The 59,766-nt window shown below is 33.9% G+C and overlaps 3 protein-coding genes and 1 long non-coding RNA gene across 6 annotated transcripts; 3 read left to right on the top strand and 1 right to left on the bottom strand.

Moving 5' to 3' along the window:
- Positions 1-1,763: 1,763 nt before the first annotated feature.
- On the top strand, positions 1,764-3,786 carry LOC115960106 (bark storage protein B-like). 2 transcript variants are annotated; one of them, XM_031078810.1, is made up of 4 exons: positions 1,764-1,988; positions 2,518-2,655; positions 2,838-2,996; positions 3,094-3,786. In XM_031078810.1, exons 1-4 carry the CDS (start codon positions 1,971-1,973, stop codon positions 3,172-3,174), a joined length of 396 nt encoding a protein of 131 aa, XP_030934670.1. In that variant the 5' UTR covers positions 1,764-1,970; the 3' UTR covers positions 3,175-3,786. The 2 variants fall into 2 exon arrangements, 1 of the variants encoding a protein (XP_030934670.1); XR_004085082.1 differs by lacking the exon at positions 1,764-1,988 and having other exon boundaries at positions 2,409-2,709.
- Positions 3,787-18,676: 14,890 nt separating this feature from the next.
- On the top strand, positions 18,677-35,165 carry LOC115960102 (probable inositol oxygenase). 2 transcript variants are annotated; one of them, XM_031078805.1, is made up of 11 exons: positions 18,677-18,724; positions 31,504-31,582; positions 31,683-31,761; positions 32,058-32,262; positions 32,481-32,540; positions 32,629-32,681; positions 32,773-32,895; positions 34,322-34,391; positions 34,493-34,571; positions 34,757-34,838; positions 34,933-35,165. In XM_031078805.1, exons 1-11 carry the CDS (start codon positions 18,697-18,699, stop codon positions 34,957-34,959), a joined length of 885 nt encoding a protein of 294 aa, XP_030934665.1. In that variant the 5' UTR covers positions 18,677-18,696; the 3' UTR covers positions 34,960-35,165. The 2 variants fall into 2 exon arrangements, with proteins under 2 accessions (XP_030934665.1, XP_030934664.1); XM_031078804.1 differs by lacking the exon at positions 18,677-18,724 and adding an exon at positions 31,318-31,374.
- Positions 21,842-23,104, top strand: LOC115960107. The gene is made up of 3 exons (XR_004085083.1): positions 21,842-21,905; positions 22,895-22,961; positions 23,087-23,104. It is a non-coding gene; the product is annotated as an uncharacterized LOC115960107 (long non-coding RNA).
- A 15,850-nt stretch (positions 35,166-51,015) lies between the features above and the next one.
- LOC115961420 (probable inositol oxygenase) lies at positions 51,016-53,159 on the bottom strand. The gene is made up of 11 exons (XM_031080406.1): positions 53,132-53,159; positions 52,924-53,002; positions 52,745-52,823; positions 52,447-52,651; positions 52,184-52,243; positions 52,043-52,095; positions 51,829-51,951; positions 51,629-51,698; positions 51,449-51,527; positions 51,181-51,262; positions 51,016-51,082 (listed from the first exon to the last, which is right to left on the bottom strand). Exons 1-11 carry the CDS (start codon positions 53,157-53,159, stop codon positions 51,056-51,058), a joined length of 885 nt encoding a protein of 294 aa, XP_030936266.1. The 3' UTR covers positions 51,016-51,055.
- Positions 53,160-59,766: the final 6,607 nt, after the last annotated feature.

The raw sequence follows: 59,766 nt of genomic DNA, 5'->3' as shown, positions 1-59,766 counted from the left end.
ATCAATTGGGTTAGTGAGCCCAACACAAAATGTGATAGTGAAATCAACACCAACCCAATATAGACCACCACACATAAACCCCTGTTCATGCAACCCATTGCCTCAGCATAACCCACTTAAAAAATCCTAGCTTTCTTTTTGAGCAGAGAATACATAACACTTCATACATAGCTCTCCCTAAGAACCTAATATCTGAATAATTTTCTTTTTGTTTCCTACAATATTTCATCAACCAGAACCTTAATTTTATTAAAAAATATGAAGAATATGAAAATTAAAAAGCTAACTCAATACTATACCCTCAAAAACTCTAATACCCAACTCAAAATCATTTCTTTCCAGCATTGTTTCAATCAATCACACACACCAATTAACAACAGCCAAACAAAAAATGGGTACAAACCAAATAAAAATCCATCAGAAGAACAAAGAAATCGGGTCCAACTATAAATGAACATAGAAAGGTAAAAAAACTTACTTAAGAGGGTTTCAGTGAGCGTCTCTAGTGTTTGGCTATCTAAATGTGTGGCCGCTGGTAAGGGTTTTGGTGCTAAAGGATGAGAGTGTTTCACCGTGAGAGTGAGTGATTTGGGTGGTTTTTGGTGTCTGAAGGAGGAAAGTGTTTGAGGATGAGAGTGTTTGAGTGACTGATTTTGGTGTGAGATTGAGTGATTTTGAAAGTTTCAGAGTGAGTGATTTTGAGAGTGACTAGTGAGTTTGAAAGTTTGAGAGTGGCTTTGAGAGGGCCGAGCGAGTTCGAAAGTTTGAGAGTAAGCGAGAGTGTTTGATTGAGAGTGTTTCAGTGTGTTTGAGTGAGGCGTTTGAAAGTGGCTGCTTTTTTTGGTTTAGAGTGTGCAGATTTCGAGTCCTATAAACTCTATTTCTACGTGGCTAAATTTGGTCCATGTGGAAAATTTTTCCATGTAAGGGTAAGACAAACACCAGAAATCAAGTTTTAAAAGCTCGAGTTTTAAACTGATCTCGAGTTTTAAAAACTCGAGATGCTAGTTTCCCTTATTGTTTTGAAACGTGACAACTAATGAAAATGTTAGATATTTAAGGCTAAATGGAAAAAATATTCCATTGTCTTTGTTTTCTTTCTTCTTTTGGACTTGTCAGTGTTGATTATTGACCAGAATAGCTTTCGTTGAAAAATGAAAATGTTTTGTATAATGGGGTAATTTCAAAGGTCTTAGGGGGAGATGGCCCAAGTTATGCCCATTTAGCCCAAAAGTTATGTCACTTCACCATTAGTTGTTGGAAAGATATTTATAAATGGTTTATATTTAAATATATTTTGGTAAATAAAAAGTCAAATGAATTAAAAATATTTAAAAATAAATTAGGATTTATTTAAGAAAAGGACCATATATAGTATAATCAGAATTTGTTTAATTTTAGCCTGTTTTAATTCTAATTGCCAAGAGTCATCAATGGTTTAAATTCCCTTTCTGATCCTTCCCCAATTATCAAATTATCAAAAAAGAAAAATGTTATTTTATTCCAATCAAACATTGAATTCTAGTGGGTTTTAATTTACATGTAAATATGTAATAAATACCAATTTTTTTTAAAAAAAAATATGATTATATAAGCTTTTAAACAGTTGAAGTGACAACATAAGAAAGAGTCAATCTAAAAAGTCAAGTACTTTCATTTTTGTATGTGTCAAATAAAAAAATAAAAACTTTCATTTTTATATGCGTGCCTTTTTGTTGTGGCAAAGGCATTAGTTGCACTGTCAGCTTTGCTGTATTCTTCTATGGAGTTTGGATTTACTGAGAAAATCGTGTAGTTACACACAATCAATAAGCAAATGCCTACAGGGAATATAAAAAGAAGTTATCAGACATACACATTGTCATGCCTGCACATAACGAAAAACTTCTTGCCAATGTATCTATTTTGTTGATTGCCTAGGATGGAGGTTCAACATTGGGACTATTAAAGGTGTAGATGTAATTTATGTGATGACTGGAGAGCAAACAGTAAGATTTCATCTATCTTTCATTGTTTTTTTCAATACCACAACAATTAATACATACTACATATACTTGATGTGAAACATTTTTCATGAGTGGTAGACTTGACCTTTTTGTGGCACTCTTAGGTGAGTGCAGGCATAACCGTTCAAATCCTACTTGATTCATTTGATATCATAGGAATTGTTCATTATGGGATTGCTAGAAGTTCTAATGATTCATTATACATTGGTGATGTTAGTGTCCCAAATTATGTTGCCTATGGGATTGCTTTTTCTTTTTTTTTTTTTTTTTTCACTACAATCCTTGCTTTTAAAATGAAGAAGAGGAAGAAGAAGAAAAAAAACTAATCTTTTCTTTATTTGATTTTACTGCTACGTTATGATGTTTGACTTTATTGAATAAATGTATTTAACAGAAAGAATATGCACTCTACTTATATTTTGGTTCAGAAATAGTCTTATGTTTGAAGCACCTGGTTAAGTATTGGCACCATGTTTAATTCATCTTTCATCCTCTTATTTGCATTGTAAAGGAATTCAGGTCAGCAGAGGAGAATATAACAGAATTGAAGTTTGGTAATTTCGACTTCCCTGAGAAGGGAGAGAATTTGTTGGCAATGATAGACTTCACTCCACAGCAATTGTACTCTGTTGGAAAACCAATGGAAGAGGTTTTTTGACTTCCAATTGATCCAAAATTATTCAATATTGCTTCTGAACTTCATGTTCGTATTATAATCATCCCCCGATCTCTTTTTATAGCTTATGTGTGTTGATTAATATGTTCTGATGAAAATTTCATTCAAGGTTTATTTTTTTGTCCATTATGATGTAAATTTTTAAGTGGTTACAGGATGTAAAGCTACAACAATGTGTCAATGAGACATATTGTCTACCTGAAACACCAAAGGTTGTATATGGATTGAGAGGTTCTACTGCAGATATATACCTTGACAATGCAGCTTATAGAGAATTTCTCTTCAAATCATTTAATGTCGCTGCAATTGTAATGGTTAGTAAAATAAAAAAATAGATTCACTTAATGATAATTCAAATGTGTTTGTAAAGAATGTCTGTTTACATGTTTTGTGTTGTTGCTCTCTATGCAGACATCTCTATCAAATGGAGTGCCTTGTATTGTGTTTCGTCGTGTATTGGATTATGCAGGCGGAGAGGGATTACTGTCATGAACGAGCCTTACTTATTTGGCTGCTTTGAATGCTCTGAGTGTTGCTGTTGAGTTTATTGGATTATTTGGCAAGGAAGCTGCTATCCATGACCACTGAAAGTGGACACCATTTGAGGCTAGAGAAATATTGCTAAATATGTATACAAATTATTTAATTTTGATAAAGTAATGTCCTAAAATATTTAGCAATGCCTCATGTTGTACAGTTCGTACTGATTTCTAGAAGGTCTTGCCCTGCCTACGAGGTGTGAGAGTTCTTAAGTGTGACCTACGAATGTTACCATATCCGCCATGTGAACGACTCTCTTGGGAGGTGTCTGGTGTGGACACGTCTAGTTGTCCTACACATGGATCAGTGAATACACCACTGAATCTAGAGCTAAGGTGAAGAATGGAAGTCCCCACTTCCTTTAAGCCCAAGAAACACTCTTGGCCCTTACTTAGAGGTTCAGCTTAACTAGACTTGAGTCTGGAGTTAGGGTACGGGTTTGCCAGTTTGTTAGGCAGGCACCCAGACTTGGTTGACCGAATGGATCAGCCTCCACTAATATTTCTAGGCCATTTTTGATAAGATCCAAGAAAGTCAAAGAACTTCTGTGTTATTGCTTATCTCTTTTTGTGAGTATACTCGGGTATATATATACAAGCCTTATCACTATACTCAACTAATCAATGATTACAACCAATGATTTAGTAACTACCAACTAACTAATCAATGATTAATAGTGCAGTAACTAACTAATCAGTAATACTAACTGACTCAACTCAACAGCCTTGGCACAACTCAGCAGCCTTGTATCAATTTTCAATCAAAGGTTTGACTAAGTTGCTAACCCGTGCGATGCATGGGAAAATTCAGAAAAATGTTCAAGAAATTCATTTTTTTTATTCATCTTCCTCTAGATTGATGAAAGCTATAAGATTAATTCCTATTATTCATGTACTTAAACCGTTAGTTTAAGTGGTTAAATGTTGCAAGTTTGATGAATCTATAATCATAACCTTTAAAAATACTTCATTCCAGACTTATAAAAGTAAATTTATGAATCTTTACTCCTCCTTTAGCAAGCACAATTATTTTCTAATTAAATCTCCTTTCAAATAGTGTTTCTCAATATTGGTACATTTTGTAGTTGGAAAAGAGATATGCAAGTCTAATGTTTAGTTCATATTGCAAAGTTACATGCTACTTATAATTTGTTTCTAAATATTTGAAGATTGATCTATTTATCAAGGAATGTTATATAAACTAATTCATTAAAAAAATGTCAAATGTTTCTTGAAAATTCAATTGGTTGAAAACACAATCGGTGCTATCTAACAAAATTCCACTTTGAATTCATTAAATTTTATTAAAATGCAAAACCCCATTTAAGACTAACAGGTATTTGCTAAACTGTCTAGCCATGCAACTATATAAGTTAATAGTGTATATATTGTGTGTGGGAATGTGGACATGCATACACAAAAACACACAAAATTATAATACAAATTCCGTGTTCCTACTTCTCTATAAAATCTAAAAGGGAATAAAAACCAACATCAAAGTTGAATAAAAATTGTATCTGAAAGCATAATGTAAAAGACATTTCTTATTAACTTATATCCCCAAATTTTAAGGAACATCTCAAGTAATTTAGTAGCTAAACATAGCTTTTAGTAACTATAGCATTTAGCAGGAACTTTCAATATCTAACCTAATTTACAATTTTTTTTTTCAATAAGTAACCTAACTTACGTACATGATAGCTTAGCAACTGAGAGAAGACTTCCACTAAAACTTCTATGGCACCATCAAACCCCAAACTTGTCAACATGCACTAATCCAAAATGGTTCCTCTTTCCTTTAGATTCAATTTTTCCACCATGTTCTATAATAAGTTACATATAATCATCATAGAACTCCTAATCATAACTTGAGGCAAGTTTTCAAGAACTCCAGTTTATGGTTTTCTTCCACTATCTATGTGTGGGAGTGCAGCATTAGGTATGTTAGGTTCTAAAGACTTAGGTTTTTATGTATTTAGAACTCTAATGTGTATTGTTGGCAAACCATGATCAAAACAATGTGTTTAGTAGTGTTTTAGTCTTGCTCAAAGTTGTATCTTTTATGTAAAGTTGGAATCAAGCTAATGCAGAAGTTATTGTGCATTTCGGCTTGGCTCGATCGATCGAATTTCGGGCAGAATGAGTTTTTCTGTAGATTTCCAACTCAGCCCTAGTTGTTTAAAACGTTTAGGGTTTTCTAATTTGTCCTAAGTATAAAACGCAAACCCTAGCCATGTTTTAGTGTTGCTCATATTGCTGTTTGTGTAAATCTCTTGTGAGATCTAGAGGAGCTTTCCTTTACACAAACTTAGGGTTTTCAAGGAGGAGATTTTATCTGCACCTTGATGATCAACTCAGTTGCTGCCATTGAAGCTTAAAGAAACACAAGCAGGTGTGCTTGTATCTGGGGGTGAATCCAAGAAAGAAGAAGTTCGTGGATTCGAAGCTTGCACGTGGTCGTGTCAGTAAGTTCTACTGGTGGGTAGCAATAAGAAGCCAAGCGTGGGGGCTTGTAAGTCTTATTGTATGAACTTCGATTCTTTCTAGTGGATTTGCTTTTTACTTTGAGGATAGCTAGGTTAAATCCTCCCCAGGTTTTTTACCGGTTTGGTTTTCCTGGGTTATCATATCATTGTGTTATTTATTTTTCCGCTGCTTTGCATGATATGATTGTTTGATTGTAATAACCTAGATTTGGAATTTGGACTAAGTAACAACTTGGCTAATTACCTAGGTTAATCCAATTGTGTTTTAAGGGGTCTAAAAACTATCAAGTTACACAATTCAATGTAAACATTCATCTCTAGTCTAGAAAAAAAAAGGTAAATAATTATCAGTTGAATTATTTCCATTTAAAACAGATTTTGGATGCTTGTTTGATTCAATAACTCAGTAAAAAAAATAATTAATAGGAGTTTCTTTGAATATATTATGTTGAACTTATGACTATAAATAGAATTTACATAATATTTCAAAGAAATTATTACGCATTTACAGCTTAATATAAAGGAAAAACAAAAACCTTGAGATAGAAGACAGGTAGCTCATTATCTTTGTCTAAGTCCCCCCACATCACCTTTCACATCTAGCAAATCAATACGAACTATAAAACACAAACATAGAAAACTCATCAAATTTTCCCCACAAGTAAAACAATAGTACAAATACAAAATAAGTTTGTCACTGAATCCTTAACATTGAAATAGTAAGCAATGGAAATTAATAAATTAGAGAGAGCTTTAAAAAAGAGCATCAAGAACTCTCATTTCCACCTTCATGTTTGTGTATTGAATTGATGTTAGTTGCATTCAAAACTATACATAAAATAAAAACCCATAAACAATTTTTCATCTAGAATAAGAAAATTGTGTTATTTCGATTTCAACTAACAAATCAAACAACAAAGCTATATTAGGGGAAGGAAAATAATTGAAACAAAAACATGCCAACAAACTACCTGGATGTTCATGGCATTCTTGTTAGACTCAAGTTGGCTTCTTAGGCAGTAAAAGTTTATAAAATTTTCATACTATTACATTCCCCAAAATTCACCAAATTTGAAACAATATTCTAATTGCAAAATTTATGAACTAAAACCCCAATAACATGCTCAAAATTTCAAAATTAACAAAATCAAAATTCTTTGATTTAAAAAAAAAAAAAAAAAAACTTTTTGGGTAAACTCTATAAAATAAGCAAATTTAAGAGAAAGAGAGATTTATCGTGCACAAAATCCCTAAGAAACTCGAGCCCAATGGAACATACGGCTAAAAATTATAAAAATTGAAACCCAAAAAAAAAAAAAATAGAAGTAAAAATCTCATTTAACCAAGCATAACATAATATTTAACTTCTCCAACTAACATACTACATATATAGTAGTACATTCTTTTGGAGCAAACAAAAAAAAAACATAAGAAAGAACGAAGGGGAAAAAAAACTTAAAATGCAGTAATTAAATTTAGCTTACTACCAAAACAAAAAAAAAAAAAAAGAAAAAAAAAACAATTAATAAAGAATCATTTGTAACCCCTGCTTAATGTTGTACAGCTACAAACATGAAGAAAAAAAAATGCAAGCATCTGCAATGAAAGAAGAAGTTATTAAGTTGTTCATCTCTTGTTTGAAAAACTCTTGGCCTTTTCTGTTAGTTTATCTACTCTATTATCAATTTATCATAGCTGAATGTGGCAATACCTAATTACGTGACAATTAAATCAATTAGACATTTAAATACATCCAATCAATGCACAATCATCTATATAAAACAGGAAATTAGTATTATTGATTAAGGTATGGATAAAGGCTTTGGTACAATCCATAATGACCCTCCCACACAATTCAGCAATTAGCAAAACTACCAAATTGACACAGAAGATATATGTACATATAACAAAGTCACATGTATGTTGGCTACAATCTAAGGTTCAGATCATAAACTATCCACTATAGTGTGACGAGAATAATGTAAACCACATATGGAGATTGACCTACAGGATGCAGCTATTCAACAACAATGAATCTATGTTCCTTCTTCACAATGCCAGCCTGCACAAGGAAGGTGGAAACATTCTTCCTCTGATCTCCTTGAAGTTGTATAACCTCAACTTCATATAAGCCTAATAAAAATAATCACAGATTGGGGTAATTTTCCTTACCCTAATTTTTGAGCTTTTCTTTACAGCCAACGACAACAACTAAAAATACAAAAAAATTGTAGACCGCATAAACTCAATACCCAAACAGGAAAACACAGAAGAATGAACCCTAAAAATTTTAAATGTACATAGAAAATAAAATTTAAGTATACCTCAACTTGATATACAGACCTTGTAGCGGATGTAGATATTGATAGCTTGTACAGAGGAGGCAGCTAACAACTCCTTGCCATGAAAGTTGACGGTGGCCTTGAACCTGGGCCTATGGTTGGACCAATTTGCCTCTCGCAAAAGGATGCGGATAGGAAACGGAGTGTTGATTGAATTACTGAAATACAAAAGAGAGAGCAATGCGTCCAATAATTGAAATTAGCAAAACCCACTACAGGGCTCCAAACCCATCAATCTAAGCAAATCATTCAGAAGGAACACTCCCAAACGAAACATGATCAAAGGTGAAATACCTGAAGTGAATCATCCACATTCTATCATAATTTCTAAGCTCTTCTTCAAATATGCTGTTTTCTAATTCAATTAAATGAGGAGTTTTGAAACCATGAAAGATAGGAAGAGCAAAAGGAGTGATTCACTTAAATAAGGAGAGGAAGAGATGAAGGAGGTAAGAGAGAGGTTGGAGTTAGAAAGCCGAAGGTCTGAAGTATCTATTGAATTTGTCTTTGGAAGAGAGGGAGGTTGGCGTTAGTCATACTGAAGGTCTGAAGAAGAAGAAGAAGAAGAAGAAGGAAGGGTTGGCATTTAAAAGAACAAGGGGTTGGGTTTGGGCTTAATGGTGCAAAGCAACGTAATATTCATTTTTTGGGCTTTATGGTCATCATAATAAAGCTATAAAGATTGGGTGGTGGAGGTATGGTTGGAAATCATTTTCTTTTTAATAGTATTTTAAAATTAGGGAAAAATTTAGTAAAAATATTTTAAAATTATAGGAGAAATTCAAGAAAAAAAATTGAAAATGACATGGCGATTGATGTGGCTTAACGGGAGCGTAGCAACAATAAATGCTATGCTTCAGTTTTTAGTAATATAGAGATATAGATATAGATATAGACTAATATGTAACCCATGCTTATGCATAGAAATGGTGAATTGTAGTGTTGCTATTGATATTAGCTTAGGTTATTAAACATATAGGACAGTTTGACTAGTACATTTGGAGATATGAATATAGTTTTTTCTTGCAATTTTCATGATATTGGTTATGCTAAGTTTTTCATTACATTGTTATTACGCATATAATTTTGAAAATTACTATTAAATCTACATATATAATATCAATTCACAATTATTGTCTGTGAAATTCTACTAAATACAACACAAAATAAAATAATAAATTGGTCAAATAATATCTCTTAAATTGAATGGGGATAGGTATATGGGATCGTTCAACTCAATTACAGTTTGTTCCGTACAATATCTTCGCATACAAATATCTAAATAGAAATTGTATAAAAAATATATTCATTAGTTTGGAGAAAAAATAATAACAAAAATCTAAACAATTTAATTTGCATGGAAAGCTAACAAAAGAAAAATCTAATTTTGATTCTAATTGAATTTTCTCTAAACTATGGTTTAATATATATATATATATATATATATATATATAACCTAGTGTTGAGGACAAATTTTTCACACCACACGGCTTCATTTCATTAGCAACCCGCACCACGTCAACATTATCATGAATTTTTGGAAAACCTCTTTTAAAGCCCCAAAGAACCCATATTTACACAAAAAGGCGTCAAAGCTCATGGTTCAAGCTCATGGCGCATCATCTCATTTTTGGCTCATGATCCAAGCTCATGAGTCTCATCGGGGGAATTTCGGGAGTCATGGTTTGGAGGGCCAAGAAGTATGTTCAGTAAAACTCCAGAGGTTCAAAGTTGATAAAGGAAAGCATGTTGCTTGGCGTGTCTTCTCCAATTCCTTGAACTCTGACGGGTCAGTATGCAATAGGTAACATTTGGTAAGCCTCTCATATCACATAACACTTAAAATGATAAAACTCCCCATGCTCTTTACATAAAAATTAATGTTCATCATATAATATAAGTTTTAAAATATAATTATATCATATCATTTTAATATTTTCATATAAATCAATTCCAAGGACATGGCTAAATATATATTAATATCTCATATCTAGCATGAAAATGCTCTCTTTACTCTCCAAGATTTGGTTAAAATGCAAAAAGACCATGATTACATCTCTAAAACTTCATCAAATATATTTTCCAAAAGAGAAAACTTAGCCGAAAACACCAAAAACGGCTCCAGCGGAAGCTGCAACAACTTCTGCAGAAGCTGAAACAGCTCCAGCAGAAGCTACAAACAACTTCTACAGAAACTGAAATAGTTCCAGCACATTCTGCGGTAGTTCCAACTATGGTACCAGAAAAATCTCATAAAGCTTATCTCACCATCTTTAGTCAAATCATGAATTTAATGCCAAATACTTTCCTCCAAGCAAATGATGTCATTCGGGCGACATCATCTAGCTGTAACAGCTGTGATTGACAACTGTTACAGCTATAACTTCAGCCATTAAGTCTCAAACTTTCTTCTTTTGGCCAAAAAACAAAAGACCACTTACTTTGTCAAAGTTTTTTTTCCTGATTTGCTAAGTTTCCCTTCAACTAGTTCTAATCTAATTACATAGCTTTGCTCTATATAAAGAGGACTAAGCTACACACTAAGGGGCCTTCTCTCTGGGCTCCTCTCTGATCTTCCTCTCTGATCTCTGCCCTCTCTGATCCATCTCACCCTCTTATGCAGAAACTTCATTCATTTTGCTACAAAATACACATTTTTACACTTCTCCATCTCCCTTACAAAAATATCTCTTCTTAGAGCACACCATTACACACTAGCCCTCTCTCATCTTCAATATTCTAAAACTCCATTCATCTTGCTTCCATATCTCTAAAAGATCTCCATATCTTTCTTCATCCCTCTTACAAAATCTCTCTTCATAAATAACAACACAACACACATATTACAACACCATTACCCATTACCCATCTTTCCCACACTCCATTATTCTGAAACTTCATCATTTTTGCTGCCCAAAACATATCTCCATCTCATTCTTTATTTCTCATACAAAATCTTCATTCTTAGAAAGCAACATAACCAATGTCATAATACAAAAACCAATTCCAGTAGCTGCCTTTACTACATTTAACCTTCACTTATCTATCTCATACTTCCATTTATTTTACAAAACACATTCCTCACAAAATACCCTACATACTTCTCATATATCTCTAAGCTCCATGTCTCACAAATTATACATATACAAGATCCATGTCCAACAAAGTATCTACATATAATTCCCATACATATTACAAACACCATATCTCACAATATATACATATTCCTTACCATCTCCACACATCTTAAAACAAATCAAACACTCTTCCAAGAACTTATTACTGAAAGCCCTTTCTTATGAAAGGCAAAAACTTATAAAATCAAAAGCCCTTCTTATGGAAGGCAATATCACTCATATTTGACTAAAAACTAAAAGAGTATTACATGGAGAAAGTCATTTAAGTGTATGATGAAAGGGGATAAACTTAACCAACCTATGCACACGGCTGGACATACTCTCTCTTCCTCCAGTTGCATCCATTTTTCCCCTTCAATCATGAGGTCACCATGGAAGGACTCATAATATCATATTGTACCGCTGGACTCATTCTATCACGCTGCTGAAATGTCTAAGTTCACTGTTGTCTTACGGCTGGAGCTCCAAACTATGAAGAGAAGTCATTATATTTTATCTTCAAACTTATATTATCAAGTATATTTTGTTCATTATTATTATACCACTCAACTAATGTCATTATACTACTGGAATCTTATTAGCTCATTAACACTATAAGGCTAGAGCCACAAACTATGAAGCTCACCAACATTATACAGCTGAAGCCACAAATCACATGAAGAACAAAGTGACACGACTGGAGTCAGAAACATAAAAAATAAGTCAATGTTTTCTCCATCTTTGAAATTACATCATTGAGTATATGTTAACTCATTATCATTTTACTATTATCTCACCATTTAATAGACATGGTCTCACTAATAATAAACATACATATTAATAAATTGATATACCACCAATAGACATATATTACTTGGACATAAACCATTGTTGGACTTGTATCATTTGGACATATACCACCAATGGACATATATTACTTCGACATAAACCATTGCCAGACATACCTTATTATGATGAACATGAACCATGAACCAGAACTAGACATGGACTATTGGACTCATCCCATTGTTGGACATTTGACACCTAATTAATTATTTTCTAATATTGGACGTCACTTAATATACATAATAATAACGTATCAACTCACCATTTAAGCAAAGCTATCATGCTAAGCATATTATTTATTTATTTCAACCATTATCATGATTCTAAGACTTTGGGTTTTATCTATTTTGTAGGCTTAAAAATACACCAGTAGCCATTGGACATTGCGGCCCAATGTCGAGTTCTGAGTTGACCTCCCCAAAACAAATCCGAGCCTAGCAAAGTCACACCTCCAAAGGCACGTTGTTGCGCGCAAAAAAAACGCCCCCGACACCTAGTTAGTAATGGATTGTAGATAGTCATGATATATTACATAAAGGACAAAACTTAGGTATAATATCTTAAGTGTTGTTTCTTAGGTTCTCCTCTTAAGATTTACTTATGTGACTACTTAACTAAAAAATACATTTCCATCTTATGAGGAAAAATCCATATGACGGAATCTTAAAAGGAGAATCTAGGAAACAACACTTAAGTACAGTACTTAAGTTTTGTCCTTACATAAATGACTTATAAATTTAAATTGTTTTATTTATATGATTAGGTTTTTTGTGGTTTATTTATATTGGACTCCTCATTTTCTATACTAAATTAACTCATTTGACAAAAAAATTATAAAATTTAGATTAGATGAGACACGTGGCGCAAGAATAAACTTTAATTAAAATCCAATTTTTACACTAAATTAACTCACTTGGTACTAAAATTTAAAACATAGATTAGATGGGACACATGACGCAAAATTAGACTCTAATTGGATTCCAACTTAAATTCCAATTGAATTTTCTCTCAACTTTACCTATTAATATAAATATATATATATATATATATATATATTTATATATGTAGAGAGAGAGACTACTTTTGTAACTCCATGTATATGCATGAATACACTTAAAGATATACAAAAAGATTGATAATATAATTCCTATATATATATATATATATATTTTTTAAATACTATTGATAGTCATTCTTATATTTTTTTTAACTCTTTAAAAAATCATGTACGAATCTTATATTTTGTTAACTCTTTAAAATTCTTGTAAGAATATCATAAAGTATAAAATGTAAATTGTCCATATTTATTTATTTATTACTTCTTAATTTTTGTTATGGTGAAGCACGTTTTTCTTTTACGATTTATTTATTATAGACTCTTTGGTTTTTGTACTCAATAACTCACTTGGATAAATATTTATGATGTGGTCTCACATTTGATTTTAAAATTAGGAGATAAAACCCTCTCTAAAAATAAATAATTTAGGACATATGACATAAAATTGGACTCTAATTTGAAATTCTAATTGGACTTTCTCTAAGCTTTACCTATTAATATATACTAGTGTGTACCCCAAAATTTTTGAGGATGTTTAAATTATACATGGTATTAAGACATATGTGGAGCATGTTAAGAACATATGTCATTTAGAATTGGCTAATCTTTTAACAAAACACATTTTACTTGTAATTGGGTAGATCTATGATGAGTTTAATACTTCAAGGAACTAGAGTTCAAGTCCAAGTATTGAAGCCATGCAAATCTATCCAAGAATCAAGTAAAGAAGTGTTGTTTATTAAAACTCGACAGATAGCTCAACAGATGTATCTATCGAGATTTAAAATCTGAAGCTCGACAGACAGCTTGACAGCTGTATCTATCAAGAATTACGAAATTCAGATTTCCAGATCTATTTTTCATGCATATCCAAGCTATGTGTTTAGGTTTTCTTTTCTCACAATTCTAGACATATATAAGGATTATTTTAAGGGCCGTCATAAGGTTGTTGCACTTGTTATTGCATGCATATTGTGATCGAAGACAATTTGCCCTAGTTCATCTTTCTCTTGAAAAAGCTGCTACGTTTGTATATCGTAGGGTTTTGTAACCAAGGAGTTTCTTGATCTTCATTGTGTGGATGAACTAAAGAACTTTGTAGCCAACATCTTTCTCAAGTTGGTGTATTAGTCACATACTGAGATCTGTATATCGATTGGTTAGTCACGTACTTAGAGCCGTGCATTGAAAAGAGAGATTGTCACTATATTATAAGTCCAATTGTGTATTAGGGTAAGGGTTCAACTGTAGGTTGGTATAAGGTATTGGGATTCCTTTACTTGTAATCGCTTGTTTTAATAATAGTGAATTTTCGGGAGTGGTGACCTTAAATTCACCTAGTGGGGTTTTGCCATGGAGGTTTTCTCCATTTGTAAATAAATCACAGTGTCAAATTTATTTTCCACTCAATTTAGTTATTTGGTGATTTGTTTGTGCTACCAAGCATATTGCATGTTAATTGACTTAATTAATTAACTTGGCTAATTAATTGGTTAATTTACCCAAGGGGTTAATACATTCTTGGCCTATCAAGTGGTATCAAAGTAGGCACACTCTGATTAGGGTTAATCTTTGTTATGTGATCCATTGACCCTTGTTGTCATGGCTGCAATCGGCAAGAAAAGATCTTTTGCTTCAAATACATCTTGTTTTTCTAATCTCTATTTGATTGAGTGTCTCAGAAAATGCAAGTCTAAAAGTTATTTGAAAGCTATCATGATGATTATTGAAAAAGATCTTATTGTGACAAAGAAGAAACTAGACTATCTTAGAATGAAAATGTGCAGAGGAATTCATCTGAGAAGAGTGAAGGCTAAAGGCTTTGTTCATAACTGGTAGATGAGAGAAAACACCATTCCTTCAAATTTGTCATCTAAGCATGAGGTGTGTTTTATAATGAAGTCTGCATTCAAGGTAATGGAACGGTTTCTCATTATATATATGTGTGTGTGTGTGTGTGTGTGTGTGTGTGTGTGTGCGTGAGTGTGTGATTTAAAATTTAATTAGTTTTAAACTCTTCAGTTTTTACACCCAATAATTCACTTGCCACCCAAAAAAAAAAAAAAAAAACTTAGATGGATTAGATTTGAACTCTTTGATTTATACACTCAATAGTTCACGTGACACAAAATTAAAAATTAAATAGGACACGTGGTGCAAAATCGAGAATCCAATTAAAATCTAATTGGATTTTCAATCAGCTTTGTCTATTAGTATATATATAGATATATAGATAGAGTGGAATTTAAACTAAAAAGAATTCAAGAAAATAGGGTACAAAGATTATACACAATGTGTGCTTAGCCTAAAGTAGGTTCCAAATTGTTATTTTTACAGACAAGCATACATATGACCTGTTGTTCCATAAACGTACATTGAACATACATACGCAGTTGTGAGGTATGTGTACGCACAAAATGAAACTCTAATTCTACATCTTCATTCTAAGTGATCAAACAAAATCCTAACCTAATTCTACAAACAAAAACAAGCATAAACTTTAAAACAAGACAAATTTTGGAATTTAAAAAGAAAAGGGGCTTAACTTTTTTGAAGGATATTTAAATTTTGACCAGTCCCCTCAAGATATTGGATCCAAGCCAAAACACTAGAAGGCTCCATTCATATAAATAAATGTCATTTAATATAAATTTGAATTTTCTCTATAGAACAGTGTGTTGAAGACAAATTTTTCACACCACATGGCTTCATTTCATTGGCGACCCACACCACGTCAACATCATCATGGATTTTGGGAAAACCTCTTTTAAAGCCCAAAAGAGCCCATATTTACACAAAAAGGCGTTAAAGGCCATGGTTCACAATATTTAACCTTCATATCATCTATCTCACACTTCCATATATTTTACAAACAGATTCCTTACAAAATACCCATACATCCTCCTCATATATCTTTAAACTCCATGTCTCACATAGTATTCATATACAAGATCCATGTCCAACAAAGAATCTCATATAATTCCTATACATATTATAGACACCATATCTCACAAAATCTATATATTTCTTACCATCTCCACACATCTTAAAAACATATCAAACACGCTTTCAAGAACACATTATAAAAGCCCTTTCTTATGGAAGATATATATTTATAATGCTAAAAGCCCTTCTTATGAAAGGCAAAAACTCATAAAATTAAAAGTCCTTCTCATGGAAGGCAATATCACTCATACTTGGCTAAAAAACCAAAAGAGCATTACATGGAGAAAATCATTTAAGTGCGCAATAAAGAGGATGAACTTAACCAACCTATGCACACAACTGGACATATTCTCTCTCCCTCCAGTTGCACCCATTTTTCCCTTTCAAACATGAAGTCACCATGAAAGGATTCACTTCATCATGATGCTGAAACATTAAGTCCACTGATGTGATATGGCTGGAGCTGCAAAACATGAAGATAAGTTATCATATTTTGTCTTCAAATTTATATTATTAAGTATATTTTATTCATTGTCCTTATACCACTCGACTAATGTTATTATGCTGCTAGACTCCTTTTCTCATGTTGTTGAAATGCTAAGTCCACTAATGTTATGACTAGAGCTGCAAAATATGAAGATAAGTCATTATATTTTATCTTCAAATTTATATTATTAAATATATTTTATTCATTATCATTTTACCGCTGGATGCAAGCTATTTTAATATCATCTCACTATTTAATGAACATGATCTCACTAATACTTCATTAATGAACATACATGTTAATAAATCAATGAACCACCCTTGGACACATTTTTTGGACATAAACCATCCTTGGACACACATTTTTTGGACATGAACTACCATTGGACATATATTATTTGGATATGGACCATTGCCGGACATACCTTATCATGTTGAACATGAACCATGAACCGCAACTAGACATGGATTATTGGACTCATCCCATTGTTGGACATTGGACACCTAATTAAACAATTTCTAATATTGGACATCACTTAATAAACATAATAATAACATATCAACTCACCATTTAATCAAAGCTATCATGCTAAGCATATTATTTATTTATTTCAACCATTATCATGATTTTAAGATTTTGGGTTTTATCTATTTTGTAGGCTTAAAAATACACTAGAAGCCATTGGTCTATGCGGCCCAATGTCAAGTTCCGGGTTGACCTCCCTAAAACAAATCCGGACCTAGCAAAGTCACACCTCCAACGAAAGACACATGGCTATGCGCAAAAAACCGCCCCCGACACAGTGTCATTAAAAGAATTTTAAATCCATTTTGGCTTATTTTTTGAATGGTTTGGAATGGGTCATTTAAATGTTAACCCAATACAAGTTTATCAAACATTTGAAATGAGTAGTGTTTGTGTATATTAAGGGAGCTATGTGGGTCATGTTGTGTCACTTGCTTAATAAATGGGTTCAGTTAGGGTAGAAATGTTTTGAAATGATTATTAAATGAGTTAGGTTAGGATTGGCCTATATATGTAGCTGGATACCATGTCTCAAACACGATTTGTCATCACTGCTTGCTTGAACAAAATTGTTAAATCATGGTTTTTTTTTCCACCATTATATATATATATATAAAGATTCTCCTTCATTTTTTTTTTAATTTAATAATTTAATAGTTGGGGAGGAGTGAAATTGAATCTGGATGCATCGTTCGGAACTACCTTAGAAGCTTATTGAGCTACAACTTAAAAGGCTTGTTCACATTTTACATTACGATGAATTTCATATTTATAATGGGATACAAAAGTCCATGACATTTGAATAAAAATTACATATTGAGTGCTTCAATTCCATGATTTTCTTTAGCAATCAATCCCTTGATTTATTAACCAATCCCATAATTTTCTCTTGAAACCAATGTCTTGACTTGGTCCTCAATGGCAGAAAAAATGAATTATACTTTCTTAACTAATATGCCCTAATTATACATGTCATGCATATCTTGGCTATTTCCGGTAAATACAATACAAGATAGAAATTCACACATAGTCATGTTTATGTGGCAAAATACAATCATCTGCTCTTGGTGAGCAAAGTTCTTAGCTTCCAATCCTACCAATGGAGGAAAAAAAAAACAAAAAACAAAACACTGAAGTTTCTTGATGGTTTTTGGCTATTCATACACAAATATCTTAGCTCGGTTGTTGATTTGATTTTTTTTAAACCTTATCCTCATAACAGAACGCAAAACATGGAGTTGGCCATATATGACTGGATTGTCTTGTCATCCATATCTTAGGCTAGTTTTTTGCATTGCGAAAAATAGGATGTGATTATCCTCAAAGCTGACTCAATGCGTTATCACATTTATTTTTCCCCTTTTTCTTTGTAAATGACAACAATGCGTGTTTTTGGCAACGAAACAACCAAAGCATTAGGAATTTGGTCACATGGCTAAAATGAAGATAATGATTGACCATTCAATACTCTTATAGAAACAAGTTATTTTAAGGTAAAGTTTGTTTGAAAAAATTAGCTCTAGGATAATGAAAATTTGCAGTTAAGGAGTCCAAGCCTGGTCTATTTTCAATTGAGGACTTATTATTTACCTATAAATCTGACCGGGGCCTTTCAAAGGTATTTGTCTTTGCTTTGTTTGCCTTGTTCTGAGTTTATAAGTGGGAACAAGATGATTGCCGTTGAGAACCAGGCACCTGGTACTGCTTTGATTATTGTTTCCTTCTTCCTTTTGTCCATGAATGTCAATAATTTTTATTTTATTATAAGTCTATAAGCTTAGTTCAATTGGAGTCTAACTTTTGTGTTCTTTTGTTTGAAAATATAAGTGTCAGAGAATGCAATTCCAAAAGAAGCATCAGATGGATTTGTTGTGCCAGAATCCAATGCCTTTGGCCAATCATTCAGGTTTTGACATTTTCTTCCACAATCTTTTTTTATAAGATCAGGTGTTTTTCATAAATGGTGTAGTTTCTCATTCAATGAATTGTGTCCAAATGTGTGGTAGGGATTATGAATCAACTGTGAGGCTAAGCATTGTGGAGAATACCTATCGGTTGAATCATATTAACCAAACATATGATTTTGTAAGTACACTTTCAATAAGTTAATGTTTAAATATTAAACTTTAGGACTTCATAGATTCAATTTGATATATGAAACTTTCAATGCAAATGCAGGTAAAGAGGACAAGGGAAGAGTATGCAAAATTGAACAAAGTAGAGATGTCCATATGGGAAGCCATTGAACTCCTTGACAGTTTTGTGGATGAAAGTGACCCTGACCTGGAGGAACCTCAGATTCAGCATTTGCTGCAGTCAGCAGAAGCCATAAGAAAAGATTATCCTAATGAAGATTGGATGCACTTGACTGCCCTTATTCATGGTAAATACCCTATGCACACTCCTAGTTTTTGTTCTAAGGCTAACATGCAAAATATAAGTTCTTTGAATGTGTAATTGTATATGTTTAACTTAGTGGCTCTATGCTCTTATTCATAATATCAGATAATCACTGCACACACTTGGCCCTATATATTCAAGTTTACATAAAACAACTTCATAATTGATTCTTGCATGGATTTCAGATGTTGGAAAGGTTCTTTACCATTCTAAATTTGGATCGCTTCCCCAATGGGCTGTTGTAGGTAAGAAATGTTCTTAGACCAAATAAATATTAATATATTTCTCCTGTTTCGAGTCATTTCAATCTGATGATGAATTCTGATATCGCAGGAGATACGCATCCTGTTGGTTGTGCCTTTGACGAATCGATATGTTATCATAAGGTCTTCTCAAAAACATTAGTTAATTATGTTTGACATGATTATATATAGTCAGTCAATTGAAAGAAATTTCTTCGAATCTTTTGCATTGCAGTATTTCAAGGAAAATCCAGATTACAACAATCCTGCCTACAACACTAAACTTGGAGTCTACTCTGAAGGATGTGGACTGGAAAATGTGCTGATGTCATGGGGGCATGACGATTACATGTACATGGTATATCCTCTGAACCTTCAATGAATTTTTAATGAAAAATCTTTAATAAGATTTTCATATTGAAATTTCCACAATATGTTATTCCAAAATAACAATTGTAATACTAATAACGTTGTTTCCAAATCCTTAGGTGGCCAAGGCAAATGGAACTACTCTACCATCAGCTGCATTATTTACCATCCGATATCACTCATTTTACCGTAAGTATTATTCCTTATCTTTTCCTGTAAATTTGAAAAATAGTTAATATTCTCGAATTGTTTTTATACAATAAAATGAATTTTATTTGTCCATCTCGCAGCAATGCATACGGAAGGAGCATATAAATACCTAATGAATGAGGAGGACAGAGAGAATCTGAAGTGGGTTCTAACATTCAAGTAAGCTTCCATTTTGCTGTTTAATCTGTACATTTTTTTCTTTCTTACTCGTGTTCTTCCCCAACAACTATTCATTTCTCATTGAGCTGATTGTGAGCATCAGTGCTTTTCCCCACCAATTATTCAATTTTTGTTCAGCTGATTGTGACAACTATACTGATTTTATTGTATTGTACAAAATAACAGCAAATATGATCTCTACAGTAAGAGCAACGTTCATATTGACGTTGAAAAAGTTAAACCATACTATGAATCCCTCATAAAAAAGGTGTGTACCAGTGCAAAATTCTGTGCTTCAGTAATTTTAAACACTTTTTTTTTTCTTTACTAAAATTGGATTTTTTTTTTCTTTCTTTCTTTTTGCAGTACTTCCCAGAAAAGCTCAGATGGTAATCCTTGAGGTTGGAAGGCATACTGCACTAAGGGAAAGGATCCGGCTTTAGACTGCCTGCCATACTTTTAGTTGTGCTTGCTTTCAATTGGCAATGTTAATTTTATTTATATATGCACTACAAATTTCTGTAATCAGTACTAAGAAATTTGTAAAATATTAATAAATAAAACACATCATAGAGATGTGGCGTGTTCATTATTATTTGGCTTGGTTCTTATATATTGATGGCCAGGAGGCCATGTGTGGGATGTCTTTAAGGCCTTGGGGCCTAATCAAATAATGCTAATGTTGCGGCTTCAACAAGAACGCCCACCAAAAAAAAAAAAACCCCCTACGAATTGTACCTAGGCATGCTTTGTATCAGCATCAAGCAACAACAACGAAAAAAATCCCCTTAGAAATCAATAACTAGGGTTATCTGGAATGAACACCAAGCTATTGAAGGAAAAACTCCAACAATCAATTTGATTACTGAAGCAAACTGTATACAATACTGAACTCAGGTTCTTTAAATAGAGTTCCAAGCTTGGTCCGTTTAGATACCGCTTATTTTATTGAAAATTAAAAACAATATAATAAAATAATTTTTAAATTTGTGGATAGTGTTGTGAGATTTTCTTTTAATAAAAATTGCGTTGAAAATAAAGGTATGTGAGTCTCATAAATAGTGCAAAGATCCACTAAAAAACAATCACAGCCACAGAAAGTCAGAAACGCACTTCCAAAAAAAAAAAAATCAAAAACAAAAACGCAGACCCAAACGCAGACTCGAGAAAAGCTGTATCCAAACAAGAAAAGGAAACAATTCTAACCAATGCAAATTCTACTAATCTAGTAAGAAAATGAATTAAATCCCTAAAACAAATAGGAAATAAAATAAGATTTAAAAAATTAAAACAAGTGGTGGGTTTATTGGTTATGTTACAGGTTCAACAGTCTTTGCAACTGAGATCTAGTCATCCAATGCATGGGGTTGTGGACGAGATCAATCAGAATACAGGACCTTATATTGGGCTAGTGATGACTTTTTCTACTGAAGAACTTGTACTTATAGACTCTACTTTCTTTGTTCCCAGCTCGGAGATCCCATGGGTTGACTTGGCTGGTACTCTCTCTCACTGTCTTTGTTTTCTTTCTTCTTTTGGACTTGTCGGTGTTGATTATTGACTAGAATAGCTTTAGTTGAAATATGAAAATGTTTTGTATAATGGGGTAATTTCAAAGGTCTTAAATTTAGGGGGAGATGGCCCAAGTTATGCCCATTTAGCCCAAAAGTTATGTCACTTCACTGTTAGTTGTTGGGCTAGGTCGGTTTAAGAAGGAATATTTGTATTTGTATACACACACATTAAGTAGTGTGTAATATACAAAAAAGTTTATGGAAAGATATTTATAAATGGTTTATATTTAAATATATTTTTTTAAATAAAAACTCAAATGAGTCAAAAATATACAATTTTAATAAATTAGGATTTATTTAGAAAAGGACCAAATATAGTATAATTAGAATTTGTTTAATTTTAGGTTGTTTCTATTCTAATTGCCAAGAGTCATTCATAGTTTAAATTCCACTTCAGACCCTTCCTCAACTATCGAATTATCAAAAAAGAAAGATGTTGTTTTATTCTAATCAAACAATGAATTCTAGTTGGTTTTAATTTACATGTAAATGTGTAATTAATACCAAATTTAAAAATATATAATATAATATTATAATAATATAATGATGATCTTAAAAAATTATGATTATATAAGCTTTTAAAAAGTTGAAGTGACAACATAAGAAAGAGTCAATCTAAAAAGTCAAGTACTTTCATTTTTGTATGTGTCAAATAAAAAAATAAAAAAATTTCATTTTTATATGCGTGCCTTTTTGTTGTGGCAAAGACATCAGGTTGTACTATCAGCTTTGTTGTATTCTTCTATGGAGTTTAAATTTACTGAGAAAATCGTGTAGTTACACACAATCAATAAGCAAATGCCTTCAGGGAATATGAAAAAATGTTATTAGACGTACTAGATTATTTGTCATGCCTGCACATAATGAACAACTTCTTGCCAGTGTGTCTATTTTGTTGATTGCCTACTGCCTAGGAAGGAGGTTCAACATTGGGACTATTAAAGGTATAGATGTAATTTATGTGATGACTGGAGAGCAACAGTAAGATTTCATCTATCTTTCATTGTTTTTTTTTCAATACCATAACAATTAATACATACTACATATACTTGATGTGAAACATTTTTAATGAGTGGTAGACTTGACCTTTTTGTGGCACTCTTTAGGTGAATGCAGGTATAACTGTACAAATCCTACTTGATACATTTGATATCATAGGAATTGTTCATTATGGGATTGCTGGAAGTTCTAATGATTGATTGTACATTGGTGATGTTAGTGTCCCAAATTATGTTGCCTATACAGGATCTTGGACATGGAAGGTACAAGTTTAAATTTGTATTAAATTGATGAAAGAATAAATTTTTTTTTTCACTGCAATCCTTGCTTTTAAAATGAAGAAGAAGAAAAAAAAAAAACTAATCTTTTCTTTGTTTGATTTTACTGCTACATTCTGATGTTTGCCTTTATTGAATAAAAGTATTTAACATAAAGAATATGCACTCTAGTTATATTTTAGTTCAGAAAAAAATGGTCTTATGTTTAATTCATCTTTCATCCTCTTATTTGCGTTGTGAAGGAATTCAGGTCAGCAGAGGAGAATTTGACAGAATTGAAGTCTGGTAATTTCAACTCCCTGAGAAGGGAGAGAATTTGTTGGCAATGATAGACTTTACTCCACAGCAATTGTACTCTGTTGGGAAAGCAATGGAAGAGGTTTTTTGGCTTCCAATTGAACCAAAATTATTCAATATTGCTTCTGAACTTCAGGTTCGTTGTATAATCATCCCCGATCTCTTTTAATAGCTTATGTGTGTTGATTAATATGTTCTGATGAAAATATCATTCAAGGTTTATTTTTTGGTTCATTATGACGTAAATTGTTAATTGATTACAGGATGTGAAACTACAAAAATGTGACCAAATTTCAGAAAGAAACAGTCTCTCTCTCTCTCTTACCGTCTTACCCTTTTACTACTCAGAAATGCTTAGGTACTTTTTATTTATTTATTTTCCATTTTCCTTGATTTCTTTGTCAAAGATCATACCTTCTAATTGTAATTTAACCATTTGGTTTGGGTTTAAAATTTTATAAAACCTTTGGTCAGGAAGCTTAGAAACAATGAATTTAACCTTTGGTTTTGTTTGTTAAGCTTCAGCTATTATCCATTCCTAAATCAATCACGTAGGGAAACAAATAAATTTAAAATCAGAATTTAAAATGCTTCATTGAAATCAATCTGGGCCTGCACAGGGATGAGAATGTTGTTACTATTGTGGTTTGGGATTGGCAATTGGCAGTAGGTTGTTTTGTTTTATTTTAAAGTTGATTTTGAAAATGCACAGAAGATGTTTGTGAAAATATGTGTTAGAAAAATTGAAATGATGTTAAGCTATTTCTATCTATGCATGTTGTGCAGTCTTGAGGAAGATTCATCAAATTGAAGGCTACTCTCCAAATTGGCTGATTTCCTTCACTTCCTACTTACAGAAGAAAAGGAAGCTGATATTGGGGAACAAAGTGCAGAAGCTCTCCCAAGTTTATCCCGCCATCAAGGAGGTCCTTGGAATGACAAGTTAGAGAGGTCTTTCAAAGGATTTTGCACCACTGAACTTGTCCTGTCCATGGCGTCGATCTTTTTTTCTTTCTTTTTTTTTTTTTTTCTCTAGTTGTTGCTATTGTATAATTGAATTGTTGACCAAGTTGTTGAATTTTTCATGTTGTAGCTGATTTTGTGCTCATGAGTAATGAGTAAATGTAATGTATGCAGACACATTTATACAACTCATGGTACACACTATTTTGTTGTATTTTTACTTTACATCGGAAAGTCATTTTACATGATTAGTTGTATTTCTCTTATTATTAGGGATTGGTTCTTCTATGGCATCTCATTACAGTTTCCACTCACGTTCACCTCTTATTTATTTTGGCTAACTCATGTTCTCTTATTGAATGCTTCACACTAGTTTTTTGTTGCTCATTCTTCTGTAAGATTTCAAATGCGTCCTACTGGAGAAAAGGAAACTCTGCATGCAATTTCTTAAGTTTTATCTACATGGTCAAGCTTCTACTTGTCCTAAATGAAGTTTGCATGATGCCTGTTTCTATTCTTTTTCTGTTTATCAAAAAATTCTTTTTCTAGGATTTATGTGTTCTAATCCTTGGTAAATTACTTTGAAATTTATATTCAAGCTATATATTACTTTGAAATTTATATTCAAGCTCCGACTAGCAATAAAGGAGGTTTGATTCTAACTTGGTCATTTGTGAAGTTTGAAAAGATAATTGTACTGTATTTGAAACCTTGATAATAGTTCTTGCAACATAAAATTGCTATTAGTGCTTTACTTCTTGGTCAGTTTACAACTTCTTGACCAATTCAATATATGCCCCTGAGAACGTTAAAAAAAGGATTACATATCAAATATCACTAGTCTTCCAAGAATGCTTGGCCTGTTTTACAATCAATTGATGCAAGAGAGAAGTAGACAAGAAAATAATTTAATTAAAAATAAACAAAATTTTATTAAAATGTACACTTTGATCTTAATAACAAGAGTTCCATTGAGATATTCTCTTTGATTACAAGGTCATAATAACATCATTACATGATAGTTAACAATAAATAATTTTCCACCATCATAATTCATAATTCTCACATAATAAGGAGAGAAAAAGTCTTGCATGCTTCAAGTCTCCAACCTCAGTTGAAATTTCTAATACAAATCGTGCAATTTTTGCTATGAATTTTGACTTGCTAAAACAATAGCAAAGAGCAACCAGCATATCACTTTCAGCAGTTCACAAGCAAAATGTTCTTTCATTTTTGTGCTATTCTAGATACTAAATCATAGCTTTTGACAATAATCAAGGTGTTACAAAAACTATCCAAAAAGCAGTTACAAGCATCAGTATCAACAAAATTGTTTCAAACCAAATGGAGAGCAAAATCCAAATGTGGCACAAAAATCAGTCCAAGAAAATCTCATATTCGTTAATAAAACTAAGCAAAAAGATGTCATCGTGTAAATAATTATTCAGCTTGAATACACAACCAAAAGCATCTTCCCACATCATTTTTTTTACAACAAATGAAAGAAATGATCAAATTAAACATAAACTAACTACTAAAAATGGTATTGCATCAACAAAATTATCCTTATTTGACAATAAGCAACTGTAAAGAAATAACTAGACAAAGAAGAAATGAAAGAGCAGAATCCCACCTCAATTAAAGCAAACCAAACCCAAATGGCAAAATTTAGAATCTTAATCCCACGAGAATCTAGAGACTTAGTAATATAAACAATAAAAAGAATAATCAGCAAACACACAATAAGATAGAGGCAATAAATTAGAGTTAGAACCGAGTCTTTAGAAAGGGTCCGCAAAACCAAAACAACCTGTTAAATTGTCAGCACTTCTCATTCAATCAAAATGCACATTAGGCCATGCCAAAAACCCCCAATTTTCAAACCCAAGCAAAATTATCAAGCTTTAGACTCAACAAGGAAACTCAGCCATCAAACTAACAAAGTTGAAACAAAATGAGACCCAAATTTGGTCATCTCTAAAAAGCATATAAAAAGGGAAACAAAAAAAAAAATATATATATATATATATATATATTTATATTTATATATAAGAGAGAAAAGACAATAGAGAGAAAGAAAGGGGCTAGCGATGATAGCACCACCAACAGCGGTGGTGTGGGTGGAATGAGAAGCTCCATCACGACTGGGCTTTAGAGAACAAGAAAACAGAGAGAGAAAGTGCTAGAGAGTGAGAGATGAGAGAATCTTAATAGAGGAGAGGGTCACATCGGAAAGCATTGCCGGTGGTGGTGATGTGGGACTCGATGGCTAGCAGCAGTGACGGAGATTCGGCAATGGGTTTGCCTAAAATATGGATTTGCCTCATGTTGTACAGTTCGTATTGATTTCTAGAAGGTCTTGCCTTGCCCTATGAGGTGTGAGAGTTCTAAAGTGTGACCTGTGAATGTTACCATGTCCATCATGTGCATGACTCTCTTGGGAGTTGTCTGGTGTAGACACGTCTAGTTGTCCTACACATGCATCCGGGAATACACCACTAAATCTAAGGCTAAGGTGAAGAATGGAAGTTCTCACTTCCTTTAGGTCCAAGAAATGCTCTTGGCCCTTACTTAGAGGTTCAACTTAACTAGACTTGAGTCTGGAGTTAGGGTACGAGTTTGCCAATTTATTAGGCACCTAGACTTGCTTAACCGAATGGATCAACCTCTACTAATATTTCTAGGCCATTTTCAATCAAAGGTTAGACTAAGTAGGTTCCCATCTTTCATGTACAACTAACTTGTACGCTCTGTTTGTTTCGATGTAAAATATTTTCAGGAAAATATTTTCACATTTTACGGTGTTTGTTTTGGAGTAAAATATTTAGTCAAAAGTAAAATATTTTCAGTCAATGAAACCACTGACGGCAAATTTGTGTAAAATATTTTACAGTTGAAATATTGGTAAAATATTTTACATTTGTTGCACTGTCTATGTCCCGACTCTCAATACATTGCCTTTCTGTTATCTCAAGCTTTCTCAGTTTTCTCCACAACCCAGCCCACTGTTAGCCCTTCTCTCCCACCCATCACCGGCTCCATCCTCTTCGGCACCAGCCAACATTGGCTCTCCTTTCACCAGCGCCGCCCATCACCACTAGCTCCATGTCATCGACACCACCTTCAGTTCTCAAGTTCGATTTCTCATTTTCCTAACTGTTTTTCGTTGTTCTCCATCTCTCTTTTTACTACTTTTTTTTTTTTTTTTTCCGCTGCCACTGTCAATCTTGTTTAGTTGGGTTTCTGGAGATTGAGTTATGGTGGAGCTTGCTTTTAGTGGGTCGAAGGTGGATTTGGTGATTGAGATTGGATAGTTTTTGGGTTAATGGATTTTGGGTCTCAATTGTTTGAAGGATTTCAGGTACGGTTTGGGTTTCTCGACGACTTGACGGCAGCAGGATGTTGGTGGCTTGATGGACGAGGTGGGTGGGTTGTTTTTCATGGGTATAATAAGCTTTTAGGACAAATAACACGGGGCTGAGCAAGTGGCTATGGCTAGACCATTACAAATTTACAATGAATCTAGAAATGGTAATGACAATTGCAAGTGTACTCAAATTGAATGCATCTTTTACAGGGATTTCCCTTCACTGCTTCAATTACCTGAGTCATATTCATGGATAGAGAGAATTGTGGTCCTCCCTTTAGTGGTACTGATCTTGTTATTTGCTGGGAATCTCTCACAATCCTATCTTGCAACCTGTTCTCTGTCAGAAGATCCCACAAGATCCACTTGCAATCCCCTATTATCCTATGCATTTGTCCCCCCATATTGTTCTCTTGTATTTAAAGAATGCCATCTATGGCTGGATATGTACTGATCCGATGTGTTGTGAGTTAGAAAGATGTTCACATTTTACAACAAACAAAACTTGAAAATGATTTTCCTTGTATGCAGTCAAACACAGTAAAATGAAAATATTTTCAGTAAAATATTTTACATTTGAAAATATTTTACTTTGAAACAAATAGAGCGTAATCCCATGCATATGCATGGATACACATAAAGATATACAAAAAAAATGGATAGTACAATTCCTAGATATATAATTTAAATATTATTAATAGTCATTCTTATATTTTGTTAACTCTTTAAAAAGTCTTGTAAGAATCTTATATTTTATTAACTCTTTAAAAAGTATTGTAAGAATATTATAAAGTATAAAATGTAAACTGTTCATGTTTATTTATTTATTACTTCTTAATTTTTGTTATTGTGAAATACTTTTTTTATTTTATAATTCATTTATTCTAGACTCTTTGGTTTTTGTACTCAATAACTCATTTGGATGAATATTTATGATGTGATCCCATATTTTATTCTAAAATTAGGAAATAAAACTCTCTCTAAAAATAAATAATTTAGGACATATGACACAAAATTGTACTCTAATTTGAAATTCTAATTGGACTTTCTCTAAGGTTTACCTTTTAATATATACTAGTGTGTACTCCAAAATTTTAGAAGATGTTTAAATTATACATGGTATGATTTTACACTTTTTTTAAATCATACATTTCTAAAATATGGAATGGTTTCTCATTTTATATATGGAAAATGTTGTAAAAATGTTGTGGATATAGCATTTCTCAACCTATGTGTGTGTGTCATTTAAAATTTAATTGGTTTTAAACTCTTTGGTTTTTGCACTTAATAATTCACTTGCCACAAAAATAGAAAAACTTAGATGGATTAGATTTGAACTCTTTGATTTTTACACTCAATAATTCACGTGGCACAAAATTGAGAATCCAATTAAAATCTAATTGGATTTTCTCTCAGTTTTGTCTATTAATATATATATGTGTGTGTTTGTGTGTGTATATATATATATATATATATATATAGATAGATAGATAGATAGAGTGGAATTTAAACTAAAAAGAATTCAAGAAAATAGGGTACAAAGATTATACACAGTAGGTGCTTAACCTAAAGTAGGTTTCTAATTGTTATGATTGTAGAGAGCCATACACATGACCTGTTGTTCCATAAACATACATTGAACATACATACGCAGTTGTGAGGCATGTATACGCATCCTAACAAAATGAAACTCTAATTCTACATCTTCTTCATTCAAAGTGATCAAACAAAATCCTAACCTAATTCTACAAACAAAAACAAGCATAAACTTTAAAACAAGACAGATTTTGGAATTTAAAAAGAAAAGGGGATTAACTTTATCGAAGGATATTTGAATTTTGACCAGTCCCCTCAGGATATTGGATCCAAGCTAAAACAATAGAAGGGTTAGTAAACTGTAGCTTTATAAGAATGGAACTGCAAGAGAGTTTTTGAAAAGAGAGAACGCTTTTAACGAATCCTTTTTGACATAATTAATAAGTAAGTCAATTTCGTGTTAATTTGCTTAACCTAAAATCAACCCAAAATGGCTCCTTTCGTATAAATAAATGTCATTTTTATTTAATATAAATTTGAATTTTCTCTATAGAACAGTGTAATTAAAAGAATTTTAAATTCATTTTGGTTTATTTTTTGAATGGTTTGGAATGGGTCATTTAAATGTTAACCCAATACAAGTTTATCAAACATTTGAAATGAGTAGTGTTTGTTTATATTAAGCAAGCTATGTGGGTCATGTTGTGTCACTCACTTAATAAATGGGTTTTGTTAGAGTAGAAGAGTTTTGAAATGATTATTAAATGAATTAGGTTAGAATTGGCCCATGTAGCTGGATACCAATGTCTCGAACATGATTTGTCATCACTGCTTGCTTGAACAAAATTGTTAAATCATGGTTTTTTCATATATATATATATATATATATATATATATATATATTTAAAGATTCTCCTTCTTTTTTTTTTTAATTTAATAATTTAATAGTTGGGGAGGAGTGGATTTGAATCTGGGTGCATTGTTTGGAACTACCTTAGAAGCTTATTGAGCTACAACTTAAAAGGCTCGTTCACATTTTACATTACAATGAATTTCATATTTATAATGGGATACAAAAGGCCATGACATTTGAATAAGAATTACATATTGATTGCTTCAATTCCATCATCTTCTTCAACAATCAATCCCTTGATTTATTAACCAATCCCATAATTTTCTCTTGAAACCTATGTCTTGACTTGGTCCTCAATGGCAAAAAAAAATGAATTATACTTTCTAAACTAATATATCCTAATTATACATCTCATACATATCTTGGCTATTTTGGGTAAATACATTACAAAGATAGAAACTCACACATAGTCATGTTTATGTGGCAAAATACAACCATCTGCTCTTGGTGAGCATAGTTCTTAGGTTCCAATCCTATCTATGGAGAGAAAAAAAACTGAAGTTTCTTGATGGTTCTTGGCTATTCATTCACAAATATCTTAGCTCAGTTGTTGATTTTATTTTTTTTAAGCCTTATCCTCATAACAGAACGCAAAACATTAGTAGGGAGTTGGCCATGACTGGATTGTCTTGTCATCCATATCTTAGGCTAGTTTTTTGAATTAGTCAAAGTTGGATGTGATTATCCACAAAGCTGACTCAATGCGTTATCACAATATCTACAACGATGCGTGTTTTTCCAATGAAACAACCAAAGCACTAGGAATTTGGTCACATGGCTAAAATGAAAATAATGATTGACCATTCAATACTCTTACAAAAACAAGTTATTTTAAGATAAAGTTTGTTTGAAAAAATTAGCTCTAGGATAATGAAAATTTGCAGTTGAGGAGTCCAAGCCTGATCTATTTTCAGTTGAGGACTTATTATTTACCTATAAATCTGACCGGGCCCTTTCAAAGGTATTTGTCTTTGCTTTGTTTGCCTTCTTCTAAGTTTTTAAGTGGGAACAAGATGATTGCCGTTGAGAACCAGGCACTTGGTACTGCTTTGATTATTGTTTCCTTCTTCCTTTTGTCCATGAATGTTAATAATTTTTATTTTATTATAAGTCTATAAGCTTAGTTCAATTGGAGTCTAACTTTTGTGTTCTTTTGTTTGAAAATGTAAGTGTCAGAGAATGCAATACCAAAAGATGCATCAGATGGATTTGTTGTGCCAGAATCCAATGCCTTTGGCCAATCATTCAGGTTTTGACATTTTCTTCCACAATCTTTGTTTATAAGATTAGCTGTTTTTCATAAATGGTGTAGTTTCTCATTGAATGAATTGTGTCAAAATGTGTTATAGGGATTATGAATCAAGTGTGAGGCTAAGCATTGTGGAGAATTGCTATCGGTTGAATCATATTAACCAAACGTATGATTTTGTAAGTACACTTTCAATAAGTTAATGTTTAAATATTAAACTACTGTGTCCGTTTGGAAACAACTTATTTAGCTAAAATTGAAAACTTTTTATTGAAAGTACTATAAATAAAGATAAAAGTTAACTGAATAGTATATTGGGATCCATAAATAGTACCAAAAAGTGTAATGGGGCCCATAAATAGTACCAAAAATAAGCTAAAATTGCAAATAAGCTGAAATTTTCAGATTGTTCCAAACACACACTTAGGACTTCATAGATTCAATTTGATTTATGAAACTTTCAATGCAAATGCAGGTGAAGAAGACAAGGGAAGAGTATGCAAAATTGAACAAAGCAAAGATGTCCATATGGGAAGCCATTGAACTCCTTGACAGTTTTGTGGATGAAAGTGACCCTGACATTGATGAACCTCAGATTCAGCATTTGCTGCAGTCAGCTGAAGCCATAAGAAAAGATTATCCTGATGAAGACTGGCTACACTTGACTGCCCTTATTCATGGTAAATACCCCATGCACATTCCTAGTTTCTGTTCTAAGGCTAACATGCAAAATATAAGTTCTTTGAATGTGTAATTGTATATGTTTATTTAACTTAATGGCTCTATGCTCTTATTCATAATATTAGATAATCACTTCACATAGTAGGCCCTATATATTCAAGTTTACATAAAACAATATATTAAACAACTTGATAATTGATTCTTGCATGGATTTCAGATCTTGGAAAGGTTCTTTTCCATTCTAAATTTGGATCGCTTCCCCAGTGGGCTGTTACCGGTAAGAAATGTTCTTAGACCAAATAAATGTTAATATATTCCTCCTGTTTCGAGTCATTTCAATTTGATGATGAATTCTGATGTCACAGGAGATACGCATCCTGTTGGTTGTGCCTTTGACGAATCGATTGTTTATCACAAGGTCTTCTCTAAAACATTAGTTAATTATGTTTGAGATGATTATATATAGTCAGTCAATTGAAAGAAATTTCTTCAAATCTTTTGCATTGCAGTATTTCAAGGAAAATCCAGATTACAACAATCCTGACTACAACACTAAATTTGGAGTCTACTCTGAAGGATGTGGACTGGAAAATGTACTGATGTCGTGGGGGCATGATGATTACATGTACATGGTATATCCTCAGAAACTTCAATGAATTTTTAATGAAAAATCTTTAATAAGATTTTCATATTGAAATTTCCACAATATGTAATTCCAAAATAACATTCATCTATATCTATATATTACTAAAAGTTGAAACATGGCATTTATTGCTGCTGAGCTCCTGTTACGCCACCCCATCGCCACGTCATTAGCCACATAATTATTATTTATTCATTTTTTTTACAAATAAATAAATATATATAAATAGATTATTGACTTTACATATTCATTTTTGTTGGTTTTAACATCTATATATATTTCTTTTTTATTTCCAATTTTCTTATAATTTTTTTTTACATTCACTTATTTTTTAAATATTTACATTTTTTCAACATTTCTTCTTCCCTTACCTTTTCATCTCTCTACTACCCTCTACTTTAATATTGTTATTCATCTTTCCCTTCATCTTCCTTTATTTGTCTCTTCTTATCACTTCTCTCTTACTATAAATTTGTCACTCTTTTCCATTCTTTGCATAGTTCTCTCTCTCTCTCTCTCTCTCTCTCTCTCTCTCTCTCTCTCTATGTCAATGTTTTGGTGGATTTTTATTTTTTATTGCATCTCCACTTTAGATTGATAAATTTTTGTGCTTTTAAGAACTCTAATTTAGGTTGATACGATTTAGTTTCGTGTTTTAAGTTATTATTATTATTATTGTTATTTTGCTATTTGATTGTTAAATTTTATCCGATTACATTATAAAAAATTAAAGATAGTAGATAAAAATAAAATAGTATTCCATTACATACCATAATTTGGATAATTTAGTGTTTGTTGTTATATCTTTTAATTTTTCTTATTTTTTTCTTCTCTTCTATTTTACTCAATATTGAAATTCAACCACATCCTCCTTATCATTAAATTATTTATATTTTCTCTCTTTTTTTGTTTTAAAAAATAAAAAAATGTAATTTTTTATTGTGCTCATCAAATTGTACTCATTTTTTTTAACATTTATACTTTTTCTAACCTTTCTCCTTCTCTTTACCTTTTCATCTCCCCAAACATTCTACCTTGATATCACTCTTCCTCTTTCCTTTTATCTTCCTTTATTTTGTTTCTTTTTATTATCATCCTCTTAGTATAAATTTGTCATTCACTCTTCCATTCTTTACATAATTTTCTCTCACAAAAAGGTAGTTATTTCCTTCTCTTTCTCCCTCAATTTTTTGGTGGATTTTTATTTTTATTTTTCTTGCATCTCTATTTTAGCTTGATAAAGTTTTGTATTCTTTAGAACTCTATTTTGGTTGATGGGATTTAGTTTTGTGTTATAAGTTTTTTTTTTATTTTTTTTTATTTTTATTTTTATTTTATGACTTTGATTGTTATATATTATCATATTGCATTATAAATAATTAAAAATAGTATATAAGAATGTACCAAATCCTTAGGTGGCCAAGGCAAATGGAACTACTCTACCATCAGCTGCATTATTTACCATCCGATATCACTCATTTTACCGTAAGTATTATTCTTTATCTTTTCCTGTAAATTTGAAAAATAGTTAATATTCTCGAATTGTTTTTATACAATCAAATGAGTTTTATCTATCCATCTCGCAGCAATGCATACGGAAGGAGCATATCAATACCTATTGAATGAAGAGGACAGAGAGAATCTGAAGTGGGTTCGAACATTCAAGTAAGCTTCCATTTTGTTGTTTAATTTGTACATTTTTTTCTTTCTTATTTCTGTTCTTCCCCAACAACTATTTATTTCTCATTGAGTTGATTGTGGGCAATAGTGTTTTCCCCACCAATTATTCAATTTTTGTTCAGCTGATTGTGACAACTAAACTAATTTTATTGTATTGTACAAAATAACAGCAAATATGATCTCTACAGTAAGAGCAGCGTTCGAATTGACGTTGAAAAAGTTAAACCATACTATGAATCCCTCATAAAAAAGGTGTTCCAGTGCAAAATTCTGTGCTTCGGGAATTTTAAACACTTTTTTTTTTCTTTACTAAAATTGGATTTTTTTTCTTTCTTTGTTTTTACAGTACTTCCCAGAAAAGCTCAGATGGTAATCCTTGAGGTTGGAAGGCATACTGCACTAAGGGAAAGGATCCAACTTTAGGCTGCCTGCCATACTTTTAGTTGTGCTTGCTTTCAATTGGCAAAGTTAATTTAATCTATATATGCACTAAAGATTTCTGTAATCAGTACTAAGAAGTTTGTAAAATATTAATTAATATTAGTAAATAAAGCACATCATAATGATGTGGCGTGTTCATTATTGTTTGGCTTGGTTCTTGCTTCTTATATATTGATGGCCAGGAGGCCATGTGTGGGATGTCTTTAAGGCCTTGGGGCCTAATCAAATAAGGCTAATGTTGCGGCTTCAAAAAAAAGAAAAAAAAAAACCCTTAGAAATCAACACCAAGCTATTGAAGGAAAAACTCTAACAATCAATTTTATTGCTAAAGCAAACTATATACAATACTAAACTCTAGGTTCTTTAAATAGAGTTCCAAACTTATTATCCTAACAAGAAAAGGAAACAATTCTAACTAATGAAAATTCAACTAATCAAGTAAGAAGATGAATTAAATCCCTAAAACAAGTAGGAAATAAAATAAGGTTTAAAAAATGGACAAGTTTAGCTACAAAATTAGTTGAAGCCTAATGCTACAATCTTACTCAATACCTTTTTATTGGAGGTGAATTTTGACAAATTCACCATTGGATTATATCTTCTTCTTATATCCTTCATGCTTGCAAAATTTATAGAAAATTAAAGATCAATAGCTATGTCATCAATAAATTGTTTAAATTGTAAGTTTTTGTCGTTTAAAATATGCATAAATATAAGCTTATAGATCATATAGTAAATAATATTCGATTGACACAAAATTTAACATGTGTATTAAAAGTGTAAAGAACATACAATTCAACAGTTAGATTTTCAAAATATGTAGTAATATTTTTTTTTTTTTTAGAGAGTTTCAACTTATGGCGTCCACTCCTGATGATAACTCTTTATTATCAGACCAAGACACCAATCAATTTTTGGTGTAGGTGGTGATTGAACCCCAAATCTCTTATTCAACCATCAGAGACTTTACCAGTTGAGCTAGCTGGAACCCACAGTGATATTTATTTTATTGAGTAAGATTATAGCCTTAGGTTACAACTAATTTTATAGCTAAACTTTTTCCTTTCATAAATTAAATCAAATAAATTAAGAACATTAATAGATTAGGCCTTAAACCCAACTGTTATTAGGCTCTATTCCCAAGGCCAGTGGTTAGGCCATCTTCTTCTTGTGTGTTGTCCAGATCTTGAGGTTTGGGTAGAAGACTTACCCGAGGACGTGGATGTTGTTTTCCAGTCGGATCTTCCTTGAGTTTGGTTTTTGTTTCGTTTTTGTAGTTCGTTTTTTATTAATAAAATTTCGCTTATCTTTTTCTCAGAAAAAAAAAAAAAAAAAAAAAAAAAAAAAAAAAAAAGTATGTGTAATTGGGGGCATATATCTTGTGTTGGCACTAGCTAAACTAGGCAGGAGCTAGTTAGGATCTTATGTAGAGTTAAAAAATGGCAAAATTTAGCTACAAAATTGGTTGTAATCTAAGGCTACAGGCTATAACCTTACTCAATAAAATAAACACTACTATATATTTTGAAAATCTAAAAATTAAATTGCATATTCTTTACACTCTTAATGTACATATCAAATTATATATCAATAAAATATTATTTATTATATGATCCATAAGCCTACATTTTATGCATAATTTATATTGTAAAATCTTGCAATTTAAACACTTTATTAATGACATACCTATTAATCTTCAATTTCCTAGAAATCTTGCAAGTATGGAGCATATAAGAAGAAAATGTAATCTAATGGTGGATTTTTCAAAATTCACCTCCAATAAAATGATATTGAGTTAGGTGGTAGCCTTAGGCTACAATCAATTTTGTAGCTAAATTTTGTCTGTTAGAAAATGGTTAGTGATTGGGCTAAGGCTAGTTTTGATATCATGCTTCATTTGATTTCATTTGATATTCTTGCCGAAGGCTTTCCTAGTAGTCTTTTTGGTTGTTAAATATGAGCTTATTGGAAAGGGGACTAAGTGCTAACTGTTTTGAAAAGAGTACAAGCCAGAAAAATCAAACGGAGGTAAGCTAGCTAAATAGCTAAATACCCCATTTCACCGAGGCATCTGTGCAAATTGCTAAAGAGCCTATTGAAGAGTGGTTTCAAACAATCCTTGGCCTAAAGTGGCATTCTATGGTCATATGGATAGAACTCATAACCCTGAGCCCTATCCCATCTTTTTTCTTTTTTTTTTTTTTTTATTTACAAAAGAAGAGGTGCTTGTGATTCTCAACCTACTTGAAAATGGGACAAGTTAAGGAATTAAGTAACATCATACAGAAAAATCACTTAAACTTACGCAGTGAAAAAGCAGATGCAGTAGTTAGTACATTCACTACACTTACTAGAAAATGAGAGCAGTTAAAGAATCAAGCAACATTGTTGATATTTGATACCTTCAATATGTTCTGAAACTGGTTACTCATATCAAGACATCAGAATTAATTTGAAAACTAATTTCTACTATGTTGGTGATCAAGTGCACAGGAGAAACCGTATCAGATAATTTCTAACTATACATATTTTTGATGTGATGCTCTACAAAATTGGTAAGATAAACTACATTTTAAGAAGCATTCCAACCTAAAAGATTTATAACAAATGCTCTTGGAAGGTTGAATCACGACCTTAAGAATATGTGTGATCACGAAACCATGCATATGTAGCAAAAATGTTATTGCATTAATATTCTGAAAGGTACAACTGATATAAAGATTTTTGTCTATCATCATCTTGCTGCACACATAGGTCAGGAGCAATTCAACCCTACTGACTGAGGAGGATAGAAAGAATTTGAACTGGCTTAATCCTCAAAAGTTAATATAATAATATATTCAATTTTGCTTCTTTTATGGGCACATTTGATTTATGGCGAAAATACACTTTTGATCCCTACATTTTGGGTCAATTCCATTTTGGTCTCAAAATTGATTTTGTTACTAATGTCATCCCTAAAAATAGAAAATCGTTTTTAAAATGGTCCTTACCGTTAGCCAACCAACGGAAAAATCCGACGTGTCTGATGGAATGCCTTGTTTGCTGACATGGCGCTGAGTGGCCATTAAAATATTATTAAAAAAAATTATTTGACATTTTTAAATGCCATGTCAGCATTTAAATTAATTAAAAAAAAAGCTAGATCAAAGTATTTAAACTAAATTAAAAAACAAACCTCAAATCTAATTTTATTATCATTATTATTACTTTTTTTTATTGCCAATATTTTTTTGTAAGAACATAAAACCTTGTTGACAGTTTTTAGACCCCTTAAACAATTGATTAAACCTAGGTAATTAGCCAAGTTGTTACTTAGTCCAATTAAACAAGTCTAGGTTATCACAGTAATAAAGATCAAATCATGCAAAGCAGCGGAAAATAAATAACACACGATATGATCACCCAGGAAACCAAACCGGTAAAAACCTGGGGAGGATTTGACCTAGCTATCCTCAAGGTAAACTTGAATCCACTATCAGAAAGAATCGAAATTCATACAAAAGGACTTACAAGCACCCCCGCTCGACTTCCTAATGCTACCAACCAGTAGAACTTACTGACACGACCACGTGCAAGCTCCGAATCCACGGACTCCTTCTTTCTTGGATTCCCACCAGCTACAAGCACCCCCGCTTGTGTATTCTTTAAGCTTTAATGGTAGCAACTGTTTTGATCATCAAGGTGTAGAGAATATCTCCTCCTTGAAAACCCTAAGTTTGTGTAAAGGAAAGCTTCTCTAGATCTCACAAGAGATTTACACAAACCGCAATACGAGCAACACTAAAACGTGGCTAGGGTTTGCCTTTTATACTTAGGACAAATAAGAAACCCTAAAAACGTTTTAAAACAACTAGGGCTGAGTTGGAAAATTCTGTAGAAAAGCAATCTGCCCGACGTTCGATCGTTCGAGCCTAAGCTTCGATCGATCGAGCCAGGCCGAAAGCCACAGTGCTTTCTGCTTTACACTCGATTCCAACTTTACATTGACATACAACTTTGACCTGGCTTTAAACACTTCTAAACACATTGTTTTGATCATGGTTTGCCAACAATACAAATTAGAGTTCTAAATACATAAAGTCCTACACTTTAGAACCTAACAAACTCCCTCTTTGGCAATCCGTGACAAAACACAACATAGAAACTCAAAGTTTACAAAATGAAAAGCCCTTTACAAAATAATGCTCATAAACAAAAATTCAATCCTAACTACTATCCATCAGTTGCAACTGTAGACAGCAGCTCAATTGAATCAACCTGTATATTTCCTGAAACACTAAACAAAATGCATAACCGCATGTGTGGAAATAATACAAGTAAACAAAATAACTTCTTGATTTCAAACAACACACAAATAAAGACATATATCGATGAATAATTCATAAATATAAATCAATAAGCAATTTGAAACAAGAAACAAATAAAGTACCAACAAAAACATAAAAACTCCCCCTAACATGAATATCCCATCAAAAACAAGGTAAGAGCTAAAAATGTTAAGTACACAGTGAAGCACCTAGATACAATCTAAAACTCCACAAGCTCCAACCAAAAACAAAAAGACTCCCCCTGAAAGCAAAAACTCTACAAGTACTCCCCCTTTTTGTGACGGAATGCCAAAGGGCAAACAAGATATCCATCATCAAAAGGGAGGTGGTCTAAACTGCGCCAACTCCGCACGCAAGGCACGGATCTCATCAAGCACGTCCACCAAAATCTGTCCTTGAGCCGCCTGAACGGTCAAGACATGATCCAACGTGCGACGAATGTCTGAATCATCCGTAGCAGTTGGTGGAGGAACAGCAGCATCAGCATCAGCAGCAGTTGTACCTATAGAAGAGGGAGGAGGGGGAACACTACTAGATGACGCACCTCTAGGACGAGAAGGAGGAACTCTCAACTGAGCAGCCCTCTGACGAAGAAAGGTGGCACTTATAGGAGCTATCACATGAACAGGCTCACCTGATCGGAAAACCATCTAGACCTAAATAGAGCAGAATCCTATGAATGAAAACAGGATGAATCAGCGCATGCCCTACGGCAGAACTCCTATGAACCTCATTCAAAGAACGAAGGAACAAGTGAGGAAAACTGATAGACGCTCCAGAAGCAAAGGCACACAAAAACACACATCGCTCTAAAGGGATGGTGTGGAAGTGAGAGATAGGCCACAAGGAATGACACGCAATCCTAAAGAAGAGATAGGTAGTCTCGGTAAGTTCAGTGGACGTGATCTGAGAATAAGAACCCCACTGGATAGAAGACCCAGTGATGTAAGACATGATAACATCTAAAAAGGGTGACTCATCATAGGGATAGACAGCATCCCGAACTACCGGCACCCCAAGAGCCTCAGCCACCACCCGAGGGGTAATGGTGAACTCTACACCTCGTATCCAACTCCTAACAAGAGTGTTGGAATCATAGACGTGGCAAGAAAGATTCGAGTAGAACTCTCTAATCAGGGCGGTCGGAGGTGGATGATCTATCTGTACGAGAGGCAACCAACCCCTAGACTCAAAATTAGCCCTAATGGCCAAATCAAGCGCATCTAACACAACAGCTCGCTCAGACCAGATCTTACGCCTACAGTTCAAGGTGTCATAGGCTTCTCTACACTTATCATTCTTAAACAGCTCTACTCTAGGTGGAGACTCAGAGGAAGTGGAAGTGGTCCTATTAGCTCTAGTTTTTCTAGGCATGGTGCTAAGATAAGGATCAAAACACAGAGCGAAAGAACAAAAACCACAAAACCAAAACCAAGGGCAGACTGCAAGTTAGCACAAAAACAAAAAATAGAATCAAAATCTATATGATGCATGAACAAGTTTAAATGTCATGATGCATGTGCTAATGCAGTGAATTAAGTTAAAAAGGTTCAAATTACAAAATTGGCTTCCACATAAAGGTTTTTAACACAAAAACCCCAAAATAAAGAAACCACTTGATCAATTTTTAAAAAATATTGATGAATTGATCATTGCACATGATAGAATAACAACAATAATGACCAATTACATCAATTGGAGAAGCCAATTTCATCAATTTAAGCCAATTTGACAAAATCCCCAATTCGGATCAAATTCAAAACCCTAGAATTTTCAATTTTTCAAAAACCACCAAATTGATCAAATTAAACTATAGGGAATATCAATATAACATCATGGCACAAAAACCCATTGATCAATTACACAAGAATAGTCTTGAATCATCAAAAACCCAATAATTTTGAAGATGCCGAAAATAGCCATGAGAATGCATGAAAAATGCATGAAAACAAGAAATAAACTTGAAAAAGAAGGGCAAAAGGGTCTTACCGGCTTCTAAGGACAAAAACCTTGCAAAAATCTTGAAGGAAAACGACAAAAATTGATGGTGGAGCCAAGAGCCAACGCGGAGAGAGAGAGAGAAGCTTGAAAAAGTTTGAATAGTGACTTTGAAAAAGTCCTATTCTGCTTTTTAAAAAACCTGATACACGAGTTTCGATCGGTCGAAAATCGGTCTCGACCGGTCGAAACAGACAGAGGCTCCCTCTCTTAAAAATTTTAAAATTTTAAAAATTTCGATCGGTCGAAAAATAGAATGGACCGATCGAATCAGGCAGAGGCTCACCATATTTTTCAGAAAAAACACAATTTTTGAAAAACAAATTGATTTAACTCAAAGCATTGAAATTCAAGAACAAAAATGCATGAATATGAGATGATATGATTTTCCAAACAAGAATTTTAAGCCCAATATTCCCAAAAACAAAATTTTGCATTCTCCACAAATTTTCAAGAAACAAATTTAGTTTGCACATAATTCAAAGTGATTACAAAAACTTGGTTGGTCAGACCATAAACACACACAATAACATGTGCAATGTTTAGCAACGAGTAACTCATGTAATGTGTGCGACTAGCAAAGACATGAGATACATGTGAGGTGATATGTGAATAGCAATCAATCACAAAGTATACAAAATTCATCACAAAGAATTTAAAAGAGACTATCACCTAAAGAGTTACATCATATAACTCCCACATCTCCTAGATCATAAGCTTGCAATCATGTAAGTTTCTTGTATTTATGCCTCATAATATACATTCCAATTTTAAGTTTATGTGAGTTTGGCATCAAGCCTAATAGTACACACCAATTAGATTTTAAGAATTAAGCACTTTTACCGAGACTTCATCTTATGTTCTTTTTGTGCATGTGCTACACTTTCTCGAGCACAAAATCTTATGATATGCACTAAGGTGTTCATGATTGGCTAGTGAACAGTGGTGAGATGGTTATTTATGCCTTTCTCTAAAAGTTCAAGTCCAACATTTAAAAAACAAGTGACTTCAAGATTAAGACATAGTAATCAAAAACCATACACATCTTTCCCACACAATATGTACTACAAATCTTCAACTAGTAGAGTACAATAAATAAGCTCATCAAAGCTAAACAAGGTACAAAAAACATGTTATGTGAAAATAAATTGACCAACCTTGTTCTTAAAAACCAAGAAGAATAGTGCAAAAACAAAATGTGCTTCCTTTTTCCCTTTTTTTTTATTTTTTATTTTATTAAAAATAAAAACACCTAGAATGAAATGCATGAATGTTATGCTATGCAAATCCTAGAGACAAAAAAAACAAAACCAAAGAACAATGGTCACAAAGGGTAGAACAATGAAGCACAAGGACCATGTCAGAAAGACTCAGTTAGGTCGAGTCTTTTGCATCCAAAACTTTTTAGATGCACCACGAGCATTGGAGTTCTTATTCACTTGAGAATGATTACCAACTTCAAGATTGAAATAAAGGTTTAAAGCCTTTACCAAATCAACAATAAGTACCATAGGATCAAGTGCTTGAGGCACAGGTACTTTTGGTTTGTTTGCTCTCTTTGCAGCTTACAGCTTGTAGCAATTTGGACGTATGTGTCCAGTCTTTCCACAAAAATGACAAACCCATGCAGGTTTATCATGTGTCTTGTCCTTAGATAGGGTAGGCTTCTTAGGCTTAGATTCTTTCAGATCAACCCTAACCTTCCTAGATGATGAACCTTCTAAGGGTTTAGTAACCTCACTCACTGGGGGTTTGACAGTTTCACTCACTATCTCACTCACTGAAGGTTCAGAAGAAGAAGATGAAGGAACAAACTTAGTGGAATGGGGAGCGGACACACAGATGCTATCAACATAACTTAAACCAGTTTTGTCAGAAGATGACTTTTGAACACTCAACATTTGATCAAGTTTAGAACTAGCAGATCTAGCAACAGATAAATCAAGTTCTAAAGATTTAACTTTATCAAGCAACAGCATGTTTTCAGTTTTCACATTGTTCAAAAGGTCATTAGCATCAAACAATTTAACAAGCAAATTTTTCTTTTCAAGCTCAAGAGATTCAATTTTCTTTAGGCCAAGTTCAACATTCATAGCATCCTTTGCAGCAACTTTGCAAAGTTTTTTATAGGCCTCTTGAAGATCTACATCTTCAGAGAGTTCCCCATCAGAAGGGTTCTCTTCAATAGATATGCTCTCATCAACTACAGCAGTAGCAGTGAAATCAATGAAGTTTCCATCCTCATCACAATCAGAATCATGATCAGAAACTTCACCATCACTAAGGGTTACAGCCATAGCCTTACCCATAGACTTCAAATATGTTGGACATTCAGATTTCAAGTGTCCATACCCTTGACATCCAAAACATTGAGAGCCTAAAGAATTATTGGAAGTTTGACCTACTCTTTCTCTAGGTTTATCATTGTTATTAACCTTAGTAGGATCATGCTTCCTAAAATTTCTAGGTTTAGCAGTGTTTGTGCCTCTTGCCTTTCTATTGTTATTCCTGAGAAAATTTCTAAAATTCTTGGCAAGATAGGCAATCTCTGTAGCAGAGAGCTCATCATCAAATCCACCACTTTCAACATCATCAAATCCACCACTTTCAACATCATCAACTGACTTAAGAGCCATTGATTTGGATTTGATAGTTTTGGGTAGATCCAACTCATAGGATTGAAGAGATCCTACAAGCTCATCAACCGGGATGGAGTCCACATCCTTGCTTTCAATAATGGCAGTCACCTTGGGTCTAAAGTCTTCAGTCAAAGATCCAAGAATCTTCCTAACAATTTTAAGTTGATCATAGATTTCACCCAAGTTAAAAACAGAATTAACAATATCATTCAGTTTAGCATAGAATTCATAAAAAGATTCATCATCAGACATCCTAATGCTTTCAAATTTAGAAGTCAATTGCTGCAATTTATTTATTTTGATAGCCTTTGTGCCTTCATGTATAGTCTGGAAGATATTCCAAGCAGTATGAGCGATCTCATCATTCGAAATTCTCTTAAATTCCTCCATAGAAACAGCATTAAAAATCGCATTCATAGCCTTGCTATTAAACGAAGCTGCTTCTTTCTGAGAAGTTTGCCACTCACTAACAGGAGTAGTGGGCTTCTCCCATCCGTATTCAACGGAGTTCCACACCCTCTCATCAATGGATTTCAGGAAGGCTTTCATCCTTACTTTCCAGTAAACATAATTATTCTCATCAAAGTGAGGAGGAATAACTAGAGAGTGTCCGTGTTCCATGACAACAAGGGTCAAGGATCAGCTCAGAAATCAAAGGATCAAAAACAAAAGAGCTACCCGCTCTGATACCACTTGACAGTTTTTAGACCCCTTAAACAATTGATTAAACCTAGGTAATTAACCAAGTTATTACTTAGTCCAATTAAACAAGTCTAGGTTATCACAATAATAAAGATCAAATCATGCAAAGCAGCGGAAAATAAATAACACAAGATATGATCACCCAGGAAACCAAACCGGTAAAAACCTGGGGAGGATTTGACCTAGCTATCCTCAAGGTAAACTTAAATCCACTATCAGAAAGAATCGAAGTTCATACAAAAGGACTTACAAGCACCCCCGCTCGACTTCCTAATGCTACCAACCAGTAGAACTTACTGACACGACCACGTGCAAGCTCCGAATCCACGGACTCCTTCTTTCTTGGATTCCCACCAACTACAAGCACCCCCGCTTGTGTATTCTTTAAACTTTAATGGCAGCAACTGTTTTGATCATCAAGGTGTAGAGAATATCTCCTTCTTGAAAACCCTAAGTTTGTGTAAAGGAAAGCTCCTCTAGATCTCACAAGAGATTTACACAAACCGCAATATGAGCAACACTAAAACGTGGCTAGGGTTTGCCTTTTATACTTAGGACAAATAAGAAACCCTAAAAACGTTTTAAAACAACTAGGGCTGAGTTGGAAAATTCTGTAGAAAAGCAATCTGCCCGACGTTCGATCGTTCGAGCCTAAGCTTCGATCGATCGAGCCAGGCCGAAAGCCACAGTGCTTTCTGCTTTACACTCGATTCCAACTTTACATTGACATACAACTTTGACCTGGCTTTAAACACTTCTAAACACATTGTTTTGATCATGGTTTGCCAACAATACAAATTAGAGTTCTAAATACATAAAGTCCTACACTTTAGAACCTAACACTTGTTCTTCATGTTCTTCCCAAATCCCAGAACAAAAGCAAACCTAGAATCAAACTTCATGTCCTTACAATCAATATACCTAGCAAAATTCATGGTCCACCACCACCATCGATTAAGAGCAAGTAAAACCCAACCAAACAAACCTAGAACAAGAGAAAACCCAGAACAAAGCAACCAAGCAAACTTCACGTCCTCACATTCAAGCCCACCACCATCATCGATTAAGAGTAAGGTGACAATTTTTATCCATATTCATAAACCCATCTACTAACCACCTAATTTGGATAAATCTTAACCCAACCCATTTGAATATTTGGGTTAAATGGGTAAAGACCCATTAAGTTATTTAATTATATGGGTCTTAATGGATAAACCCATTAATACCCACTAAAACCTAAAAAATGACCAAAATAATCCCAAAACCCAAAAATTTACCAAAGTACCCCCAAAACCTAAAAAACGACTAAAATACCTTCAAACCTAAAAAATGACCAAAATAACCCCCAAAACCTAAAAAATGACCAAAATACCCCTGAAACCCAAAACATGGCCAAAATACCCCCAAAACCCAAAAAATGACCAAAATACCCCCAAAACTTAAAAATGATCCAAAACTTAAAAATAACCAAAATACCCCCAAAACCTAGAAAATGCCAAAAATAATGCTAAAACCCAAAAAATGATCAAAATACCCCCAAAACCCAAAAAGTGACCAAAATACCCCCCGAAACCTAAAAAATGACCAAGATACCCCCAAAACCCAAAAAATAACCAAAATACCATCGAAACTCAAAAAATGACCAAATACCTCCAAAATCTTAAAATTACCAAAATTCCCCCAAAACCCAAAAAATGACCAAAATACCCTCGAAACTTAAAAATGAACAAAATACCTCCAAAACCCAAAAACTGACCAAAATACCCCCAAAACCCACAAAATGACCAAAATACCCCCCCCCCCAAAACCTCTAAAATGTCCAAAATATCCCTAAAATCCAAAAATTACCATAATACCCCCAAAACCCAAAAAATGACCAAAATACTCCTTAAACCTAGAAAATGACCGAAATACCCCCTAAACCTTAAAAATGACCGAAATACCTCTGAAACCTTAAAATTACCAAAAATACCTCCAAAACCTAAAATATGACCAAAATACTTTCGAACCCTATAAAATGACTTAAATACCCTCGAAACCTGAAAAAATTACCAAATTACCCTGTAACCTAAAAAATGACTGAAACACCTCCGAAACCCATAAAATTACCAAAATACCCCTAAACTTAAAAAATGACCGAAATACCCTGAAACCTAAAAAATGACTAAAATACCCTCCATAAAACCTAAAAAATGACCAAAATACGCCCCCAAAATCTAATGAAATGACTAAAATGCCCCCAAAACCTAAAAAAATGATCGAAATACCCCTGAAACCTAAAAATGACCAAAATACACCCCAAACCCAAGAAATTATCAAAATACCCCCTAAACATAAAAATGACTGAAATACCCCTAAAACCTAAAAAATTACCAAAATACCATGAAACCTAAAAAATAATCGAAATATCCCTAGACCTAAACAAAGACTAAAATAACCCCAAAACCTAAAAAAATGACAAAAATACCTCCAAAACCCAAAAGAAGACCGAAATACCAAAATATGAGTAAGTAATTATGCATGGTTTCCGTGATCACCTTAAGAATATGAGTAAGAAATACCACCAAAATTACCAAAATACACATTTTGCTACATATGCATGGTTTCCGTGATCACACATATTCTTAAGGTTGTGATTCAACCTTCCAAGAGCATTTGTTATAAATATTTTAGGTTGAAATGCATCTTAAATTGTTGTTTATCTTACCAATTTTGCAGAACATCACATCAAAAATATGTATAGTTAGAAATTATCTGATACGATTTCTCCTCTGCACTTGATCACCAACATAGTAGAAATTAGTTTTCTATTAATTCTGATGTCTTGATATGAGTAACTAGTTTTAGAACATATTGAAGGTATCAAATATCAACAATGTTGCTTGATTCTTTAACTTCTCTCATTTTTTGGTGAGTGCACTGAAAGTACTAACTACTGCATTTGCTTTTTCACTACGTAAGTTTAAGTGATTTTTCTGTATGATGTTACTTAATTCCTTAACTTGTCCCATTTTCTAGTAGGTTGAGAATCACAAGTACCTCTTTTTTTGTAAATAAATAAAAAAAGAAAAAGATGGGATAGGGCTTAGGGTTATGAGTTCTATCCATATGACCATAGAATGCCACTTTAGGTCAAGGATTGTTTGAAACCACTCTTCAATAGGGTCTTTAGCAATTTGCACAGATGCCTTGGTGAAATGGGGTATTTAGCTATTTAGCTAGCTTACTCCATTTGATTTTTCTGGCTTGTACTCTTTTCAAAACTGTTAGCACTTAGTCCCCTTTCCAATAAGCTCATATTTAACAACCAAAAAGGCTACTAGGAAAGCCTTCAGCAAGAATATTTAATGAAATCAAATGAAGCATGATATCAAAAATAACCTTAGCCCAATCACTAACCATTTTCTAACAGAAAAAATTTCGCTATAAAATTCATTGCAGCCTAAGGCTACCATTTAACTCAATATCTTTTTATTGGAGGTGAATTTTGAAAAATCCACCATTAGATTACATTTTCTTCTTATATACTCCATACTTGCAAGATTTCTAGGAAATTGAAGATTAATAGGTATGTCATCAATAAAGTGTTTAAATTGCAAAATTTTGCAATATAAAATTATGCATAAAATTTAAGCTTATGGATCATATAGTAAATAATATCTTATTGACACATAATTTGATATGTATATTACGAGTGTAAAAAACATGCATTCTAATGGTTAGATTTTCAAAATATATAGTAATGTTTATTTTATTGAGTAAGGTTGTAGCTGGTAGCCTTAGACTATAACCAATTTTGTAGCTAAACTTTGTCCTTTTCTAACTTTGCATAAGATCCCAACCAGCTCTTGCCTAGTTTAGCTAGTGCCAACACAAGATATATGCCCCCAATTACACATACTTAAGGACAACACACAAGAAGAAGATGGCCCAACCACTGGCCTTGGGAATAGATCCTAATAACATTTGGGTTTAAGGCCTAATCTATTAATGTTCTTAATTTATTTGATTTACTTTATGAAAGGAAAAAGTTTAGTTATAAAATTAGCTGTAGCCTAAAGCTATAATCTTACTTATAAGTAAATATTACTACATGTTTTGAAAATCTAACCGTTTAATTATATGTTCTTTATACTTTTAATAGACATGTCAAATTTTGTGTCAATCGAATATTATTTACTATATGATTTATAAGCTTATATTTTATGCATATTTTAAACTACAAAAATTTGCAATTTAAACAATTTATTGATAACATAGCTATTTATCTTTAATTTTCTATAAATTTTGCAAGCATGAAGGATATAAGAAGAAGATATAATCCAATGGTGGATTTGTCAAAATTCAACATCAATAAAAAGATATTGAGTAAGATTGTAGCTTTAGGCTTCAACTAATTTTGTAGCTAAACTTTGTCCATTTTTTAAATCTTATTTTATTTCCAACTTGTTTTAGGGATTTAATTCATCTTCTTACTTCATTAGTAGAATTTTCGTTGGTTAGAATTGTTCCTTTTCTTGTTAGGATAATAAGTTTGGAACTCTATTTAAAGAATCTGGAGTTTAGTATTGTATACAGTTAGATTCAGTAATCAAACCGATTGTTGGAGTTTTTCCTTCAATAGCTTGGTGTTGATTCCAAACAACCCTAGGTGTTGATTTCTAAGGGTTTTTTTTTTTTAATTTTTTTAATTTTGAAGCCGCAACATTAGCCTTATGTTGTCACTTCAACTTTTTAAAAGCTTATATAATCATAATTTTTTTTTGAAACTATATAATCATAATTTTTTAAGATCATCATTATATTATTATATTATATTATATATTTTTAAATTTGGTATTTATTACACATTTACATGTAAATTAAAACCAACTAGAATTCATTGTTTGATTAGAATAAAACAACATTTTTCTTTTTTGATAATTCGATAGTTGGGGAAGGGTCGGAAGGGGAATTTAAACTATGAATGACTCTTGGCAATTAGAATAGAAACAACCTAAAATTAAACAAATTCTAATTATACTATATTTGGTCCTTTTCTAAATAAATCCTAATTTATTAAACTTGTATATTTTTAACTCATTTGAGTTTTTATTTTTAAAAAATATTTAAATATAAACCATTTATAAATATCTTTCCATAAACTTTTCTGTATATTACACACTACTTAATGTGTGTGTACACAAATACAAATATTCCTTCTTAACCCGTCCTAGCCCAACAACTAACAGTGAAGTGACATAACTTTTGGGCTAAATGGGCATAACTTGGGCCATCTCCCCCAAAAATTAAGACCTTTGAAATTACCCCATTGTACAAAACATTTTCATATTTCAACGAAAGCTATTCTAGTCAATAATCAACACCGACAAGTCCAAAAGAAGAAAGAAAACAAAGACAATGAGAGAGAGAGTACCAGCCAAGTCAACTCAACCCATGGGATCTCCAAGCTGGGAACAAAGAAAGTAGAGTCTAAAAGTGCAAGTTCTTCAGTAGAAAAAGTCATCTCTAGCCCAATATAAGGTCCTGTATTCTCACTGATCTCGTCCACAACCCCATGCATTGGATGACTAGATCTCAGTTGCAAAACAACCTGCGTTTTTGTTTTGTTTTTTTTTTTTTTTTTGGGAAGTGCGTTTTTGACTTTCTGTGGCTGTGGTTGTTTTTTTAGTGGATCTTTGCACTATTTATGAGACTCATAGACCTCTTTTTTCAACGCAATTTTTATTAAAAATAGATCTCACAATACTATTCACACATTTAAAAATTATTTTGTTACATTGTTTTCAGTTTTCAGTAAAATAAGCAGTATCTAAACGGACCAAGTTTGGAACTCTATTTAAAGAACTTGGAGTTCAGTATTGTATACAGTTTGCTTCAGTAATCAAATTGATTGTTGGAGTTTTCCCTTCAATAGCTTCGTGTTGATTCCAGATAACCCTAGGTATTGATTTCTAAGGGGGTTTTTTTCGTTGTTGTTGCTTGATGCTGATACAAAGCATGCCTAGGTACAATTTGTAGGGTTTTTTTTTTTTTTGGGGGGGGGGGGGGTTCTTGTTGAAGCCACAACATTAGCATTATTTGATTAGGCCCCAAGGCCTTAAAGACATCCCACACATGGCCTCTTGGCCATCAATATATAAGGACCAAGCCAAATAATAATGAACACGCCACATCTCTATGATGTGTTTTATTTATTAATATTTTAAAAATTTCTTAGTACTGATTACAGAAATTTGTAGTGCATATATAAATAAAATTAACATTGCCAATTGAAAGCAAGCACAACTAAAAGTATGGCAGGCAGTCTAAAGCCGAATCCTTTCCCTTAGTGCAGTATGCCTTCCAACCTCAAGGATTACCATCTGAGCTTTTCTGGGAAGTACTGCAAAAAGAAAGAAAGAAAAACAAAATTCAATTTTAGTAAAGAAAAAAAAAAGTGTTTAAAATTACCGAAGCACAGAATTTTGCACTAGTACACACCTTTTTTATGAGGGATTCATAGTATGGTTTAACTTTTTCAACGTCAATATGAACGTTGCTCTTACTGTAGAGATCATATTTGCTGTTATTTTGTACAATACAATAAAATCAGTTTATTTGTCACAATCAGCTGAACAAAAATTGAATAATTGGTGGGGAAAAGCACTGATGCTCACAATTAGCTCAATGAGAAATGAATACTTGTTGGGGAAGAACACGAGTAAGAAAGAAAAAAATGTACAAATTAAACAGCAAAATGGAAGCTTACTTGAATGTTAGAACCCACTTTAGATTCTCTCTGTCCTCCTCATTCATTAGGTATTTATATGCTCCTTCCGTATGCATTGCTGTGAGATGGACAGATAAAACTCATTTGATTGTATAAAAACAATTCGAGAATATTAACTATTTTTCAAATTTACAGGAAAAGATAAAGAATAATACTTACGGTAAAATGAGTGATATCGGATGGTAAATAATGCAGCTGATGGTAGAGTAGTTCCATTTGCCTTGGCCACCTAAGGATTTGGAAACAACGTTATTAGTATTACAATTGTTATTTTGGAATAACATATTGTGGAAATTTCAATATGAAAATCTTATTAACGATTTTTCCTTAAAAATTCATTGAAGGTTCAGAGGATATACCATGTACATGTAATCGTCATGCCCCCATGACATCAGCACATTTTCCAATCCACATCCTTCAGAGTAGACTCCAAGTTTAGTGTTGTAGGCAGGATTGTTGTAATCTGGATTTTCCTTGAAATACTGCAATGCAAAAGATTCAAAGAAATTTCTTTCAATTGACTGACTATATATAATCATGTCAAACATAATTAACTAATGTTTTTGAGAAGACCTTGTGATAAACAATCGATTCGTCAAAGGCACAACCAACAGGATGCGTATCTCCTGCGACATCAGAATTCATCATCAAATTGAAATGACTCGAAACAGGAGAAATATATTAACATTTATTTGGTCTAAGAACATTTCTTACCTACAACAGCCCACTGGGGAAGCGATCCAAATTTAGAATGGTAAAGAACCTTTCCAACATCTGAAATCCATACAAGAATCAATTATCAAGTTGTTTTTATGTAAACTTGAATATATAGGGCCAAGTGTGTGCAGTGATTATCTGATATTATGAATAAGAGCATAGAGCCACTAAGTTAAACATATAAAATTAAACATTCAAAGAACTTATATTTTGCATGTTAGCCTTAGAACAGAAACTAGGAGTGTGCATAGGGTATTTACCATGAATAAGGGCAGTCAAGTGCATCCAATCTTCATTAGGATAATCTTTTCTTATGGCTTCTGCTGACTGCAGCAAATGCTGAATTTGAGGTTCCTCCAGGTCAGGGTCACTTTCATCCACAAAACTGTCAAGGAGTTCAATGGCTTCCCATATGGACATCTCTGCTTTGTTCAATTTTGCATACTCTTCCCTTGTCCTCTTTACCTGCATTTGCATTGAAAGTTTCATATATCAAATTGAATCTATGAAGTCCTAAAGTTTAATATTTGAACATTAACTTATTGAAAGTGTACTTACAAAATCATATGTTTGGTTAATATGATTCAACCGATAGGTATTCTCCACAATGCTTAGCCTCACAGTTGATTCATAATCCCTACCACACATTTCGACACAATTCATTGAATGAGAAACTACACCATTTATGAAAAACACCTGATCTTATGAACAAAGATTGTGGAAGAAAATGTCAAAACCTGAATGATTGGCCAAAGGCATTGGATTCTGGCACAACAAATCCATCTGATGCATCTTTTGGTATTGCATTCTCTGACACTTATATTTTCAAACAAAAGAACACAAAAGTTAGACTCCAATTGAACTAAGCTTATAGACTTATAATAAAATAAAAATTATTGACATTCATGGACAAAAGGAAGATGGAAACAATAATCAAAGCAGTACCAGGTGTCTGGTTCTCAACAGCAATCATCTTGTTCCCACTTAAAAACTTAGAAGAAGGCAAACAAAGCAAAGACAAATACCTTTGAAAGGTCCCAGTCAGATTTATAGGTAAATAATAAGTCCTCAACTGAAAATCGACCAGGCTTGGACTCCTCAACTGCAAATTTTCATTATCCTAGAGCTAATTTTTTCAAACAAACTTTACCTTAAAATAACTTGTTTCAGTAAGAGTATTGAATGGTCAATCATTATCTTCATTTTAGCCATGTGACCAAATTCCTAATGCTTTGGTTGTTTCGTTGCCAAAAACACGCATTGAGTCAGCTTTGTGATAATCACATCCTATTTTGAGTAATGCAAAAAACTATTCTAAGATATGGATGACAAGACAATCCAGTCATGGCCAACTCCCTACTGATGTCTTTGGCCATGGGTGTCTGGGTTTGGAGCAGACCAAAGAGAAATCAAAGAGACAAAGAGTGAGAGAACAATGGGCAGAGAGAGGGATTAAATTGATGCTGTGATGTTGGTGACTAAGAAAATTTGATGTTGGGTTGGGTAACTTGGGTTCGTGATAAAAAATTTTAAAACTGAGAATTGAGAAATTTTAAAATTTCAGTTTAAATCAAATTTGTATTTTCAGTTTAAATTAAAATTAAGAAGTTGAAGGTTTTATTTTATTTTATTAGATTTAAAGTTTGTTTTTTAATTTATTTTTAATTAATTTTAAAGTCTCTAATCTGGCTTTTTAAAAAAATAAATAAATAAATGCTGATATGGCATTTAAAAATGTCAAATAATTTTTTTAATAATATTTTAATGGTCACATCAGCGCCATATCACTATGCAGGGCATTCTGTTAGACACGTATGATTTTTCCGTTGGTTGGCTAATGGCAAGGACTATTTTAAAAACAATTTTCTTTTTTTAGGGATAACATTAGTAACGAAATCAATTTAGGGATCAAAATGGGAATTGACCCAAAATGTAAGAATCAAAAGTGCATTTTCGTCTTGATTTTTATTCGTCTACTAGTCGCTGACCCGCGCGTTGCGTGTGATAATATTTTAAATAAAATATTGTTTTAGTCCCTAGACTTTATAAAGAGTTTTTTTTTTGTATTATTATATTTAATTGTTGATTTGATTGCACTATAAAGTTTTTAATGTCCTCTGTTAACCATCTCTATTTTATTTCTTACTCCTCTTTACCACCATTTTATTTTCCAAATAACAGTTATTAATTGACATTTCATTTCGTTTCTTTTTTTCTTCCTTCATTTATTCTTTATTACTTTGTATGTTCCCTTGCTAGTTGTAAATTTTATGGTTATTAATAAGAAATAGATATCATGGATGGCTTAAATAGTTATAGATGTACTTATGTTAGTGGTATGTCAAAGTTTTTTTTTTTTTTTTTTTTTTTTTTTTTTTAATGGGGGATGTGGCTGAAATTAAATGATATGAGAAAAAAAAAATACATAACAATAAACACTAACTTATCCAAATAATTCTATATAATATAATAATAGTACATTCTTATATACTATTTTTAATTATTTATAATGCAATATGATAATTGTAAGGACACGATTCCTGCGCGGCCCAGTGACATTTTTGGGTTCACGCGGGAGAGATCCCTCACAATACAATTTGTAGAGAGTGGGCTTGAAAAGCTTGGGCTTGGTCACGGGACGATGGTCCGGTCTGGATTTCAGAGAGGTCCCTGTGGAAAGTGGACTGGGCCTAAACGTTTAAAGCCCCGCCGTGCTGCCACTTCTGAGAATGGGCTCCTCGGACTTGGATCCGAGGACCCTTGTGGTCCTTTCCGGCTGTCCAACGGAGGACCTTCTCTATTCTCTGCATGGATCGTTCCGGCGATCTTATTCATGAAGTCTTTCTCTTTTCCTCCCCCCACTAGATTCACTTACTTCTCCTTTTATACTAGCGTGCGTTCGATGTCCTTCGTCCACGTGTAGGGTCAGTCTTTACAAATACTGACATTGGTCCCATCAGTCTAATCCCGGAATTGTTGGGGATGACTTGATAAAGCTGCAGAGTACGGTTCTGTCAGGCATTGGGCCTTATCCAGAAGGGTATTTAGGGTAATCGCCCCAAGGTATTTTGGATTTCCTCCCGAATTTGTCCCTTTATTCTGGGGGATTATGGGCCTGCCGAGGACTAGACTGTCCTCGGCTGCCTCCCAAAATTGGTCTGTGCTCTGCGTCATGGAGCTTGGGCTACAATTCTCCTCGGATTGGGCCCTCGGACTCTCTAAGGGTGAATGGGCCTGGTCCACGAATTGTTGGGCCCCACAATAGCCCCTCAAAACCCTTCTATCCGAATTCCGGATTGGAAAGGAGGGTTTTGGCAAACCCGGGCCCTTAATATGGCCCATTTAGCTTGATCCCGCATTTATGTGAGCGGTTTCCCAGGAAGTTAGGCGGTTTTTGAGGGATTCCTTTTAATCCGCTCGGAATCTGCTCCTGCCGCTTGGATGTCCCAGACGCGCCCTTAATGAATCCCCTTAACGAGGCTCATTTATATCCGGCGGCTCATTTGATAAGGTGGAGAAGTGAAACGGACGCCTCTTTTTTCTTCAGATTCTTTGGGAAAGTTGAATACATTTAATGCCATCCGTTCTGCTCTTCCTATAAGTAGGCAAGCAGGAGGCCATCACTTTCGTACTAACCCCCTTCCCTTCTTATGAGATCACGACAAATGATGAAGAAATCATGCCCCTCCTCTAGACACCATATTCTGATAAAACTTGAAATGGCTCGATCAGGGCAAGGGTGGCGCAGACTTAAGATCCGTCCCGCCTCTCTTTTAGCCAAAATCCGAAGCAGGGGCTCATCACGCCGAACTCTTGGCGTGACTGAGTCGAGAATACCCAATATCAGCACCACCCGGCTCCTCATGAGCGTACCTAATATGGCACCAACGTGTTAGGAGTCAGGGCTGAGGCAGGGGCTAAGTGCTTCTGCTTCTCCCTCTTTTGCTCCTCGGTGCCCTCCTCCACCTTCTTCTTATAGTCTTCCCAGCACCAGTTCCGTCTTGGTGCCTTCCCTTTTCCCTCTTTTGTTCCTTTTCTTTCTTTTCATCCCTACTCTCTTCTTCTCCTCCTTCTTTACTCATGTCCTCCATCTTCCTCATTCATCTCCTCCATCTTCTTCAATTCTTCTTCCTTCTCCTTCAATTCTTCTTCCTTCTCCTTCAGTTCTTCTCCCTTGTTCTTCATCCTTTTCCGAAGGAGGTTCTTGTCACGATATGAGCAATGTTGAGACAGAGACTGAAGAGACCTTGAAGATGAGTTTAGAAGAAGCCTGACTGTTTACTTCTCTGTACTGCGAGTGTTATCGTTGCTTTAGCAGTTCTTCTTTTGTATAGGCTTGTTTGAGCCCTTTTTCGTACATTGTAATAATCTCTTATATTAATAAAAGTGTTTACTATTTCATTTTGCATATTCCGTTTATGTTTTTGTATATTGGTAAACGCTGCTCGGCTCAATGAGAAAGTATCTAAAACCGATGACAACTAAGACCAAAATACTTGATAATAAAAAGATGTTGCCATAACTTTAATATAAGTGTTTGGCCCAATAAGGCCGACCAGTGAAAAGTAATAATTACCATGCTGGCCGAGGAGAGAACTGGAGGTTTGATGCCGTGTTTGGGTCCGAGGACCATACAAGGCCTTGACTCTATCCAAAAATAATAATAGTTTTTATACTTGGTTTCCCCATAGGCTTGAGTCCGAGGACCATGCAAGGCCTTGGTTCATCCAAAACTCGTAATAATAATAGTTTTTATACTTGGTTTCCCCATAGGCTTGAGTCCGAGGACCATGCAAGGCCTTGGTTCAGTCCAAAACTCGTAATAATAATAGTTTTTATACTTGGTTTCCCCATAGGCTTGAGTCCGAGGACCATGCAAGGCCTTGGTTCAGTCCAAAACTTATAATAATAATAGTTTTTATACTTGGTTTCCCCATAGGCTTGAGTCCGAGGACCATGCAAGGCCTTGGTTCAGTCCAAAACTTGTAATAATAATAGTTTTTATACTTGGTTTCCCCATAGGCTTGAGTCCGAGGACCATGCAAGGCCTTGGTTCAGTCCAAAACTTGTAATAATAATAGTTTTTATACTTGGTTTCCCCATAGGCTTGAGTCCGAGGACCATGCAAGGCCTTGGTTCAGTCCAAAACTTGTAATAATAATAGTTTTTATACCTGGTTTCCCCATAGGCTTGAGTCCGAGGACCATGCAAGGCCTTGGTTCTGTTTCATTCCCTCTCCTTAGGTACCCCGTACGCAGCCGGGCAGGAGGTTGTCCCTGGCATTAGTTATTACCCGGCGTGGGCCGTAGTCCGTGGGCTATCATGTAGCAGGGGCATGGGCCGCGAATTTTCTAGGCCCACAGATCAGGAGATATTTCCATAGTCTTTGGCCACGCGGCATTTTTGGGTGTCCCGATGTTCGAGGTGCACCTCCACGAGGCTCCTTTAGTCTTGTCGTTGCAGAGGTTTGTTGGAAGTCGAGCTGGAGACGTTTTGTCTGTAGCGTTCCTTGGGAAGCTGCGCTAATTAAATGCCACCACCCTATCTCCTCAAATAAATAAGAGAGCAAGTTTCTTTGCCTAGGCACCAGCTCCTTAGTCTCCTCCTTCAGCTCCCTTCCGCAGTAAGTCATGTTTGAGACGAGGGTCGGGGAAGAAAAACTCTCTCCGCCGCAAAGGCGCCACGTTCTCCTAAGGCTCAGAAGAGTGATATACGGGCAACGAAGGCGTAGATTCAAAGAGATATTCCCTTATAACAGAGGGGAGAGGGTGTTTCCCACGCTTTTAGTCAAAATCCGAAGCAGGTTCTGGTCATGCCAGATTTTTGGTATGTCCGAAGAAGGAATTTCCACCATCAGCACTGTCTACCTTGTAGCCGGCAAATTTCTGCGGGGGCTCCCCAACTTCCGGCTCCCTGCACCTTCTTTGTAGATGGTGTTAGCCTGAGGTCAGGTTCTTTTGCTGCCTGAGTTTCGGGCACGTGAAAGCGTAGAGGATGAAACGAGGTCTTGAGGCAGTAGCCAACCTCTCCTCTGTGCTACCTGCATCCTCCCACTGCGGCGTGAGGCTCAAGTTGGGCTCCTTTGCTGCCGGAGCTATGGGCATGCGAAAGCATGGGGGAAGGGACAAGGCCTCGAAGCAGTAGCCAACCTCTCGTCTGTGCTACCTCCTCGGCCTTCTCTTGCTTTCTTGCAACTTTCCTTTCTATCATGTAGCAAGTTTTGTCACAAGTTGATTTCAGCTTCTGTTGTATGCTGTACTGTTTCTTTGCTTTAATAAAAAAGGAAATTTTGCCTACTTATTTTGAATACTGCTCTTTTGGCAACATTATTTTGTGGAAGGGTGTGCTCCCTGTGTTTGTTTCTTCAATGATACTTAGAGCAGGAAGTTTTGAAACATAATCCAATCAATTCTAATGTACCAACACTACCAAACATTACGGCAATAATTCATAGCAAGTTTAACTCAGGAAACTAGCAAAGATAACAATTGAATATTCTGTGATAAATATGAGTACCGTCCGAGGAGTTGACGGAGGGTAAAGAACTCAAATCGTTTCTCAGAGGACGTATTGCCCTACGTCGCGTCGATTCCCTTGGTGCTGCAGATATAAGAGCAGACTTGCGAATCCCCGCAATTTGGGAACTGACCCAATGGCGAGTGGAGAGCTTTCCTCAGATGAATCCAAATTCTACGTAATGTAGTTTTTCCTTACGAGTAGTTGGTTTTCCCATAGGTTTGAGTCCGAAGACCATACAAGACCTTGGTTCTGTCCACAACTCGTGATATTTATCTCTTGCACTTGGTTTCCCCATAGGTTTGAGTCCGAGGACCATGCAAGACCTTGGTTCTGTCCAGAGTTTATAAGATTTGTTTTTCGTGTTTGGTTTCCCCACAGGCTTGAGTCCGTGGACCATGCAAGGCCTTGGTTCTGTCCAAAACTTTTGATATTGATCTCTTGCACTTGGTTTCCCCATAGGTTTGAGTCCGAGGACCATGCAAGACCTTGGTTCTGTCCAAAGTTTGAGATTTGTTTTTCGTGTTTGGTTTCCCCACAGGCTTGAGTCCGTGGACCCATGCAAGCCTTGGTTCTGTCCAAAACTTTTGATATGATCTCTTGTACTTGTTTTTCCATAGGTTTGAGTCCGAAGGAACCATGCAAGACCTTGGTTCTGTCCAAAGGTTTATGAGATGTTTTCGTGTTGGTTTCCCCACAGGCTGAGTCCGTGGACCATGCAAGCCTTGTTCTGTCCAAAACTTTTGATTTTCATCTCTTGTACTTGTTTTCCCCATAGGTTTGAGTCCGAGGACCATGCAAGACCTTGGTTCTGTCCAAAACTTACGAGATTTATTTTTTGTGTTTGGTTTCCCCACAGGCTTGAGTCCGTGGACCATGCAAGGCCTTGGTTCTGTCCAAAACTTTTGATTTTCATCTCTTGTACTTGGTTTCCCCATAGGTTTGAGTCCGAGGACCATGCAAGACCTTGGTTCTGTCCAAAACTTACGAGATTTATTTTTTTTGTGTTTGGTTTCCCACAGGCTTGAGTTCGTGGACCATGCAAGGCCTTGGTTCTGTCCAAA

Source organism: Quercus lobata, chromosome 9 (assembly GCF_001633185.2).
Source record: "Quercus lobata isolate SW786 chromosome 9, ValleyOak3.0 Primary Assembly, whole genome shotgun sequence".
NCBI classification, from domain to species: domain Eukaryota; kingdom Viridiplantae; phylum Streptophyta; class Magnoliopsida; order Fagales; family Fagaceae; genus Quercus; species Quercus lobata.
The sequence above is the reverse complement of the archived record's forward strand: the minus strand, read 5'-3'. Positions and strand labels throughout refer to the sequence as shown.

Bases quoted from the DNA above. Each gene is read 5' to 3' on its own strand.
- LOC115960106 (XM_031078810.1), top strand. The intron at 2,656-2,837 runs GTTTTTTGACTT...AAGTGGTTACAG, and splicing joins TTGGAAAACCAATGGAAGAG to GATGTAAAGCTACAACAATG. The intron at 2,997-3,093 runs GTTAGTAAAATA...CTCTCTATGCAG, and splicing joins ATGTCGCTGCAATTGTAATG to ACATCTCTATCAAATGGAGT.
- LOC115961420 (XM_031080406.1), bottom strand. From the start codon at position 53,159: ATGATTGCTGTTGAGAACCAGACACCTG. The intron at 52,824-52,923 runs GTTTTGACATTT...AATGTGTGGTAG, and splicing joins GCCTTTGGCCAATCATTCAG to GGATTATGAATCAACTGTGA. The intron at 52,652-52,744 runs GTAAGTACACTT...ATGCAAATGCAG, and splicing joins TTAACCAAACATATGATTTT to GTAAAGAGGACAAGGGAAGA.
- LOC115960102 (XM_031078805.1), top strand. From the start codon at position 18,697: ATGATTGCCGTTGAGAACCAGGCACCTG. The intron at 32,263-32,480 runs GTAAATACCCCA...CATGGATTTCAG, and splicing joins CTTGACTGCCCTTATTCATG to ATCTTGGAAAGGTTCTTTTC. The intron at 32,896-34,321 runs GTATATCCTCAG...CCAAATCCTTAG, and splicing joins ATGATGATTACATGTACATG to GTGGCCAAGGCAAATGGAAC.